At 44.5% G+C, this 72089-nt stretch overlaps 2 protein-coding genes across 4 annotated transcripts in view; both read right to left on the reverse strand.

Annotated features, from left to right (window-relative positions):
- Window positions 1–1408: 1408 nt before the first annotated feature.
- On the reverse strand, window positions 1409–45107 carry stk11 (serine/threonine kinase 11). Of its 2 annotated transcripts, XM_080469972.1 has the most exons (11): window positions 44926–45107; window positions 34614–35404; window positions 28140–28223; window positions 26702–26791; window positions 26377–26509; window positions 25455–25591; window positions 25247–25374; window positions 12890–12947; window positions 12575–12768; window positions 5256–5482; window positions 1409–1865 (listed from the first exon to the last, which is right to left on the reverse strand). In XM_080469972.1, exons 2-10 carry the CDS (start codon window positions 34895–34897, stop codon window positions 5280–5282), a joined length of 1311 nt encoding a protein of 436 aa, XP_080326098.1. In that variant the 5' UTR covers window positions 34898–35404; window positions 44926–45107; the 3' UTR covers window positions 1409–1865; window positions 5256–5279. The 2 variants fall into 2 exon arrangements, with proteins under 2 accessions (XP_080326098.1, XP_080326099.1); XM_080469973.1 differs by lacking the exons at window positions 1409–1865; window positions 5256–5482 and adding an exon at window positions 11650–12287.
- Window positions 45108–51020: 5913 nt separating this feature from the next.
- The window catches only part of sugp1 (SURP and G patch domain containing 1), a 30337-nt gene continuing 9268 nt past the window's right edge, over window positions 51021–72089 (reverse strand). Inside the window, exons 4-14 of one of the 2 annotated variants that reach the window (XM_080470607.1) lie at window positions 61378–61626; window positions 61103–61226; window positions 60666–60766; window positions 59310–59433; window positions 58907–59220; window positions 58677–58783; window positions 58226–58403; window positions 58030–58136; window positions 57267–57412; window positions 51933–52062; window positions 51021–51404 (exon numbers count right to left, since the gene is read on the reverse strand). In XM_080470607.1, coding sequence (XP_080326733.1) covers window positions 51378–51404; window positions 51933–52062; window positions 57267–57412; window positions 58030–58136; window positions 58226–58403; window positions 58677–58783; window positions 58907–59220; window positions 59310–59433; window positions 60666–60766; window positions 61103–61226; window positions 61378–61626 — 1607 coding nt within the window. In that variant the 3' untranslated portion in view covers window positions 51021–51377. The remainder of the gene's footprint in view (window positions 51405–51932; window positions 52063–57266; window positions 57413–58029; window positions 58137–58225; window positions 58404–58676; window positions 58784–58906; window positions 59221–59309; window positions 59434–60665; window positions 60767–61102; window positions 61227–61377; window positions 61627–72089) is intronic. The other variant, XM_080470608.1, reaches the window with a different exon arrangement.

Consider the following 72089-nt stretch of genomic DNA (forward strand, 5'->3'; position numbering starts at 1 on the left):
TCCACTCAGACTCCATGTCCTAAACCTCCTCTGGAACACGAGAGAAATTCTCAGAGGTGGGAACTGAAATAATTTTGGACCGAGTCTTCTGCTAACCTTTCCCAGGATACCCCAAATATGCATTTGGACCTGCCGGGTCTGGCCCACGGTCTTCCCTGCCACCTGATCCGACTCACCATCAGATGATCAGTTAAAGCTCTGCACCTCTCTTCACCTGAGGGTCCAGAACATATGGTCTCAGGTGGGTGAAACGACAACAAGGTCAGTCATCGACAGGAGACCCAAGGAGCTCTGGTACCAAGTACACTTATGACCATCCTTCTGTTGGAACATGGTGTCTGTTATGGACCATCCATGTCGAGGACAGAAGTCCAATAACAAATCTCCACTCGGGTTCAGATCGGACAAGCGGTTTCTCCCAATCACCCCTCACCAGGTTACCCAGTCGTTGCCAACGTGAGCGTTGAAGTCGCCCAGTAAGACTTTGGCACGTAGGTGGTGCCCTCGACCACTCGCTCCAAGACGGCCGAACACTCTGATTGTGCTTCTGCATCAAACAGGAGTTCAGAGTTTTGCTCCCTGCAACCTTAAGCCGCAGGGACGCAAACCTCTTGTCCACCGGGACAAACTCCAACGGTGTGGCTGCCAGTCGGTGGGTTGAGGGTCTCCCCTCACCCGCCAATGCGACGTGGCTTCCCGCTCTCTTGCACTGCAAAAGCAATCCCCCGCTCCCCCATGTTGGACTTTGCGGGTGGTGGGCCCACATAGCCTCCACGTCTGTTGTTCCTGGACACATGGGCAACCCGGTCACCAGGTGCTCACTGGCGAACACCACCTCCCATGCCTGGCTCCAGAGGAGTGTCCCTGGCGTTCACTCCAGACCTGGTCGCCTTGGGGGACCCTCCCAGAAGCATGTGCTCCAGACGGTAAAGCTCTTAAGGTCACTAGACCACACAAGTCCTTCTGCCATGACAAGGCCACAATCCAGGCCAAGGCCACACGTATATGTGATTATCTGATGATCAGCTTCCTCCAGGTCCCGTCTTGGTACATATATACCTTCCAACCCAACTGAATCGTTCACTTCTGCACTTGTGGACTCAAAGAAATCCCAGGAAACACGGGATAATGGAAGACACTCGTTAATTAAATGTTAATTAAGACAGATCAGGACAAAGACTGTAGGCGTCAACGCTACCAGAGCTGCTGAGGAACATGTGAACCAGGCCGGTCTGCAGGCTGGACCAGACCCTCTGCTGGGCCATGGGCACTGGAAAAATCTGTGTGTGTGTGTGTGTGTGTGTGTGTGTGTGTGTGTGTGTGTGTGTGGTCGGGGGACTGTTGCTGCACACCTCACTACAAAACGGTGACACAGATGAAGATGAAAACAAGGATCATCCAACAAACAGCCGGTTTGGGAGATTTTTTATATAAATAATTAAAAAATATTCATTGGAAAAAGAAAAAAAAAAAAAAACCTAAGAGGAAGTTGAAAGAAAAAGAAAAGCTCTTCAGTTGTTCCGTCCTCCCCTCTGTACAGCATGCAGGTGGGGGGTGGGGGTGAGGGTGGGGATGGGGGTCACAATCCTCAGCAGATTCAATCATTCTTTACTCTGGTTGTTCCATGTTCTTTAATTGTGTTCACAAGGTGTCTGGACAACCTCCATCAGGGTGCAGGAAAAACAAGAGGTGGTCAAAGAAACAAGGTGGTGTTAGGGGGAGGGGCTGCAAGGGCTGGGTCAAAGATCAGCCTCTCAGCGGGTGGGGGTGGGGGTGGGGGGCATGAGAGCAGAGAGAACGGTTCATGCTATGGTCTGAGGAGGACTGGGGGGGCTTCAGCTCTGGAGGACTCCGAGGACCAGGACCTGAGAGAGACAGACACAGGTTCAGTACAGACACACAGCTTCAGTAATGATACACAGGTTCAGTACAGACACACAGGTTCAGTAATGATACACAGGTTCAGTACAGACACAGCTTCAGTACAGACACACAGCTTCAGTACAGACACACAGGTTCAGTAATGATACACAGGTTCAGTACAGACACACAGGTTCAGTACAGACACACAGGTTCAGTAATGATACACAGGTTCAGTACAGACACACAGCTTCAGTACAGACACACAGCTTCAGTACAGACACACAGCTTCAGTACAGACACACAGCTTCAGTACAGACACACAGGTTCAGTACAGGCACACAGCTTCAGTACAGACACACAGGTTCAGTACAGACACACAGGTTCAGTAATGATACACAGGTTCAGTACAGACACACAGCTTCAGTACAGTTTCAGTACAGACACAGGTTCCATCAGCAGCTGGTGAGAGCATAGTCTCTTCTGGAGGACTTTCTAAACTGCTTCATTATGACTCTTACAAAAACATGTGAGTTCACCTTCTTGTGCCACTTCTCCTTCCTCTACTTCCTTCCTCCCTCCTCCTCCTTCCTCTACTTCCTCCCTCCTCCTCCTACTTCCTCTACTTCTTCCTCCCTCCTCCTTCCTCCCTCCTCCTCCCTCTACTTCCTCCCTCCTCCTACTTCCTTCCTCCCTCTACTTCCTTCCTCCCACTACTTCCTCCCTCATACTTCCTTCCTCCCTCTACTTCCTCCCTCATACTTCCTTCCTCCCACTACTTCCTCCCTCCTACTTCCTTCCTCCCTCTACTTCCTCCCTCATACTTCCTTCCTCCCTCCTACTTCCTCCCACTACTTCCTCCCTCCTACTTCCTTCCTCCCTCCTCCTCCCTTCTACTTCCTCCCGCTACTTCCTTCCTCCCTCTACTTCCTCCCTCCTACTTCCTTCCTCCCTCTACTTCCTCCCTCATACTTCCTTCCTCCCTCTACTTCCTCCCTCATACTTCCTTCCTCCCTCCTACTTCCTCCCACTACTTCCTCCCTCATACTTCCTTCCTCCCTCCTACTTCCTCCCACTACTTCCTCCCTCCTACTTCCTTCCTCCCTCCTCCTCCCTTCTACTTCCTCCCGCTACTTCCTTCCTCCCTCTACTTCCTCCCTCCCTCTACTTCCTTATTCCCTCCTACTTCCTCCCGCTACTTCCTCCCTCCTTCTACAGTAGTCTAAAGGAGAGAAAGAAGGATCCTCCATCCTCTCCTCCCTTCACTTCTCCCGATCACGTTCTGTGTTGGTTTTAAAATACTAGTATTAACTTTTAAAGCACTACATGACCAAACCCGTCTTATATCTCCACCCTCCTCCACCCACCTGCCCCAAATAGAACGCTGAGGTCTGGCCAACAAATGCTGCTTACGGTTCCACCCACCGAGCTCAGAACCTGTGGTGGCTGTGGATTTAAAGCTCTGGAACCAAAGGACTCCTGTGGTTCCTTTCTGAAGCAGTGAAAACACTTTTATTCAGGCAGGCCTTTGACCTGCAGCTGCTCTATGTTACTTTTCTCTATAACTATCTGTGTTTTTTCTTGCTTCTATACCTTTAATGATCTTATCTGTTTCACTTATTATTTTTTCTGTTTTTTGCTGTTCAGCACATTGTGACTCACGTCTGGGAAAGGTGCTATATAAATAAAGTTCTATTCTAAAAACTGCAATAATCAGTGCAACAGTCTGTCTGTTTTATAATCTGACACTTGTAAAATACAATTTGTACACCTGTAATTAGGAATGTGTGAATGTGTAAGTGTTGTGTTTGTGGGGAGAAAAAGTACGCAACTGGGAGTATGTGACATCAGATGTACTCATACATACAAGTCACTGTACACAACCACAACTTCCACTGCTACAGCGGCTCAAAGCTCTTGACCAATAATCCCTTGGTAGTGAACGCTACAAACCTGCAGTGCCAGAGACTACCTGTCCATTTCCTCCTGCAGTGGAAATCAAAAAGTAAACTTTGAAAGCTCCGTTAAAAAGTTACCTGATTAAATAATGTTTTAAAGTTGATTGAATTTTGTTAGAGATGGACTAAATGGAGTACTGGTTCAGAAATGGAGTAGTTACAAGATAAACCCCCCAGGGTACGTCCGAAAAGTCCCTCCTACCTCCTTATCTGTGGACTCTATCTCAACCCCTGGATGACATCACAGGGTTAAGGAAAGGTGTTAAGAGACTTCCTAAAGGAGTTAGTAAAGGTGTTAGGAGGCTTCCTAAAGGAGTTAGTGAAGGTGATCACGGTGGTGAGGCAGTCAGACTTTCACTTAGTGACGTCATAATAATGCGACGGCGGCTCTAGTTAGTGACGTCTGCCATGGTGGGGAAAGAACTACAAGTTTCTGAAAATGGACTACAAAAGGTTCCTCTGGGTTCTAGATGATTTCAAGTTGTTCTAGGCAGATTATTGCTTTGGTAACTTACAAGATCTGCTCCTTTTTCAGTCATCCTGCGTTTCCCTGAACGCTCCGATCAGCGGGTTCCTTTAAATGTTGTCGCCCGCAAGGAATTGTGGGGGAACATGAGCTGGTCTCCTTTGGTAAAGGAACCATCAGTGGTTCCTAGGCTAAAGGAGGTTCTAAAGGAAGCATCAGTGGTTCCTAGGCTAAAGGAGGTTCTACAGGAAGCAGCAGTGGTTCCTAGGCTAAAGGAGGTTCTACAGGAAGCAGCAGTGGTTCCTAGGCTAAAGGAGGTTCTACAGGAAGCATCAGCGGTTCCTAGGCTAAAGGAGGTTCTACAGGAAGCAGCAGCGGTTCCTAGGCTAAAGGAGGTTCTACAGGGAGCAACAGCGGTTTCTAGGCTAAAGGAGGTTCTAAAGGAAGCATCAGCGGTTCCTAGGCTAAAGGAGGTTCTAAAGGAAGCATCAGCGGTTCCTAGGCTGAAGGAGGTTCTAAAGGAAGCATCAGTGGTTCCTAGGCTAAAGGAGGTTCTAAAGGAAGCATCAGCGGTTCCTAGGCTGAAGGAGATTCTAAAGGAAGCATCAGTGGTTCCTAGGCTAAAGGAGGTTCTAAAGGAACTAATGAGCCTCCTTTCCTTTGCTTATTGAGGATTCAGACAGTCCTTATCATGGCCGCCACACAAAACACTCCCCGGGTGAAGGAGAAGTGGACAGAGAAGGAGACAGGAGGGACATTTGGACGTACCCTGATATTGCTTCAAAACAGATCATCACTTAATTGTTTAAAACTTAGCAAAGTAAGAAGATATAATCTAATATGGAATAAATATATGTTGTACTGTATGAAGATATGGTGAGTTGATGGGATGACCTGACCAAGAATAAATTATGAGACTTTCACATGTGTGCCCCCCCCCCCCCCCCCATGGTTATTGGCTGGTGACTCACCAGAGGGAGAGGGGGCGCGGGGCGTCATTGCTGCTTGCAGGCGGAGAGTTTGCGGATCTTGCTGGCTGTGGACACTCCTTTGCGGGAGGGGTTGGACGAGGAGGACGACCGGCGTTCGGCTTTAGCCTTGCTGTTCAGAGAGCCCCCGTCTGTCCCGTTCACACAGAGCGGCTTGGCTACAGCGTGACTGTGGTCTGCGTTTCCCTGATCTTCTTCAACCACTTGACCTGAAGCAGCACAAGAGAACACCACATGAACAATCCCATCGGGGAGCCCAGGTTAACTGGGGGGGCCACATGTCTACATCAAATAGTTACACCACTGAATAAAGAAATACAGTCTGTAGTATTTGGCTGCTGGTTTCAGGGGGAGTGGTCCCAATGTGCACCACTGACATGGTTAGTTCCTATGATCGAAGAGACAGAGAGAGCCTACAACCAAGCAGGTCACACTAATTCTACACTTCCTGCTCAAGTTACTGAGCTTTTCTGTTTTACAGCTCCACGTCCTTCCTGTTCCTTTCCTCTCCGGAAACCCTGTGATGACGCTCCATGGAGGACAAACATCTAGTGCTAAACCAGGAGATTCCTCAGATTAGAAGTATTCCCACCGCTGGCCTCGCACGTCACAAATATTGCATTGAGCGTAATCTGCATGGTATTTTGAAAAGTCTGGAGGGGTTCCCCTCCGCCATGCTGCTCCGTGGTCTGAAGCTGCTCCTCATGTCATTACACTCCTGTGCTGCAATGCTGGGTTCAAGTCTGGCTCTGAAAATCCACAACTCTTCCACTTCTCACAGTCACAAGAATGCCTTCAGGTACAAAAACATGGTACAGAATTGAGTTGATACTTATAAAAGTACCGGATCTGGTATTGAGCCCCAATTCCACCAGCAGACATTTTAGAATTAAATCAGTGCTTGGACTGTCCCGAGCTCCTCTGATGTGAGACAGGATGTAAAACATCTGATGAAAACATTGTGAAATCTTTAGTCATCGCTGTGAGCACTGGGGATCCAGTGACGGCTGGATGATCGGAGCATCTCAGGGTGACTTGAATTTCTGTCTAGATCAGGGGTCCTCAATATGCGGCCCGCCGGCGCCTCCCGTCTGGCCGGAGCCTCCCGTCTGGCCGGAGTCTGAGCACATCTGACCTAATCACGTCAATGCTGCTCTGCTCAGACGTCCACGGATTTCAGTTCCACCACCCTCCAAACCTCCGTCACCCAGCAGTGAGTCAGCATTAAACTAAGAACCAAGCTGAGCTGCAGCAGGAAGAGCTTCAGCTGAACTCTGACTGGACTGAACAGGTTGGTTTGATATTGCAAACCCAGACTAGATCTGCAGCAGACCAGAGCGGTCAGCAGAGTGGATCAGCACTTCAACTCTCTGCATGCGGCAGCTTTAATACCAACGAGCCTCCAAAGGCCCACAGCCTCAAAACAGAGAACATGAGGTGATACAAGCCCTCTGGGTCTACGCTCTGTCAGCATTGGTACATGAGAGCAGCAGCATCGCTGCTCTCATGTACCAATGCTGAGGAACCTTCTGCTAATGCTGAGGTCATTAAAAAAATCATTAATCTGGTGGATGAAGTTTGAAGTCAGGAGGAGAAAAGACAGGAAACGGTAGAGGAGTTGTTAAAGGAGCGTTCACACAAAACCACCACAAGTTTGGCAGGAACCTCAGTTCCTGACCAGGATCAGCAGTTTGAGCTGAATTCTAGGATTCAGGGTGGAGGCGTCACTCCGTCACCGACAGTCCCACCTTTTATCCTGGGCTACAAGTAAGAGCAGGAAACATAGAGGATCACCACCAGTCGTTACGCACCGTCAGCATTATTGTTCCACCGTGTTACGAGTTAATGAGTAAAGCTGCTCTGGCCGTTGCTCATCGTCACTTTCATTAATCTGTCAGGAATGTGCTGAATCAGGAGAATTTGTTCTATTCAGTTGTGGGTTCTGCTGTGAGAGATGTGGGCAGCCACCCAGGGCTCAATCTGTGGAGGAGGACCAGAGGACATGAGAACCACCGTCTCAGGTGTGTCTGGTGGAGGCAGGTGTTCACCCAGGGCGTAGAACAAGTCAGGTCAGCTACTGAGTTTAAAAACATCTGACTCCACCCCCCAGCAGCTACTGAACAGTGGACACACTCCAGAGCGCTCAGCATTCAGAGAACCTCCATGGAGTTGATCAGAGAGGAGGATGCTGCAGGGAGCGAATGCTGACACTCTGTAGAACACATCAACACACATCACTACTAATCCACACGCTTAGTTACTAACTTCACCAGTACAGCTGGTTCTTCATCTTCCTGAAGATTCATTGGAGCCAAAAAGAAGTTCCAGGAACATGAGGAACGTCAGGCCCATTCCAGAACCATCTTCAGATGCATTAGGTCACATTAAGAACTCAGGAACTCCTGGTGCTGATGTGGAAACACCTTAAAGCAAGTTTCACTGTCTGATAGTACTGCCACTAGAAGGGTGGAGGATTCAGTTAAACTGTAAATCTCTTCTGTTATGATAGGGTGGGGGGGGGGTTCTTGCTGTAGTTTTTTTTTTTTAAATTGCATTTATTTTTTCTCTTGATGTTTTTGTTATTTGTACTGCCATTTGCATGTATGGGTAGGGGAGAGGAGTAAAAGAAAAAAGAAAAAAGAAATTTGAGAGCATATCTGTATAAATACTTCTGAAAACCGCTAAATCAATAAATATAAGTTTTAAAAAAAAATCTGTATTTCTTTCTCCGTCTCTCTCCGTCACTAAATAACTAGATCGCTGCTTTTACTCGTACTTTTATCAAGAGTACTTTTTATGTGACTCTCAACACAAGTTTTGATAATCCCAGGCTTCAATTATTACTACAACCACCTTGAGTACTACTACTATAGTAATAATGATGACAATAACAATGATAATAGTGATAATGATAATAACAATGATAATAGTAATAATGGTGATAATAACAATGATAATAGTAATAATGGTGATAACAATGATAATAGTGATAATGATAATAACAATGATAATAGTAATAATGGTGATAATAACAATGATAATAGTGATAATGATAATAACAATGATAATAGTAATAATGGAAACATCAGCTGAAACAGCTGACAGAGCAAAAACCCTGTTCAGACCCTTATTCATCATGATGCTCTGATTCTGGTCCTCGGGGGGGGTAATAGAGGACCACTGGTGTAGATGAACGTGAATCAATACTGAATAATCAGATTGTGACTGAACTGCTGCAGAGTAAAAACATGAAGATAAAATCAAAAGAGCTTCTCAAAAACAACTTCATAAGCAGAAACCCTTGAAAAGCTCATTTGTCAAAATGTCAGGAGAATGTGAGAGAAACGGGAAACCATCAGCTGGAGAAGAGGTGTGTGTGTGTGTGTGTGTGTGTGTGTGTGTGTGTAAACAGTGAAAACCCATTCATTTCAGCGGCACTATCTTTAGAGGCTTCTATGTGGGGCAACACTTCCAGACCTCCTCCACTGACTGCTGCATTTATCCAGAGCCACTGTTGCCTAGCAACAGATGAAAGATGTGAATTCTGGAGGGATATGATGAAAGAAGAGTCAGGAATAAATAAAATAAAGCATCTCTTCATTTCTACTCATTCAAATTCTGTCAGCAGAGTTAAAGATACATAAAGTAAAATCTTTACTGTAAGTGAAGTGATAACTGAGCACAGCTTGGATTTATGTCCCCTCACTGAAACTTGGTTAAAGGGGAACGCAGCCCCCACCACTCATATCAATGATCACATTCCTGGAGAAACTGGAGGACGAGGACGAGGAGCATCTATTTACAGCTCTGGTCTTCTTCTCAGTCCACAACTCAAACTAACCAGGACCTCATGTCTCCTTCTGGAAAACACAGCAGCAGTTCTACTAGTTGTCCTGTCCCACCTCCCAGGTTCAGACTGAATCCTCAGACTGTCTCTCCACTTCAGTCCTGAGCTCAGACCAAGTCATTATAGTGGAGACTTTAAACCTTCATCTAGACCAGGGCTCTCAAACTCAATGAACCCGGGGGCCGCTGGAGGCAGGGGCTGCTGGAGGCTGTGGCTGGGGGGGGGCTGGGGAGGCAGGGGCTGGGGCTGCTGGAGGCTGGGGCTGGTGAGGCAGGGGCAGGGGCTGGGGCTGCTGGAGGCTGGGGGCATCAGGGGGTCCACAAAACAAGTTGTACAAAAAAATCCTCAAATGTCATTATTAACGGTTTGAATGATTTCTTCTGAACATGAAGTGTTCTGAACATGACTGGAACTTTGAATGAAGATCATGAACGGTTCTCCTGAACATGAATGGAACCTTGAATGAACATCATGAACGGTTCTCCTGAACATGAATGAAGATCATGAACGGTTCTCCTGAACATGAATGGAACCTTGAATGAAGATCATGAACGGTTCTCCTGAACATGACTGGAACTTTGAATGAAGATCATGAACGGTTCTCCTGAACATGAATGAAGATCATGAACGGTTCTCCTGAACATGAATGGAACCTTGAATGAAGATCATGAATGGAACCTTGAATGAACATCATGAACGGTTCTCCTGAACATGAATGAAGATCATGAACGGTTCTCCTGAACATGAATGGAACCTTGAATGAAGATCATGAACGGTTCTCCTGAACATGAATGGAACCTTGAATGAAGATCATGAACGGTTCTCCTGAACATGAATGGAACCTTGAATGAAGATCATGAACGGTTCTCCTGAACATGAATGGAACCTTGAATGAAGATCATGAATGGTTCTCCTGAACATGAATGGAACCTTGAATGAAGATCATGAACGGTTCTCCTGAACATGAATGAACATCATGAACGGTTCTCCTGAACATAAATGGAACCTTGAATGTACATCATGAATGGTTCTTCTGAACATGGTTCCTCTTGCCTGCACTTCTTATCACATATTTGAGCCACATTTGGCTCGAGAGAAGAAGCAATTGAGACTCTTAAATGTCTAGAACAGGTCAGCAACCTGCAGTTTTTAGGTCCCTCGAGCTGTGGAACCGTCAACTCTCAAATAACAAAAATTAAGTGGAAGTCACCCTTTATGATACTGAATGGTGGAATGTGGCACCATCTCAAGATCGCAGCAAATCTTATCACTTCCTGTAGGTCTTTGAAAAGACAAGAAAAGAATGATACTCATGTTATAATGCTAACTTTTACTTTGACACCACACACCCTCCTCACTCCTGGTTACCCACCCACACACACCCTCCTCACTCCTGGTTACCCACCCACACACACCCTCCTCACTCCTGGTTACCCACACACACACACCCTCCTCACTCCTGGTTACCCACCCACACACACCCTCCTCACTCCTGGTTACCCACACACACACACCCTCCTCACTCCTGGTTACCCACACACACACACCCTCCTCACTCCTGGTTACCCACACACACACACCCTCCTCACTCCTGGTTACCCACACACACACACCCTCCTCACTCCTGGTTACCCACACACACACACACACACCTTCCTCGCTCCTGGTTAACCACACACACACACACACCCTCCTCACTCCTGGTTAACCACACACACACACACACCTTCCTCGCTCCTGGTTACCCACCCACACACACCCTCCTCACTCCTGGTTGGACTGATGGAGGTTTGGACTGATGGAGGTTTACCGACGGAGGTTTAGACTGATGGAGGTTTGGACAGATGGAGGTTTGGACTGATGGAGGTTTGGACTGATGGAGGTTTGGACAGATGGAGGTTTGGACAGATGGAGGTTTGGACAGATGGAGGTTTAAACTGATGGAGGTTTGGACAGATGGAGGTTTGGACTGATGGAGGTTTAGACTGCTGGAGGTTTGCTGATGGAAGTTTAGACTGATGGAGGGTTGGTGATGGAGGTTTAGACTGATGGAGGTTTGGACTGATGGAGGTTTGGACTGATGGAGGTTTGGACAGATGGAGGTTTGGACAGATGGAGGTTTAGACTGATGGGGGTTTGGACTGATGGGGGTTTGGACTGATGGAGGTTTACTGATGGAAGTTTAGACTGATGGAGGGTTGGTGATGGAGGTTTAGACTGATGGAGGTTTGGATTGATGGAGGTTTGGACTGATGGAGGTTTGGACTGATGGAGGTTTGGACTGATGGAGGTTTGGACAGATGGAGGTTTAGACTGATGGAGGTTTGGACTGATGGAGGTTTACTGATGGAAGTTTAGACTGATGGAGGGTTGGTGATGGAGGTTTAGACTGATGGTTTAAACTGATGGAGGTTTAGACTGATGGAGGTTTAGACTGATGGAGGTTTAGACTGATGGAGGTTTAGACTGATAGAAGTTTAGTACCATTTCTGAGGAGTAAACATGATGAAACTAATAAAGCAGTGTAATGGAGAGTGATTCAAAACATAAAATAAGCTTTATTATATACATGTAACCATTTGCATGGTTGAACAGTCTTCATCTATCAGTTTCATAGATTTCCAACTGAGGTCAGGAAGTAGCATGAGATGTGAGAAGAACTTTTCAGAACCATCCAGCAGATATTTCTTAGTTTTTTCAATGACACAAGCTGCTTGCATCACCATCCATCATACATTCCCAGCATCTGGGCGGAATCATAATGTCACTGAATAAAGGACCAATAAGCACAACACACGTGTTTAAATGATAGATTATTTGATTAACTCCAACATAATGGACTGGATTCATAAAACTTTCTACCCAAAAAATGGTGAAACCATGAAGAAAATTTTAACAAAAATAAACTCAGATTAGACAACTATATATTTCCATTTTTGCTATTTCTATTCATATACAATCCTCAAACAACAACCAATCCCTGTCTCTGAAATTTTAAGTTAAAATAAACTTTTGAAATATTGACATATTAATTTAAGAAATAACTGCTGCGACTCTTTCCAGTCTCAGAATGCTCCATTCTGTCAGATCCACTGGCTTCAGACTCTTTATGATTGGGTGGAGCGGCAGATTGAAGCAGCAGCAGCAGCAGCAGCCTGCTGCACCACCTGAAACACAGACACCATAATAACTTCTCAACCCAACCTCAGATAACAAGCCCACGTTTGAACCCTCCTGGATGTTGGTAGGAAGAACATGTTGCTCACACGTGAGTGGTGGTACACAAAGTGAAATGTGAACAAGGTGGGCACAACACCACACTAATCTGACTGATACTTGGCGTTTCGATGGGGAGCAGCTTTAGGACTGTGACATACTGCTGCTTCTTGAAACAGGCAGAGGATAACTGGTGCTTTAATCAACATGTGACAGGAAGGTTTGAGGACGGTCTCACCTGGCACAGTGAAGTCCTGAGTGTAGATAATCTCGTCTTCTCCATCATAGAGCTCGTCCTCGTCCTCCTCCGTGTAGCCGTGCAGATCCTCCAGGTAGGGGACCACCGTCATACTCCGCCAGGGGTCCCTGCTCTCTGCGCTGGCAGGGATGGGCACGGGGGGCTCAGATGGAGGATGTTTCTTCCGAACCCAGCTGGTGTTCAGAGGCAGGGTGAGAGCATGGACAGTCCTTTTAAAATACACTCATGATGTTCTAGTCACACTGAACGGCTTCGATGGGGCACATGATTAATATTATGTACGGAATCACTCACTTATGTTGCCTTATGTTCTGTATGGAAAACCTCTTCAAAGGGTCGTACTCGAGCATTCCTGGAAAACACACAACATAAAGTATCAGTCAGTCATGTTAATGATAAAGTGGAGGGCTCCTTCATCCATCACTGTGTGTCAGAGCCTCTCTGAGTGAGGAAACCAACATGACATAAGAGAGTGGGAGAGGCAACATGTCGGTGTGATGAGGCAGAAGTGATGCAGCCTCTCCCGGTAGTATGCAGTGCTGAGAGTACACTGCCTCTGCTGAAGGACACCTTTTGTAGCGCTGAGCTTATTTTAGACCATGTAATTATGGACCGTCTATCTCTCAGGTGCTGCGTCATCACACACCGACGTCACACACTCACAAAACAGGCAGGAGAGGGCCAGTGTGACTCACAACAGCAAGAAAAAAGGGTTTCCTGAATCACTGCTGCACACTGGATGGACTCCAGAGACATCGTTCTAATCACTTCCATTGAGTAGTGAATCAGTTCAAATGTGGAGGTAAAAGCTCTGGCGTTAGAAGAACGACGTGTAAAGGTTTATTTCCATAAATGGACAGGACTGAAATTCTGAAAACTGAAGCATTATACAAAAACATTCCTGTAGGACTTGACTGGCGGCTCACTCCCACCTCACAGATTAGTATTGTTCTTCTCTGTTTTAAAGGAGGGCAGGAGCTCTGCAGCAAACTCCGGCCAGACCACCAGCTGTTTAGTATTCTGCTGCTGCCTCCACATCAATGGAAACTACGTCAGCAGCTGGAGGGATTTCTACAGTTTGGAGGGAGCCTTTCACGCTAGGGGGTGTCAGTGACATTCAGTGATCCAGCGCCATCTGCTGGACGCATGCAGGAAGCACCACAGAGATCAAAGAGCTGGTGCACTTCTGAGGTGACTGGAGCTTCTGCGCTTCACCTTCACACCTGGTCATGTTTCCATGACGACACCTGGAGCACCATGTTTACATGGTATGACCAGTTCCTCCACTAGTTGTTTGAGCAACTTTTCAAACCACGGGAAGGGTTCCTTTTCTTTATTTTCCAATGTGGACCCTGCAGAACAGAGGTGGTGAAGCTCCTTTCTACAGGCTTCTACTGAAAATAACTCATACTGATGAAGCCATCGGAAAATATATCAACTAGTCATTGGCTCGGGGTTGTTGATTTCCTTGAGCATGTTGATCACATGACCATATGTGATACATACTACAGCAGCCTCGACTCCTCTGATGTTTTACTGTAGCTCAAACCTGTGTAGAGTGTGATGCTCCAGGTGTGTAGAGTGTGATGTTGCAGGTGTGTACAGTGTGATGCTCCAGGTGTGTACAGTGTGACGCTCCAGGTGTGTACAGTGTGACGCTCCAGGTGTGCAGAGTGTGATGCTCCAGGTGTGTACAGTGTGATGCTCCAGGTGTGTACAGTGTGATGCTCCAGGTGTGTACAGTGTGACGCTGCAGGTGTGTAGAGTGTGATGCTGCAGGTGTGTAGAGTGTGATGCTGCTGGTGTGTAGAGTGTGATGCTCCAGGTGTGTAGAGTGTGATGCTCCAGGTGTGTAGAGTGTGATGTTGTAGGTGTGTACAGTGTGATGCTGCAGGTGTGTACAGTGTGACGCTCCAGGTGTGCAGAGTGTGACGCTCCAGGTGTGCAGAGTGTGACGCTCCAGGTGTGCAGAGTGTGATGCTGCAGGTGTGTACAGTGTGATGCTGCAGGTGTGTACAGTGTGACGCTCCAGGTGTGTACAGTGTGACGCTGCAGGTGTGTAGAGTGTGACGCTGCAGGTGTGTAGAGTGTGATGCTGCAGGTGTGTAGAGTGTGATGCTGCTGGTGTGTAGAGTGTGATGCTCCAGGTGTGTACAGTGTGACGCTGCAGGTGTGTAGAGTGTGATGCTGCAGGTGTGTAGAGTGTGATGCTGCTGGTGTGTAGAGTGTGATGCTGCTGGTGTGTAGAGTGTGATGCTGCTGGTGTGTACAGTGTGACGCTGCAGGTGTGTAGAGTGTGACGCTGCAGGTGTGTAGAGTGTGATGCTGCAGGTGTGTAGAGTGTGACGCTGCAGGTGTGTACAGTGTGATGCTGCAGGTGTGTAGAGTGTGATGCTGCAGGTGTGTAGAGTGTGACGCTGCAGGTGTGTACAGTGTGATGCTGCAGGTGTGTAGAGTGTGATGCTGCAGGTGTGTACAGTGTGATGCTGCAGGTGTGTACAGTGTGACGCTGCAGGTGTGTAGAGTGTGATGCTCCTGGTGCACCCCCTGCTGCATTGCTTTCACACTACACTTGGTGGGGCTGATGTGGTCTGCTGCACCGTATTCGGCCCAAAAATGCATCCTGTCTATTTCCACTTTCAATTTTCTTCATTCAGCGTGGCGTTTTCTGTATAATGCTGCAAAAACATTATGAAATAAAGAAATAACTCATAAATGTGCCCTAAATCCTCTATTGTAGAAATTCAGATCCACTGTCATAATATACAGCTCTGGAAAAAATTAAGAGACCACTGCAAAATGATCAGTTTCTCTGATTTTACTTCTTCTAGGTATGTGTTTGAGTAAAATGAACATTTTTGTTTCATTCTATAAACTACTGACAACATTTCTCCCAAATTCCAAATAAGAATATTGTCATTTAGAGCATTTATTAGCAGAAAATGAGAAATGGTCAAAATAACAAAAAAGATGCAATGTTTTCACACCTCAAATAATGAGAAGAAAACAAGATCATATCCATTTTAAAACCAAACAATACTAAAGTTTTCACCCAGGAAGAGTTCAGAACTCCATATTTGGTGGAATAAGCATGATTCTTAATCCCAGCTGTCATGGTTCTTGTCATGCTCTCCACCAGTCTGTCATGGTTCTTGGGAGACTTTATTCCACTGCTGGCTCAGAACTCCAGTAGCTCAGCTTGTCTGATGGTTTGTGACCCTCCATCTTCCTCTTGATCACATTCCAGAGGTTTTCAATGGGGTTCAGGTCTGGAGGTTGGGCTGGCCATGACAGGGTCTAGATCTTGATTGACCGAGCTGTTTGGCGTGGAGCATTGTCCTGCTGGAAGAACCGATCCTCAGAGTTGGGGAACATCGTCAGAGCAGAAGGAAGCAGGTTTTCTTCCAGGATAACTTTGTACGTGTCTTGATTCATGCGTCCTTCACAAAGACAAATCTGCCCAATTCCAGCCTGGCTGAAGCCCCCCAGACCATCACTGATCCTCCACCAAATTCCAGCTTTGCCCAACACCTGGTCGTCTAATGGTTAGACAGAGACCTGGAGAGGCAGACAAGCAGGGGTGGACTGGGGCAAAAAAATCAGCCCTGGCCTTCTCCCAGCAGGACAACGCTCCATGCCACACAGCTAATAAAGGCTCTAAATGTTGTCAGTAGTTTATAGAACGAAAGGTTCATTTTACTCGAACACATAAAATCAGAGAAACGGATCATTTTGCAGTGGTCTCTTACTTTCTTCCAGAGCTGTATATCAGGTCAACAAGCAGCAGCTCTTTTCCACGGCCAGCCTGACCTTTATCGCTGCACTGCAGCCATTTAAGGGAAACAGCCACTGAAATAAAAACCGATTCAGCGGCAGAAGAAATGTTGTTAAATGAATTCATTACGTTGCACCCCGAAGCTTGACACAGAACTCAAACATGCGTAACAGAGCTATTTAATTAGGGTCCAACACTCTATTGGAATGCAAGGGATTATTATCATTATTTACTTTCTTCTATTGCGCAAACTGCTACTTTTTTGACGGCCTAAAGGAGCTCAAACCTTCGTGAAACATTGACACACGTCAGAAGTAGTGAGCCATTTTATATTTCATGCACAGTGCATGTGTCCATAGCACCCCCTACATTGTTTTCACGTTTGTAACATCTAAAACAAGCAACCTGTTGAAGTTTCACCTCTGCCCTGGACATGTGGTAGACGTATACAGCACGTCGAGCTGACACCCAGACTCTAACCCAGTGATTTTCAACCTTTTTTGAGCCGCGGCACATTTTTTACATTTACAAAATCCTGGGGCACACCACCAACCAAAATGACACTAACACAGTACATATAATACATATAGTTCATAATATAGTTTCTAAATGTATTTATACTCAGTGTGAAAGCTGGGCCTGTTTTGATGAACACAAAATGGATATCCCGGCAGGAATGGTAGAAAGACACACACGAAGCTCTTCCTCAACAGCTCTCAGTCTCTCTCTGTTTTTAGTTTTTATCGCAGTCAAGCTTGAGAAGCTCAGCTCACATAGATATGTGGTTGAAAACGGCAGTAATGTCAAAATAGCTTTGTTGGCCAGAATGGGGAACTCCTTGGCAACAGATAACCAAAAACTGTCCAAAGGAAGATCAGCAAAGTTTAGCTTTAAACCACCATCTTGTTTCAGTTCAATGAGTTCCTCTTGCTCCTTTAAAGTCAGGTCCTGTCCAGCAACGGATGCTGAGCTGTATGGGTCCCTAACCCAGTCAAGGCATTCTGTGAAGGCTGAAGAGAAATAAAATGACAACTTCTCCTCAAGAGTTTTCAAATGTGTGCCAATCACCTGGCACATTGCAGCAGTGTTGCCATCATGCAGTTTCTCGGTGAGTGGGAACATCTCAAGGTTGCCACGCTGCACATGTTGTTGCCAGAGCTGCACCTTTAAACGGAATCCATTCATTTTATCAGTGCTTGTCAGCAGGTTTTCATTTCGGCCTTGCATCCGTGTGTTCAGTTCATTCAGATGATGAAATATATCAGCCAGGTATGCCAGCTTTGCATACCACTCATTACTTGCAAGCAGCTTTGAGTAATCAGACCTCTCATTTGTCAGAAATACTTTAAGTTCCTCTCGCAGCTCGTGCACACGGGCCAGCACTTTGCCGCGTGACAGCCACCGGACCTCCGTGTGGAGCAATAAGACTTTATGTTCCGCTCCCATTTCCTCACACAAAGACGCAAATAAGCAACATTTCAAAGGGTCGCGTCTTCACAAAGTTCACTATGCGCACAACATCATCCAACACAGGAGCTAGATCTGCTGGTAAGGTCTTTGCAACGAGGGCCTCACGGTGCAAAAAACAGTGCGTAACCATAACATCTGGGTTTCTTTCTTTGACCCTACTTACGAAGCCTTTGATGCGCCTGACCATGGCTGCGGCTCCATCATTGCAGACACCTGTGCAGTTTTCCCACGTAAGCCCGCTTTTGTCAAGATATTCCGACGTGACCCGAAATATTTCCTCTCCTGTTGGTTTTTCTGGCAGTACCTTGCAAAATAGGAAGTTTTCTCTAATGGCTTCTCCATCCACAAAACGCACATTGGCCAAGAGCTGACAATGTCCACTAATATCCGTCGACTCATCAAGTTGCAAAGCAAATTTCTTACTGATGCGCATCTTTTCCAAAACAACAGTTTGGATGTCTGCAGACATGTCATCAATACGTCTGGCAATTGTGTTATCTGAGAGAGGCACTTTAGCTCTCTCTTTGGCCGAGCATCTCCTTTACAATGGCTTTACAAGCTGGCAGTATTAATGTTTCTGCCACAGTGGGGGACTTTTTGGATTTAGCTACGAGTTCAGCAACAAGGTAGCTAGCTTTGAGGGCTCTCTCGTTTACCTTTGTGGTTTTTCTCAGAAAAGTTGCCTGTTTCTCGTTGTTTGTACGTAAGCGTACAAACTAGTGCATCGGCTTGTTTTGAACGGAAGGGTGTTTCGTTTGGAGATGGCGTTTGAGCTTGCTTGGCACCATGGCGCTATTGGATAGCTTCTCACCACACACCAAGCACAGCGGAGTCGGTGCTGTCGCATCCCGGGTTAAAGTAAATCCAAAGTAAAGATAGCTTTCACTGTATTGCCTCGAGCTCACCGTCTTGTCTTTTTTCTTTTGTCGACCACTCATACTAGGGCCTTCATCTGGGTCACAATTTTGTCCAGGACCCTGTTCATTTGCATTTTCCCTTCTCAAAAACTTCTCCATCACTGTCACTTTCTCGCCTCGTCTTGCTGTGATCCCAAACTGTCAATGTCACGTGTCGCGCAGCGCTAACTCTCTTGTCTTTCCAGGCATTTATCGCCCTCTGCTGCCACCCACTGAAATAGAAGAGTATTACATTATCTGCCACACTTTATTACAGCACAGACACCCGACAATGGTTAATTAGGTGATATTAGATCATTTCCCACGACACACCTGACGATCTCTCACGGCACACTAGTGTGCCACAGGAACCAACAGGAAGGCCGCCATTTTACATGATGTGTGAAACGTTTGAAACACAGTCCTCCTCGGGGGGAAGTCTTAGAGACTTGAAACTTGGTCAGTACATACAGCAGGCCTTCCAGAGGAAAACTCATCAAAATGAAAGTATAATCTCAAAGGGCGTGGCCATGGCGCTGCAACGATGGTTCGCCATGAAACAGGAAGTGATGTGTAACTCGACATGCTGCAATTTGCCTGAAACGTCAGGTGCGTCATCACAGTGCTGCCCTGAACACATCCATATGCTAAAGTATGTTCATAGTCATAGCACCACCTATTGGTAAGAGGAAGCTTAAGAAATTATATTTTCACATACAATGACCCCACACTTTGCGATATCAACCTTGAAGTTGCAGCTTTTCTGACTTCTGGTTGGCTCCAGAGCTGGATGGCAGGCTGAGCACCGAGCTCCCACCAGACGGTGTTTTTAAACCCCCTGAGACAAAACTACTCAACTTGCATATGTAAGGACTATGAAGGGGGCAAGTAAAGGAAGAAACAAAGGGACGTTGGATAAACTGGCAAAGGACTTAAACTGAGCACAAACCTCAGAAGACATGCCGGTGGAGGAACGCCACCATGGCGATGGTGCAGCAGCACACACCTGGAGGAACGCCACCATGTCGATGGTGCAGCAGCACACACAGGGAGGAACGCCACCATGACGATGGTGCAGCAGCACACACAGGGAGGAACGCCACCATGTCGATGGTGCAGCAGCACACACAGGGAGGAACGCCACCATGACGATGGTGCAGCAGCACACACCGGGAGGAACGCCACCATGGCGATGGTGCAGCAGCACACACAGGGAGGAACGCCACCATGGCGATGGTGCAGCAGCACACACCTGGAGGAACGCCACCATGTCGATGGTGCAGCAGCACACACAGGGAGGAACGCCACCATGACGATGGTGCAGCAGCACACACAGGGAGGAACGCCACCATGTCGATGGTGCAGCAGCACACACAGGGAGGAACGCCACCATGACGATGGTGCAGCAGCACACACAGGGAGGAACGCCACCATGACGATGGTGCAGCAGCACACACCGGGAGGAACGCCACCATGACGATGGTGCAGCAGCACACACCGGGAGGAACGCCACCATGACGATGGTGCAGCAGCACACACAGGGAGGAACGCCACCATGACGATGGTGCAGCAGAACACACTGGGTTTGAAACTTTAAGCAAGCAGATCCGCGACTTTCAGTCCGAGTTAAAACGAGACCTCAAATTATTTCAAGAAGAAATCAAGCGAGACATGAGAGAAGAGTTTCTGGACTTCAAACGAGAAGTTAATTAACAACTTGAAACTAATATGCTCACCATGCAGGAGCAGAGTGAGACAATTAGTGAAGTGGCCAGGCGGATCAATGACAGGGAAACGTGGAGTGTGGCAGCTGATAACGCTCTTCAACAAAACGATACAGGACCAAAAGAAACTGGAAGATAAATTGATCGACTTGGAATCGAGAACCAGAAAAAACAAGCTGCGGATACACGGTGGCCCAGAGAGCGTGGAGGGTGGAGCAGTGAAGGAGTTTATTGCAAAGTTGCTCCAGACTGAACTCAAACTGGTTGAAGATGTTGATTTGCAGATACAGCGTGCCCACAGAACTCTGGCACTTAACCAGGCTCTAACCCCCCCTCCCAAGATCCATCATAATAAAATTCCAGCAGTGTAGCACTAAGGAGATGATCATCCAATAAGCATGGCGACAGAAAATCGTAATCTTTATTTTGATCATGATTACACGGCCTTCAGCAGCGTAAAGCATATAGCCTGAAAGACGACGGTACCTGCTTCAAGAACCACACAATAAGATGCACATCCACTGGGATAGCGGTGTGGAGGTGTAGAGCAGCGCCTGGGAGGCTGCACAGCAGCTCAGACGGCACGGGTACAGCGTGGAAGTGCCGGAGGAAGCAGGCAGCAGTGGACAGCTGCTGGAGCAGCTGCAGCGCCTCCCTATCACTCCATATTGCACTCGTACGCCGACACTCAAGAGTAACAGGAGTTCAGCGCTGGCTCGGATCCTGTATTTCAGACACACACACTTGTAGCAACCTGAGAGGGGGCCCTTTCTATGAGGAAGCCCCCCCCCCCATACAAATCTGGGGAATGTTCTTCAGACTTTGGGCGTGCCATTATTTGCGTTTTGTTTTTTTCTGCTTGTTGTAAGCCGTTCCTTGGGGGAAGGACTTAATCAGCTGAGGCTTCCTCCTTTCCCTTTTCGAACCAGTCAAAGAGTATTATATCAAAATGGGCTTTTTTATTTTTGAATAATTATTTTCCTTTTCTTTCTTTTCCATTTGTTTCAACTCATTTTAAATTGTTCATTCGTTCAAAATAAATAAATAAATCAAATCAAATCAAGCTTGTTCCTATGTTCCAGTTGTTCTCATTTAAAGTCCCTAAGTTCAGCCTGTTGAAATGTAATAGTATGGGATATTTTAAGTTTAGTCCTGTTCAGTCAAATCAGGTAAAGCTAGAGTCATTTAATGTGAATGGATTGGGAAAGATACGATTAAAAGATTAAAAGAACAAAAGCAATGGCCAAGTTAAAAAGATAAATAAATGATAAATAGACTAACTTCTATAGCACCCTTTCGCTGACAACAGCCCCAAAGCGCTTTACACAGCTCATCACATTCACACATTCACACTCCATTGGAGGCTGTAGCCGTGCAAGGCACCGTCACTCCAATGGGGGCAGTTTGGGGTTTTATTACTTTTTTAAGAGACACATCAAACTCAAATACAAGACGAGAAATCAAAACAATATGGCTTTAAAAAACCCTATTATAACTCATAAGTACAAAGTCACAGAAGAGGGATTGCAATTCTGGTAACTAATGGAGCCGAGTTTGAACCTTACAAGGAAATAAAGGAAAAAGAGGGAATATACCTTATCTTAAAGGGGAAGTTGGAGGAAGATATAGAAACTTTAATTCATTTTTATGCACCTCCTGGCAGTAAGACATTATTTTTGAATCATGTTTTGATGTTATAGCTCTAGAAGCAGAGGGGATCTGGATATGTGGTGGAGATTCTAATGTACCAATACCTTGATACAACTAATCAGATGAAAACTAAGAATAATATATCAAAATTTATCACCACAGTTTGTGGAGAAATTGGATTTACTGATGTCTGGAGATATGTTCACCCCCGAGACAGGAAGTATACTCACTACTCGTTTCCACATAAAACATACTCTAGGTTAGATTGTTTTTGAATGCCAAAAAGTGATTGTTATAGGGTGAAAGAATGTAGAATACGGGTTTCTGATATATCTGATGACAGTGCAGTTTACCTTACAGTTCACTTAGATAAAAGGAGGAAGAATACAGCTCGGAGACTAATTGTAGGAATGATAAACAACAAAAAAACTGTGGAATTGATTAAACTGGAAATAAAAGAATATTTGGAATTCAACAATAATGGTACAGTAGATCCTTCTATACTGTGGGACTCACTGAAGGCAGTATTACATGGCAAACTGATTGCTTTTGCAGCCTCAAACAAAAAAAGAAAGCCATAGAATATAACAATCTTTTATTGAAATGATCTCATCAAAGAAGAAGGTAAACTTCCGCCATCATGGCAATCATTACAGCGATTCCAAAGGAGCGGAAAGATCAGGAATATACATATAACTATAAACCAATTCCAATTCTTAACGTAGATTATAAACTTTACACTGCAATTATCGCAAAAAGACTTGGAAATCTCCCGGAAATAACTGATGAAGATCAAACAAGATTTGTGAAAACTCGGCAAACACAAGACAATATTGGAAGGACATTACATGTAAGAGACCAAATAGAACAAAACGGTACCGCTGCAATACTCCTCAGCTTAGATGTCGACAAGTCCTTCGATAGAGTGAATTGGCAATTCCTATACCAAACATTAGATAAATTTGGCTTCAATGAACAATCGGTACCCAGTATTAAAACACTCTACCAGAAACCAACAGCGACCATAAAAATCAAGGGATCTCCATCTCCAGCAATCGCATTGGAAGGAGGGACTAGACAGGGCTGTTGCCTTAGTCCTGCATTATTTGCTTTCTATAATGAACCACTGGCCCAGGCAATCTGCCAACATGGCCACATTCAGGGAATCACACTTAGAAATAAGGGTCATTTAATTAGTATATTTGCTTATGACATTTTACTGAACTTAACCGAGCCTGAAACCTCCCTGCTGGAAGACTTCAATTATTACGCTGGTTACAAGGTGAATATTGCAATTACACAACTTTTGTCATTTAACTATAAGTCGACAGAGGCAATGAAATGTAGGTATAATCTACAATGGGATATGGAATCAATAAAATATTTAGGCATAAATCTCGTAAAAAATCTAAATTATGAGAGGCAAACTATAATCCAATTGTTCAAAATATTAAAATCGATATTGAAAGATGGGCTACCTACCCACTGGACTTTGACAGCAGGATTGGTGTAATTATTATGAACATTGTCCCTAGCCCGCTGTACCTATTCCAAGCTTTGCCAGTAGAGGTCCCCCAAAGTCCTTTTGGATTGTGGGATAAAGTTTTTCAAGATTTATCTGGAATGGAAGGAGGCCCAGAGTAAGATACTCAACACTACAACTGGCCAAATGTAAAGGAGGATTGGCACGCCCAAATTTGAAATAATATTTGAAATACTTGTATCTCTGGTGTAACAACAAATACTTTGCAAGATGGAAGGAAATAGAGATAGATGTGGACGGCTCCCCGATACAGTCGGCTATTGGAGAAAAAGAAATTCCTTCATTAATCAAAGACAAGATAGACTGGATAACTGATGGAACACTATGGATGGGGTTTAAATTTGTCAAGCAATATAAATTAATAAGAGACAACAGTGTACTTCGATGGATAGCCTTTGATATTCAGTTTAAACCAAGAGATAATGACTTCACATTCAGGAAATGGGCAGCTGAAGGTATGAGGGCGGTGTGTCCCGTCAGAGAATAATGAACTGCAGTCATTTCAAACGCTAAAGGAAAAGTTTTCCCTCCATAGTAGGGATTTGTTTAGGTACATTCAGTTTAGAGACTACTACAATAATGAATTGAAGATGGAGGACCCAAAAGAAATAAACCCTGTGAATGAAATTAGAACCCATGCATACAGGTCAAACAGTGAATGTCTTAAGGTCACTTCTATCCTCCATGAAAACATGAGAGAATGTGGAGGTATTTCATCACTACATCTGAAACTCAGATGGGAAAACAAACTGAATGTAAACATCTCAACAGTATCAAATGTGTGAATCTCAACATACTTCTACAAGTTCTCAGCAGCTCAGGATCTTTATTTGAACTAATTTAATAGAGATTTCGTTCCACCTAAGATCAGCAGTGAGGCCTCTTCAGAGCCTCAGCCCTGCTGGAGACAATGTGGCTGTAAAGACACACCTTTTCTGGACTGGTGTAAAACTGAAATCATTCTGGAAAGATATACAGTCTGTCTTGGTTGCTGTACTTGGTTCTGACATTCCATTCTCATGCAATGTTTTGTACTTTGGCCATGTTTTTCCAGCTACATTGAAGGAAGACTAATATCTGGTTCGGACTCTTCTTACAGCATCAAGAAAAACAATAACTAAGAAGTGGTTTAAAGCCCACCCTCCTACGCGGAAACATTGGTTCGGGCAGATTGAAGAAATAAAGTCAATGGAAAGATTGACTTTTATGTTGGAATTAAGGGAAGATTCATTTATAAAAAGATGGCAGAAATGGTGACTTTATGGAAAGGCACTGTCAGGACATTGGCCATGCTGAAATGAAGAAAAATACTGTGACTGATACTTTATTTTCTATCACTATTAACTCCTTCCTACAGGCTTGGTTTCTCTGTTACATTTGGCTGTTTATTGTTCTTTTATTTATTTGTTTATTTATTGTTTGGTCAATCTATACCTGAAATTCTGCTTATAAAAAAAAGTATAATAAAAAAAGAAATTGCAGCTTTAAAACTATATTGAACTATGAGTCCAGCCACTGCTGGCCCGATCCTAAACTAACACCTCAACGGCAACTACGTCATGGTCCCGACCCGTCGTGGTGTCCAGCACTCACCTCGCAGCAGGTCCGACAGCAGGGGGCCACACTCCTCAGGGATAGTGTAGTCTCCTTTTCCAATGTTTTCAAATAGCTTATAGATGTTGTCTCCCTCAAACGGATACAGACTGGTTGTAATGTTGTATCTGAGACAAGAGGACAGAGTCAGGAGCAACCAGCGGCTTTACAACGCTATGAAAGGGAACATGCACAAAGGGCCACTCACAGTGTTACTCCAGCAGACCAAATGTCCACTTTAAAGCCTGAAAAGGTATCCAGTCCATTGGCGATCTCTGGAGGCTGAAAGGCTGGCGAGCCCTGGCTGGTACAACACGTGTCATTCTCTGCAAAGGGGTGAAGGGCCTGAAAGACGGAGGCAGCAGACTTTATCCTGGGGTCAATTCTCTGGGGTCCGTTAATGCCTCTTCAGACGTGAACAAAGGAGTTCACAATCCTTAATTATTGAAGTTACTCAGATTTTGGCAGATGTTTCATGGTTGCTGCTCACTCTGCTGCCAATCCCACAAATGCAATTGACTTGAAATGTCCCAATATCATTTTTTAACGTCCTCAGAGATAATGAAGCATCAGATCCTCGTAAACATGCACAAAGTTGAATAAAACACTGGAGAGCAGAAAACTGATTGTTGATTTTCTTTCAGACATTCTTCATTTGGGAAAGCACAGGAAAATCAAGGTTTAATCCTTTCTTTGAATGATCTTTATGAGCTGCTGCAGGTTTATCCCCTCTACAGACTAAATCAATACAACTCAAATTCAAGTGAACTTCAGTGGAGGCATTAAGAGCAGAGACTCAGAGGGTCAGGGAGTTGCCACAGTCATTCAACTCAGTGTCATCAAAACACACATTTTTAAAATCTAAATTTACAGTAAGCAAAGTAAAGATGAGCTAGAATAAAAATGAAGACAGAGTGCAAAACCAGATGTTTAACAGGTTTTCTATGAAAACTCAAGATATTTCAAATGAATGTCATCTCTCTGGATCTCAACAGCCGATGACATTCATGGTTCATTTTGAAAAACAAAACAAAAAAAAACATGAGGAAGTGTAACATCATGGAGTTGGAGGATTGGAGTGTTTAAGGTCCTGTAAGGTTAAAGAACCACACAGTCCGGTCCGGACTCACCTCTGCTACTCCCAGGTCGGAGATTTTAAGTGCGCCATCCGTGGTCAGCAGCAGATTCCCTGGTTTAATGTCTTTGTGAACTATTCCCTGGCTGTGCAAATATTCAAGGCCATCTAAGAGTTGGCAAAAGTACCTGCAAAAAGAGATGAGAGAGCAGAGCAGATAGGCTTATAGACACAGTGGACACTATTTATCAGTACCATCACACAGTCTGTGGTCAGTTATTTGAACAGCAGGGGCCCTGCAGGCTCCCATCTAAACTTAGGCCTGGAGCTTAGGCTAAATATAGCAGAGAGAGCAGAGCCCGAGCAAAACCAAGACTCACCCGTGAGCTTGAAATACTGGAAACCTTTTCTCTGGGACGCTGTCCAGCATTTCTTGCATCCCACAAACGCAATACTCCATCACCATATACGTAAGTTGGGAGTCAAGTGAAAACTTGCCAAGTCAAACAAACTTTTGCTTCAATAATGTAAAGCAATTAGGAAGCTGTCAAGCTGTGAGGCTTAAAAGTGAAAATAGGATTCAGACACGACTCATGTTAATTAGCCTATGAAGGATAATTCAGAAAGATAATAATAAAATATAACTATTGAATATTGGAGAAAGGGTAGAATTTGAGCAGTTTTACTGCTTTCTACCACTTTTCAGGCATGTTGCTCAGATATATGAGGTATGTATTTATGAATATGAATATTTATAAGTGTGTGGGTATACTTAAATATACATCATCTTTTGTCTGACTATTTTCATAAGCTATTTATTTATATTCTCATCAAAAGGGATATATATATATATATATATATATATATATATATATATATATATATGTTAGTGCTGTCAAAAACCCCCGCATTAATGTAATTAATTGAGTTGAAATGTTTAACTCGTTACATTTCTTTTTACATAATTAACACAGTTTATTGTTTTTTTAACTCCCTTACCAGAGCAGCATCATGAGCGTCTCTGGGTGCAGCACTGTGACCACAGAGCAGCATAGTACTCAGTGGAATAATATTAAGGTAGAAATTTTCACTTTAAAGTTTCCTGACGGCTGATTGAAAAAGTAAAAGTCATTAGTTTTACTTTGAAAAGCCGAATTTAACGACCACAGAAGTAATTCTGCAGCCAAACAGCAGGTTGCCATGTTGGCTGACCAGGAGCCTCCAAACTGCTAAAGCTGGAGGAAATACTGCTAAAATATTAATTTATCCTCTTTCCCTGGCTCTCCTCTATACTGTGTGTGTGTGTGTGTGTGTGTGTGTGTGTGTGTGTGTGTGTGTATGTATTACTGCCACTTAGTTCATGTAATAAGTTTACCACTTTGTTTCTAGAAGTATTAAATCCCCAAAGTGGTGGAGCTGCACTCTAAGAAAACCCAGACTGATGTTAGATGTTTATTAATTAATTCATGTTTGTATTATTTTGCTGATCATTGAGAGAAACAGTTTCACCAAAAGCTAAAAGGAGGTTATAAAAAATAGTCTTTGAATTTAAAGATAGTCTCTGTGTGCTGAGTCGACATTAATTCTGTGGTTTTCCCTGAATAAATATCCATTACAAGCTTCAGTCTTCAGAAGAAAAACTATGCGATTAATCACAATTACAGAAAATTGTACAATTAATTTGTTTAATTAATTTAATCGATTGAGAGCACTAATATATACAACTCAAATTCAACTTAGGTTTAACCCTATACAAACTATATGGATATGACTTTATGTATGTGATTGCACACATGTTTGAAATGAATTAAAGGATATATTTTTTGCTTCTCTTCATTGTAGAGCACATCAACCAACTGAATCACATTCTTGTGTTGGAGTCTTCTTAGCAGCTGAATCTCTCTGTAAACAAAGAGAAGAAAGAGCATGAGAAATCACACACACACACACACACACACACACACACACACACACACACACACACACACACACACACACACACACACACACACACACACACACACACACACACACACACACACACACACACACACACACACACACACACACACACACACACACACACACACACACACACACACACACACACACACACACACACACACACACACACACACACACACACACACACACACACACACACACACACACACACACACACACACACACACACACACACACACACACACACACACACACACACACACACACACACACACACATACACACACACACACACACACACACAATTTAATAGAATCACCTATTCTCTGCTGGTATCTCAGACTTCATTTATGTACTTTAATCACTTTACATTTTTCCAGCAATTCAAAGAGAAAAAGAGGAAACAAATGCTAGAACACGCTTCAGAAAGTTGCAGAAGGTTTTGTCTGGGACTGACGAAAGTTTCATGGAAAGCATGGCACCGTGGGACTTGGTCAGCTCAGCCCCAGTAAACGAGTACTAGTTCATTCCTGGTCATTAAGTAGACAAATAACCCGGCAGCTCGCTTGGAGATGTTTAAATCACCAGCAATCCAACACAGAAATCCAATTTCACCCACAAACAGCCTCTTTCACCAAGTTCAGTGTAAACATTAATGACAGTCTCATGATCCTGAACACTTTCTCACGTCTTTCCAAGATTTCACTGATCTGAACCGATAGTTGATGCAGTATAAAGGAAGCAGTAATAAACCCTTTCAATGCAATACTGTAAAGTCCATTGAGACACACGGTTAAAACTCCAGAGATCAGACAGCGTCCAGTCATTTTCTTCCCCAATGGAGTGTTATTCAGCTACAAACCATCCGTGTCTGATATCCCAACACACCAACGACAACGCATCAACTGACATGGACATTGAAAAGTGAGCCTGCCCTCAGAACAGGAGAAATTATGTCTCAATGAGACTTAATGTAGGAATAAAGGTATAAAAAAAAAACAATAACAAGAAGGGTCTGGGTTTAAAGTTCCTCTACTAGAACAAGCCTTAACCTGTCCTTCCATAAAGGAGACATTCTGTCCAGAGAACAAACCAGACCAGACCATGTCATTCCAACCTGCAGGTTCCTAAATCCTTCACACCAAAGTCCAGAAGTTTACAGAAAAACCATCAAACTGTTGATGTTTCCTGACTGACGCCATCTTGGGAAACCTGGCGTGGTGGCAGCTCCTGCCAGAATATCAACATTTGACCGATTGAGGGAGAAAAAGCTCCAGACTTTGTCAAAGAAAGAGTCTTGAATCCTGGAGAAAGTCTGAATGTAGTGGAACTGATGGTTTTTCCAGAGAGATGTGGAGAGATCCAGTGGTCAAACGGGATCTTGCTTCAAGAATCTTGCAGCGTTTCCGTGACGCTAAAACAAACCTGGATATCTTTCGTGAAATATAAATGCTGAAAATACGTGTTTGTTTGAGTGTAAAGACAAATTTCCCTCAGAAAGGTTTTGACAATGTCTAAGAGATGGACACCAACGACCTAAACTGGATCCAACATTTTTCCTGAGTGGATCGTGGGAGAAGAACTTTAAATCCAGGTTGGAACCTTTCTGGGTGGAGTTTGAGTGTATTTGTCGTGTGAAGCTCAGCTGAGATCAGATCCACATCAGCTCAGATGGATGCAGCACAAATCTGACTGAAATATCTGGTACGTACTTACAAATAAACCTGTCAGACTGACGGTTCAGCACAATCATTTCATTTAGTCTCCACTGCAGTAACAACTCATTCACTCATCATCAAGTTTAGCCTCCACCCATTCTTTTTCATCCTGACTTCTGCTCAGGAGCTACAAAGAAATAGACATCACAACAGCTACGATAAGTCCATAATAACCTAGAATGTAGAATAATATTATCCTGTATGTCACCTGTGCCTTCAGCATTAACACAGCAGGAAACCACTCATAATTTCATCTCCATGGTAATATGGCAGCGATTGGTTGGTTCCTTTCACCAGTATTTTCACTTGTGGAAATACTGGTGATTTAACGTGTCGCTGGATGACAGGTCCGAGTTGCAAGGAGGGAAGCCTGAAATAAATAACCCCCCCCCCCCTCTCTCATCACTGCAGTTTACGAGCTCTTTGGGTGCTTCGCCTTAATCCAGTCTTCCTCCTGACTCATGGATATTCTGGGCCTCGGCTGCTCCAACTCTCAGACGTTACTGCTGCTTCACTGCACTGCTGCCTCAGACATGGACCAGGGCTATTATTAGAACAAGAAATAAAGCCTGTCTGTGCTCTTCAGCCAGCTCTCATCCAACGAACGGCATTAGCATCGCCGCTCATCTCATTTCCAGTGAGTGCTGCCGTGCATCCAGTCTGAGTTCAAGTGTGCGGAGCTGAAAGGATTTCAGCGACTGAGCAGCAACTCACAACTCACTGCACACTGTGCCGCACGCACACACATGCAATTCCAGGCACGGCATTCTGGGAGTTGCTGTGTGAATGTGAGCAACGCCGCTCAATCAATGCCAGCACAAGCATGCCCATCGCCATGGCAACGCAGTGTAAGCAGAAAGGAATGTTCAGACAGTGAAAGCAGTGAGCAGGCACAGAGAGGATGTCCACCACCGGCCGCAGGAAACATGTATACATTATAGTGTTGTCAGGATACCCTGACACCCCCCTAACACCCACACACACACACACGATCGTGTAAAGAGAAAAGTATGTCACGCGCAGCCTCCATCAACGAAGGCTCTCCTAGAGGGATGCCCGGTCATTCACCGCTCCCACGTCTACAAAATCCATAGTGAATGAAAGTCAGAAAGAAGAGCAGCCGGCCGACGCTCCCCCCACAGAGAGACTGACTCTCCTCTGTGCAGATTACAACACAGTGACACTACGCAGCGACGTTAAAGAAAAATAAAATATAGATACCGGTACCGGCCGGGCCCAGTATAGTATCGTTTTAAAGGTCTCAGCAGGGCAATACCAATACAGTACTGGTATACCGAACAACCCTAATACATTAGTACATTTCATACTTTACTGTAGAGAGGAGTTTATTACAGCCTCATATAAAATCAACAATAATAATAATATTAAAGCAAACAGAGCTCTGCTATCAGAATAGTATCAGCAGATATACAAATTAAAGTATCAGGATCAGATCAGAAGTGAAACAACGTGGCTCGGTGCTTCCCTACTGCAGTATAGATGAGCAAGTTCCTGAAGCTGTCCCTCCATCAGAATCCTGAAATAAGAACTTTTCAATGTTCATGAATTGTGCTTCAATATTTGTTTTCTAAATACTTTAGTGACAAACTGGATCCACATTTTGTCAGTTTGTGTTCTACAGTACTGCACTCTGTCATGCATCAGTTTGTGTCTTTTTATTGGTGTACTCTAGTCACTGAATACTGTCAGTTAATGTATGATACTACAATTTATTTTCTGTCTAAAACTATTTACTCATTAATCCTCTAGTATGCACAAGAATTTAATTCTTCCCTTTAAATCATTAATGCAGTACTTGTATATAATAAAGAGTGTTTTCAACTATTCTAAGGTAATTGAAATGACTGTGTTAATGTGTAAATAAATGAAATATGTAAATGAACTCTGATAGGCTAAATGTTTCAGTACTATGTCAGAACCTGCATGGATACTCTCATGGAAAGAAGTTAAACTGTAAAAATAATTTGTAATATCCTATTATGTTTGTCTAATCATTTTTAATTGGAGTCAGATATACCTCAAGTTTATTCAAACAACAATTCCAGAAACATTTTACAATGGATTTATTGGTGGAATTCAGACTTTACCCAAGCTTATAGAGTTCCATTAAACTTTGGACAAGTACAAAGATGTCAAAATCCTTAATGTCAAGGCCTGGAAACATTGAATAATGAATATATTGAGGTGAACAGGCATTCCAGGCAGGGGGTGACCACATTCTGAGTTTAGTTTTTCTAGTTTGTTGCCGTGTACCATAAAAGAAGAAAACTCTAAGATGATGTACCGCCAAACACAAAATGGAGCATTTAAAAAAAAGCTATCATTTCTATGATCAGGATTTTAATGTAACATGAAACTGTATTTGTTTAACAAAATATATTTCACTGGGTGCGGGACTAGTGCAAAGTCTGCAGGACTAGTGCAACCCATGGCTCACTAATCTGCTCGACTAGTGATCTAGAAGATCTATCCCTGTGTACTAGGTTTGAGTTAGTGCTGCTCGTTCAGCCATTGCAGACGGGATGTGACAGCAGTCCAACGTGTGTTCAAACACTCATCAGCTGCAGCTGCACCGACCACAAGTCCTCTGAATCTGATTAAAAGCATGTCGAGACTTCTTCCTGAAAAACTTGAAACCACCATCAGACGGCAGGAGGAGCAGCTGGTGAAACTTGTTAATGTCCTTATCAGTCAATGGGATTGTCACGTAACACTTAATTCGCTCAGAATTAATGTTTTATCAGTTTCACATTTCTATCTTATTACTGCCGCCACAGGTTCCTTGAGCTGAACCTCACCTCAGTGTTTGGGTCCAGTTTAAGAGGACCTCAGATTACCCTCAGATTAACAGCTTTGGAGAGACACATATTTTGGAGGAGTTACTTTAGTTCAGTAACTCACAAGGAATAAATGAATCCGATATAGCCTAGCTGTCAAGTCGCACCATTTACAAGCATGCGATTTATATTCAGACAAACATTCAAAAACAGCAACGTCACTAAAATGTGGTTTGTACTGAAGCCCCAGAGGGCTTTCTTTATAATTTGATGGAAAAATCAATGTGTCTGATATACCAGTACAACTTCTGTGTTTTTCTCTTTTCTTGAGGCATTCTTTGGCAGTAGTGATACATTAGTTGTGACTTAGTCGAGAAAATATGATTAATATAGAAAGAGGTCAAACAAATGTAGGATTACATAAGTGAATAAATGTAATGCCAAAACATATTTTGGGATACATTTATTATGATTAATATGCAAACATGTTACACATGTAATTAGGTCTTGCTGTGTGCATTTTCACTTAATTAGTAGTGTGAACTAAATATTGTGAATATAAACTAATAAAATGCACAAAAGTCTATTTGGTCATGGACTGGTTCTGAGGAATGAGGCTTCTCAGTACGGTGGACAAGTTAATGTGCAGTTTAAGAAGAGACCGTCATCATGCGCGCAGTGGAGATTTTGCAGGTTAAAGTTCCTCTCTAGCAGAACAATCTTTAAACTGTCCTTCCCATAAATGTGTGATTCTGCCCAGAGAATAAAGCAACACACCAAAACAACTCATGTCAACCTGCAGTTTCCCAACTCCATCACACAAAGTCCAGATGTTTACAGACAAACCAGAATCTGGATCCATCAAAGTGTTGACCTTTCCTGACTGACGGCGTATTGGGAAACCTGCCCCAAGGGATTCTGGGATATCAAAGACGGCATGGCGGCAGCTCCAGCCAGAATATCAACATTTGACCGATCCAGGGAGAAAAACCTCCAGACTATGTCAAACAAAGAGTCTTGAAGTCTCAAGACAAGTCTGAATGTAGTGAAACCGATGGCTGATCATTTGCGTGGCACTAGGATGTCAACAAACCAGGGATGATTTGCCAAATTTAAATCGTGGAATAAAAGTGTTTGACTGTGATGAGGAATTTCCTTCAGAAAGGTTTTGACGACGTATTAGAGATGTATATCAACAACTAAAATTGCATCTGGGTTTTTCCTGTGTGGATTCTGGGAGAGGAAATTTAAAATGAAAGTGAGGAGATGTATATGGTTCAGCCAAAAACATAACACTATCAGAGTAGAGCAGACATGATTGGTCCATTTCATGGTGGCACAGCCATTATAAAAGAAGATCTATCAGATTTTCATCATGCTGACTCAGATCGTAAAAGGTCCAGCCAATGCCCGTCTGAAGCTCTGCAGGGCTTCTCACTGTAGATCTGCACTGACCACAATGCAGATCGACATTCCAGATGTGACTCACAAAGAAGGAAGGTGGTGTATTAATAGGCCAACAAGACTAACAGGCTTCCCTGACTGCCATGTCTCTGTCTGTCTGAGCACAATGGGTCTTCTTAAAGCCTCGGAGTGTAAAGTTCACCAGGAATGATTCACCATAAACCCAACTCTTCTGGACATTGTAAATGGAGCATATGAGTGGATTAAACTTTTAAATGCTGGGAGAATGCACCCACAGAACAGCAGAGGGTCTTAGCAAGGTGCCTCACCCTGATAGGTTGTTGGGATCCTGTTGGAGATATGCATGAGAATGGAGAGTGCAGGGATAGAAATACAAAAACACTCACTTCTTCACATTGGCTTCTCCGTTGGGAATCCTCCGAAGCTTCTTCTTCTTCAGTATCTTGACAGCCCTGCGACAAAGTGTTTCCGAGTCCAGCATTTCTTTCACTTTTCCATAAGACCCCTCTCCTAGGAGATCCCCCATCAGGTACTTCCCGATGAGCTTCGCCCTCTTCCTCCGTGGCTGATAGATTACCTCAGTAGAGTCAATGCGGTGAATAAAAGTATCCATCTCCATCAGTTCATTCTCATTTAAATAGTCCAGATGATGCAGCTCTCCGGTACTCATGACTGATGGCTCCACGCCCACAACTTCAGCCTCCTGTGCAAAAAACCTCCACAAATAGCAAAGGTTGTTCCTGTGAAGTAATCCAGCGGCAATGTTTGGGCTGGGAGCAGACTACTTTATTTCTACGGGCTGAATACTGAACATGGGAGAGCTGGGGCGGAGGTGCTGGTCAATCTTAATCTATAAACAAGAGGGCTCTTTTAACTGAAGGTGAAGAGTTCGTGCTTTTAACTGGGCCAAATGTTGTCCTCAGCGCTACGTCACCTCGATATCAAATAAATAGCGGACAGAGTCAGATGGAGGCAGACTCAATTAAAGACCATGCAGCTCCGTGTTTCTGTCAACAGTTCCATGGTACCTTCCCTCAGGACACACGAGTGAGCAGCTGGACTGGATCCAAGTGGAGCTCTGCAGCAGAATCGATCCAATCTGCTTGAGGTCAAACGAGTCATCCGATGTGTCCAGCAGTCCTCAGGTGTCCTCCATGTCAACACTATTGCTCTGTACCTGGAAAACAAAGGAATTTAAGCTTTATTATCCATTAGCTCTCTATTAACTATCATCACCAGTCTAGCACCAGACAACCTCACACTTCACAGGCCTTTTACCAGTTAGAACTCAGAACAGAAGCAGCTGGAAACGAAGATTGACGGTAGAAAACTCTGAAAGCCAAAGCAGTCATGAGTAAAGGTCTAATATGGTCTCCTTAAATTATTAGGACCATAAAACGTGAAGTTTAACCGAATACAGAAAAAAACTGAAATGCAAAGCATTGCGGTGAGTAACATGTTGATCAGGGCTTGATTAAGGATTTTGAGCTCAACAACTTTTTACTTGCACAAAGTTTAATGGAAATGTTTAAGCTTGGATAATGTATGAATTCGACCAAATACATTGTAATATGTTTCTGTAATTGTTTTCTGAATAAACAAGTACATGTACTGCAGAAATCAGTGGTGGTGGTCCTCTTGGTGACCTGCTGTCAGTCTCTCATACTAATAAGGACAAAGACATAATATTCAGCAGCGCCACAGACATTCTGTACGGCAGGCGGTCAGTGTACAACAAAGGCACCTTGTGCAGCATGTGGATCCACTGGCTGCTCTATTATACTAGTGTGAGATTAAAAAAAAAAAAAAAAAACACAAGTACATGTTGGAAGCGATTGGATATTTATTTAAATATATACAGAAATTAAAGGGGGGGAGAGGAGAGAGAGAGAGAGAGAGAGAGAGAGAGAGAATGTCACTACACCATCCTGAATAAGTTCAGATATACTTTTATTGTCCCTGTGAGATATTTATTTAATCAGTCTGTACTGCAGTACATGTATTGGGTGTATTTTATGGTGTAACTGTGAAAAAAAGCTTCAGTGAATCCATTTGAAAACTGACCCAGATGAACCAGGGTCATGTAGAGCATGAATGTGGTGCAGTTTGCTGAAAACAATTACATTTTTTAGGGAATTTTAAAAAATCTGCCTTGACAGCAATATTTCAATTAGGTGTAATTTTAGTGCGATTGCGAAAAAGACTGCACTGAATCCACTTCAAAAGTGACCCAGAGGAACCAGGGTCATGTAGGAATGGACAGGACAGGAATGTGGTGCAGTTTGCTGAAAATGTAGGACATGTTCTGCCTGTACAGTAATATAATGATTTAAGTGTGTAATTGTGAAAAATGTTGATGTCGATGATCACGTCAATATGGGCCACAGACAGTACAGTGTACACTATTTTGTAAAAATGAACATAAGCTGCACTCACCAAATTTAAAAAGAAAAGATATATTTGTACATATACAGTATACACATTAATCCCTGGGGAAACTCTTGAGCAAGGCAGCAGCAACACAATGTTTCCAGCTCTAACGCAGCTCCAACCATTGGGACTATTTTCAGGGAGTTTAGCGTGGAGTAGGACGCAGCTTCACGGAGGTGTGAATCGCCTGCTGACAGCCTGGAGGAGCTGCTGGTCATTGTTTTGATGTCAGTGCTGGAGTTTGAAAACGCTGACGTCTGGCTGCAGGGCGCCGCCTCGCTGTGCTACGGCTTTGCTAACATCCAGGTTGCCGCGTTGCTTTGCAAACACCCATGTTGCTGCTGCTTGGCAAACATTGCACATTGCTGTTTCTTTGCAAACATTGCATGTTGCTGTGTTGCTTTGTGGTGTTTTGAGAGTATAATCCATCCAAACAGCAACATGTTGCCATGAAAAGTTGGATAGCACAGTGCTACTTCCCTAGACTGCTCGCTGGCTGCAAACTGTGGAATGGATTTCCTGACTCATTCCTCCTGGTCTCATTGAGACCCGCCTCCCTTCAGGAAATCCAGTCCAGTGTTGGGATCTCAAGACCACAGAAAGTTGGTTCATTTCTAATGAAAAACAATCTTCATTTGTCCCTGAGCATCTCACCGCAGGGGGGTCCTGTTGCCACTGCAGTCCCATGCATGCAAATCCACCCCCCCTTTTTGCTCAATGGAGACTGACTGCCCCCCAATGCACTCAGCCAGTCACTAATTGGTGGAGGCTCCCAGGATTCCACTTCTTGAAATGCCCCCACCTTACCAAAAGCCTTTTGGAGAGGTTCTCTAGAGAGCGTTGCTCCTCCTTTTCAACGGAGGAGGAAGGTTGCTGGAAGCAGGTAACCCCAGACGTCTGCAACCAAAGACCTCAACTCCTCACCTCCTCTTCTGACCGACCACCAGGGTCAGACCTTCCCTTGGATCCAGAGACCAGAGACCAGCACCCAGCGTCTGATCTCCCATCAACCAGGGAAGACCAACCGGTTCCTCCAGGACAAGACCAGGAAACGACACCTCACAGAACCTCTTTGTGCTTTTTCCTCAACAAGCAATAAAACCATCACAGACCTGAGCGACCAGATCCTCTGGTCTGGACAAGGGAACAACCATGAGGCTGCAAAGGAAGACTCTCCTGAACCATCAACTTGGTCTTCTTCTCCTCCTGAATCATCAACTTGGTCTTCTTCTCCTCCTGAACCATCAACTTGGTCTTCTTGTTCTCCTGAACCATCAACTTGGTCTTCTTGTTCTCCTGAACCATCAACTTGGTCTTCTTGTTCTCCTGAACCATCAACTTGGTCTTCTCTTCCTCCTCCTCCTCCTGCTACCAGCTCCAGAACCAGCAGCTTCTCTCAGCCTGGACAACAACCAAACTCCTTCTTCAGAGAGGTGAAGGAAGTGGTACCAACCACCTGGGTGAGAACGTGAGATCAGTTCATCCTGATGCTCTGTATAGATGTTTACCTTGATGAAGATGCTGGTTCTACTACAGTGACTGAATTCTATTGATCATGATATCAGGAGTAGTTATCAACCTGTAAACCAATGTTAGCTCTGACTGACAGACACAGACACAGACACAGACACACACACACACACACACACACTAAAGAAATATAATTTTTTGAATCATACTTGCTGTCTTATTAATGAGCACAAAGGTGAATGAAATCTCGACTCTTCTGTGTCAAGAACCCCAAAATCCTTCAAGCTTTACTGTTAATTGTGGTAATTGTAATTAATTTAACGATTAATTCAAATTCCAAGTTAACAGTTTAGATTATTTTATCAGACTGACAGAACTGGATTGGCTGTAATTTCCTGTTACACAGGTGGAGCTCCCGAGGTGTCTGATACAAATCAGATTCAATTTTCAATAATAATAATTAATAACTGTCTTTGATAATTAATAATCATAACTGACAGCCAAACTACCAAAACGCTACATACATGGTGCCCCCTGTGTGGACTGCACTACATACATGGTGCCCCCTGTGTGGACTGCACTACTACATACATGGTACCCCCTGTGTGGACTGCAATACATACATGGTACCTCGTGATTATTATGAGGCAAGAAATCCCTACCACAGTTTGCAGCCAGCGAGCAGAGCAGCAGCAAGGAAACACTGTGGAGTCATTTCAGTAACATGAAGCAGACCAGGATCCGTGAATTACTTTGGTTTCAGAATCCGATACTGGATTGGCCCCATCCCTAGTCCCGATACCAGAGCTCTGTTTGCTTTAATATTATTATGATTGTTGATTTAATGAGGAGGCAATAAACTCTCTCCAGGCAGGTATGACATGTACACATGTTTGTCTCAAAAGGTAAGATAAGGTAAGTATAAAGTCGAACCGGGTATTAGGGTGGGGTACAGAATTCTGTACTGTTATATGTCCCGAATCAATTCTGTTGGTACTACTGAGTACCAATTCACGGAAAAATCAAACAGTACTATGTTTTTGTACCTGAAGGCATTCTTGTGACTGTGAGAAGTGGAAGAGTTGTGGATTTTCAGAGCCAGACTTGAACCCAGCATTGCAGCACAGGAGTGTAATGACATGAGGAGCAGCTTCAGACCACGGAGCAGCATGGCGGAGGGGAACCCCTCCAGACGCTCCACTTTTCAAAATACCATGCAGATTACGCTCAATGCAATATTTGTGACGTGCGAGGCCAGCGGTGGGAATACTTCTAATCTGAGGAATCTCCTGGTTTAGCACTAGATGTTTGTCCTCCATGGAGCGTCATCACAGAGTTTCCAGAGAGGAAAGGAACAGGAAGGACGTGGAGCTGCTTTTAGTTTGAGCATTAAGAAAAAACACTGCATAGTTGTAGTTCAGGGTTTTCATGTTGAAGAAATTTGTGTAACTGCAACGTTACAATTCAAGCAGTTAGATGTTATTCTTACATATTCGTTAAGTGATAAAATCTACATTTTTCAATTTACCATATTTATTTCTCAATACGGTAAAGTGAAAAATTGAGATTTCATTATTAAACAAATTAACATGCATTACCACATAAACGTATTGAAAATTGGTACCGTTGAGTACCGGTACCATATCGGTTTAAATGTGAAAGGTTCTCATCCCTACGGGGAAATCAAAAAAAATGAAGAAAATCATGTTAACTGGAAAAATCCCATCCTGAAAACAAATATGCAAATGAAATGTCAATATTTATTAAATGCAAGACAGGTACACATAAAGGGCAAAGTTTTCTCACACTACCCCTCTCCAAAGAAAATACAAAGAGCTGCTTCATCTCGTCAGCAAAGATGAAGTAAACTGGCTCTTGTAGCAGCAACAAATCAAGGTTTTCAAAAGTCAAATATTTGAAATGAAAGAAAAGTGCAATAAGTGGAAATATTCACATTATCAATAAAACTATCCCATCAGGATAGATTAAGTACATTCTTGTGTCTGTGAAGTTTTTAGCATTTGAAAAATGAAGTTTTTTTCTTGCTACAAATAAATAACTCTTGGTGCTCTTAATGTGGTGCTTCTTCTAATGTTTCATAAAGTTGGTTGTATCGTAGGTTCAACCTCTCGGCACAATGGCTTCACAAACAATGCTGACTGGTCGTGTTTCTACTGTAAATCTTGTTCTCATGAAAAGTTGATTAGCCACAGTGCTGCTCTGCTCGCTGGACACAAACTGTGGAAAGGATTTCCTGAATGGAGACGTGTCTCATAACTCCATGTTTCAGTGAGATGCACCTCCGTTCAGGAAATACATTCCATAGTTTGTGTCCAGCGAGCAGAGCGAATGGAGCAGAGGACAGAGATCAGAGGGCAGAGGACAGAGGGCAGAGGACAGAGGGCAGAGATCAGAGGGCAGAGGACAGAGGACAGAGATCAGAGGAACGAGGACAGAGAAGAGCAGAGAAGAGCAGAGAGCAAAGAGAAAAGCAGAGAGAAGAGCAGAGAGCAGAGAGCAAAGAGAAAAGCAGAGAGAAAAGCAGAGAGAAGAGCAGAGAGAAGAGCAGAGAGCAGGAGCAGAGGGCAGGAGCAGAGGGGAGAGAGCAGAACAGAGAAGAGCAGAGAGCAGAGCAGAGCAGAGAGCATAGAAGAGCAGAGAGCAGCACAGAGAGCCATTCAGCAGACAACAATAAAGTGCCGATGGGGCTCATGGATCAGAAATCTGTGCAGGTTGGATGGGACATTTCCAATGTGAACTACGTGGATATGGAACACTGATACCGGAGGGGACAGGCCTCATCCCCAGTACAGACACAAGAACAGCCGGCTGTCAGTAGAGCTCAGCAGAAGACCTACTGACACTCAGGAATGAGGCTGATCTGCAGAAAGTCACTGAGTACGATGCTGCTGGACCTCCGACTCTGAACATCTACATAATGTGGGACCTTGAACTTCTGTCTGAAGCCCTAGCACAATATGAACATGCTTATATTACTTAAATATCCCCCCACACACCCATCCCCCCACCCATTGCGCCATCCCTCCCTCCATTCATCACTCCACCCATTGCTCCATCCATCCCTCCACCCATCCACCCATCCATCCCTCCCTCCACCCATTCCTTAATTCATCCCTCCGCCCATCCCTCCCTCCCAACGTGCAACGTTTGCAAAGCAACGCAGCAACATGGATGTTAGCAAAGCAACGTTTGCAAAGCAACACAGCAACGTGGATGTTTGCAAAGCAACACAGCAACGTGGATGTAAGCAAAGCAACGCAGCAACGTGGATGTAAGCAAAGCAACGCGGCAACGTGGATGTAAGCAAAGCAACACGGCAACGTGGATGTTTGCAAAGCAACACGGCAACATTTGCAAAGCAACGCAGCAATGTGGCTGTTTGCAAAGCAACACAGCAAAGTTTGCAAAGCAACGCAGCAACGTGAATGTTAGCAAAGCAACGTTTGCAAAGCAACACAGCAACGTGGATGTTTGCAAAGCAACGTTTGCAAAGCAACACAGCAACGTGGATGTTTGCAAAGCAACACAGCAACGTGGATGTAAGCAAAGCAACGCAGCAACGTGGATGTTAGCAAAGCAACGTTTGCAAAGCAACACAGCAACATGGATGTTTGCAAAGCAACACAGCAACATGGATGTAAGCAAAGCAATGCGGCAACATGGATGTAAGCAAAGCAATGCAGCAACGTGCAATGTTAGCAAGGCAACACAGCAACGTGCAATATTTACAAAGTAACAAGCAACGTTTGCAAAGCAACGTTTGCAAAGCAACGTTTGCAAAGCAACGTTTGCAAAGCAACGTTTGCAAAGCAACGTTTGCAAAGCAACGCAGCAAAGTGGATGTTGGCAAAGCAACACAGCAACGTGGATGTTTGCAAGGCAACACAGCAACGTGCAATATTTACAAAGCAACGAGCAACGTTTGCAAAGCAACGTAGCAACGTGAATGTTAGCAAAGCCGTAGCACAGCGAGGCGGCGCCCTGCAGCCAGACGTCAGCGTTTTCAAACTCCAGCACTGACATCAAAACAATGACCAGCAGCTCCTCCAGGCTGTCAGCAGGCGATTCACACCTCCGTGAAGCTGCGTCCTACTCCACGCTAAACTCCCTGAAAATAGTCCCAATGGTTGGAGCTGCGTTAGAGCTGGAAACATTGTGTTGCTGCTGCCTTGCTCAAGAATTTCCCCAGAAATTAATAAAGTCATTCTGAGGTTCTAAAGATAGAACTAGTTTATTATGAGATGATGACGTCACGCAGACCCCCACATTGTCCACATGGAACAAAAATACTTTGTACTGCTTCCTTTTCTGTCCTGATACTAACCTCAAGTTGTGTTTAGAGAGAATACATGTATACATTAGTACATTTCATACTTTACTGTAGAGAGGAGTTTATTACAGCCTCATGTAAAGTCAACAATAATGATAATAATAATATTAAAGCAAACAGAGCTCTGCTATCAGAATCGTATCAGCAGATATACAAATTCAGGTATCAGGATCAGATCAGAAGTGAAACAACGTGGATCAGTGCTTCCCTACACCAACTACGGAAAGCCAAAAGGAATGGTAGAACGGAACGTGAAAAATGCAAAAAAATAGATAAATAAATAAAAAATGTGTAGAAAAAAACCTCAAATATGCAAATTAAAAATCTTTTTTAGCAACAAATTTGATTAATCGAGGAAAAGGATTTTTTGCTCAGACCGAGTACAACGTGGTTTCTGTCTGCATGAAGACAGACGTCTTCTGGTAGATGTGCTCCGTTCAACCTGCACCAACACACCACAGGACCATACCTTCAGATGAACCAACATAATAACTTTGTACTTAGAATTTCAGCAATCCTTCATTTACATATGGTTGTCCTTCATTTAAAGAAAAGGTAAATGAGGTGGGACAGGCAGCCACATGGCCACCTAAAGCATCCCGTCTCACCTCTTCCTGATTCTACTTGGACCATACAAGCATAACCGGTCCGTGTCCCTTCCGGCCATTCCATTTTTGTTTTGATGTCAAAGAACGAAAAAAAACAGAAACCATCCGATTTTCCTTTTTAGATTTGATATCGGGAAACGAAACACGGGAGACGGCTTGTGTCCCCAGTTTCGTTTTTCGTTCTCCGACATCAAAACGAAAATGGAATGGCCGGAAGGTACAGGGCCCATAATAACTCTGGTTAAATATATTGTTGATTGATGTTTCCAGGTAAAGCTGGTTGAGGGACTCTCTGCACGTCACAGTGCAAAGCATTATGGGATTGATCAACCAAAGTTAATTGGGTCACGTCTTGTGCATATAAACCTGCACAGTATTCCAATAATTTCTTTTCAGTGTTCATGTAAACGGGCCAATCTGATCCTTTAATCAGAAAGAATTGATAATGTGATCAACAGAAGAGTTGATCATGTAAACACAGCTTATGAGGGAGAACTTGTTGGTATTGATCTGATCAGGATATTATAATGCTTGAGCTGAGCTTTAGAACATCTCACAGCTCAAGGTCTGTCTGCCGTCTTCGTCTCAATCATCCTAAAGATTTTAAATCAGGCAGTGAACTTCATTTTTAGATGTAAAACTGATGATTACCGGCCAACATGTGCAACTTTGTTTTCTTGCACTCGCGTCAAATAAGAAAAAGGGACAGTTCAGTGAAGATGTGAGCAATGACAACAACTACAAACTAAACTAAAGACATCCAGACACTTGGATCAGATCTCATGAGTGTTCACAGACTTTGGAAGAAATACAAGGATGCACCACAAGGTGTCGCAATCAGCCTCCCAGGAAAGCTGCCACTGTCTCTCTTCCCTGGTTTCTAGATGAGCTGGAGTCTGTACTACAACTCCAGATTTTCTATTATCCAGGTAACTTCAGGATCAGTCAAACTAGGTAACAGAGATATCCTGGTATGTTAATCCAGGTAACAAATAACCTGGTAAATTAATCCAGGTAACAGAAAGATATCCTGGTATGTTAATCTAGGTAACAGATAACCTGGTAAATTAATCCAGGTAACAGAAAGATATCCTGGTATGTTAATCCAGGAAACAGAGATATCCTGGGTATGTTTATCATGCGTGGTAGGGCCCTTGTTAATATTATTGACCTGCTGGACCCAACACTGCCACCTAATGTACAGTAGAGGCATGGCAGGACTGTAAAGACCGTATACACTCAACTTCTATTTCTGCCATGATTCTGATCTTTTCAACCTAAAGTGTGTTAATGATCATTTCATTAATGAAGCTGCTTTCCCAGGACGGGAGAGACGCTCCTGTAGTTAATTTAGCAGCTGAGCAAACATTTCCTGCTTCAGAGGGAAACCAGAACCGCTGCATGGACATAAAACTGCAGTTTGTTGAAGGCAAAGAGATAAAAACTGCAGTTCGTTAAGAGTATTTAACTTGAGGTTCTGCAGCAGCCTGTGCTCCAGACACCTCCGAGGAGAAATGTGCAGCTGTTCTGGGCCCATTGTGTGAATTTAAGACACATTTATCCTGAATGTTTCGCTGTTTTGTTGCGTTTAAAACAAACGTCGTCACGCTGTGGAGCTAACGGAGCTAACAGCTAACTTTAGCTTCACCTCCTCCGGGACCAGGTTCTCAAAGGGGGCCGAGGACTGGCCTCAGACCGGCCCGCACTCTGCTCACCCCCCGACCCGATCTACCGGTCCCGGAGCCGGAGCCGGCAGAACAGGGCCGGATGGATCCGGCTCAGGCAGGCTAAACTCAGGTTAGCCGGCCGGTTAGCTCCCGGCTAACTCGGTGTTCGTACCGGCTCTGCCGCGATGCTCACGAGCCCCGTCCCCGCTGCAGTCGTCTCCAGTCCCGGGAGTCCGTCCCGCAGGAAGCAGGTGGTTGTGGAGGGTCAGCCGGACTACCAGTGAGTTCTTTTGACTCTCCTGTTACTCCAGCATTAAGGTTGTCGCCATCTTGTTTACCTCCCCCCTGTGCTGGAAGCTCAGTGACGTCACTGCGTCAAATCACTGCACGAGGAGGAGGGCCCGAGACCAGGCCCGGGACTACCGGGACTACCGGGAGGCCTAGCGACCTCCAAGACCCTGGTGGGCCACTGAGACCTGGGGTTTGGGAGGGTTGGTTTATTGAAGCTATTCTGAAGGAGTCATCAGCTGGTATCCTCAGATAGGGCCTTTCCACCAAAAAGAACCAGGTTGTTCAGGGCCGGTGCCAGAGCCAGTTCTTAAATGAGCACCACCAAAGAACCGGTTCGTTTTCCACCGTTAGCGGAGCCAAGTGAGAGCCACGTCATTGTGTCACTCCAAAACGTGAAACGTCACTGATTTCAACAATTTAGCGCTGACAGCCTCGTCCAGGAACCAGGAGACGGACTGTAGCAGTGGTTTAGTCCGGGTCGCTCCATCTAGTCTGACCTGAACCTCTGATGCACCAAAGAGAAAGAAAACATTACGTCTCTTCTTGTCTCTATTGGTGTTTTTTCACGTCCGTCTTGTTTTAGTCCGGAGGTCCAGAGTGGACATAGAGGGGAAATAATAACACGTGTTTGAGTTTGGGTCTTATTTTTCAACATTTGGGCGTTACATTGTGAATTTCTGCTCCTTTCACTTTATTTCTGGACGTGTCTGAATCAAAAGCTTCAACATGGAGGAATGGAGGTGTAGAGTGATAGAACGCTGCTTTAAAAGCTGTTTCCATGGTAACCTCCGTAAACACACTGATTAAAGCTCTTTCACATGAAGCCGTTAAAAGGCTCATTTTATGCCTATAAACTCCAGCTTTCATTTACAGTGTTATGTAGTTTGTTTTTTAGTTGCTGAAGAACCAAAAGTATTTATTATAAAGAAGTTCTGTGGTTCTAAAATAATATTGGAGCGGAGCAGAGCGCCCCCTGCTGCCTCACACTGCCTTGCTCAGCGGCTGCAGCTCCTCAGCCGGCGGTCAGAACGTGAAACAAGACCTGGACGTGACGTAGTTATAATAATGTCACCATGAAAAGTGTGAAAATAAACCACAATGGAAAACTGCTTCTAAATTCTATCTGACGTAGCTGACTGACAGGTGGAGCTCTGCAGCATCTCGAGAGCCGCGGCTCCGCGAACGCAGATTAAATAATCCCGTTCCCTCGTATTATTAACTTCAGGGAACGACTTATTATAACATTCCCTTGCGTATTTTAAATTTTTTTCTCTAGAACCACTCTGGGGCTCCGTGTTCGCTGGAGTTTTCAGAAAGCCGGTACAGTCCGCTTCCGCCTTTTAGGTAGAGATAACTCCAGAGATACCTCCAGAGATAACTCCAGAGATACCTCCAGAGATACCTCCAGAGATAACTCCAGAGATACCTCCAGAGATAACTCCAGAGATACCTCCAGAGATACCTCCAGAGATACCTCCAGAGATAACTCCAGAGATACCTCCAGAGATAATTCCAGAGATACCTCCAGAGATAACTCCAGAGATACCTCCAGAGATACCTCCAGAGATAACTCCAGAGATACCTCCAGAGATAATTCCAGAGATACCTCCAGAGATACCTCCAGAGATAACTCCAGAGATACCTCCAGAGATAATTCCAGAGATACCTCCAGAGATAACTCCAGAGATAACTCCAGAGATACCTCCAGAGATACCTCCAGAGATAACTCCAGAGATAATTCCAGAGATACCTCCAGAGATAACTCCAGAGATACCTCCAGAGATAACTCCAGAGATAACTCCAGAGATAACTCCGCCCCCAGCTGATGATGCGTCGGGTCCCAGTCTGGCTCCTCTCTGGTCCAGCAACGAAGTGGGACCAGCGTAGCAGCAGTTTAGCCCCTGTTTGGCCGGGGCTTTGGCAGTGGAAAGACAAAGAACTGGAGCTAAGTCTGGCCCTGGACCAGAACTAGAACCTGGTTCTTTCCGGTGGAAAAGCTCCCAGTGTTCAGTCTCCCTTACATCTTTTTTAAATCAATTTACTGAGAGAATGAATCAAACACACAACTCCTTCTGACCCTGTTTCAAACCGCCACTTCCTGTGAGATGTTTGGCTGCAGGACCTGTCAATCATGGCAATATCCTTGGGATAGCATAACGGCTCTTTACTCACGCACAAACAAAATGATGGTGGAGCATCTATAAACATACAGAGCAATGATTTAAATGAACTCCAGGTGGTTTGTAATCACATGGGGGTCGAAGGTTATGCTAGGCCTGTTAGCTGCTAGCAGCTAAAGCTAACAGAGGTGGTTTTATCAGTCTCCTGGAATGAGACAACACAATGAAACCTCCCGCTTTGGGGTACGCCCCCTTGTGGGCGATTCTGGTTTGAACAAATAGCCCAAACAAAAAAAAACTCAGTCGCTTTCCAACTCCAGATGTTCAGTTTCAACGGAGGTTCAACATCAAGATACATGTTTTAATTCAATTCAACTTTATTTACTCAGCGCCGACAATTACAGTCATTTCAAGGCTTTTACAGAGAAAACAGATGATTTCACATTAGCAAGCATAAGCCACTGTGGAAAGGAAAAACCTGCAGAACCAGACTCGGAGGAGGAGGAACCTGCAGAACCAGACTCAGAGGAGGAGGAACCTCCACACACAAAACACTTCCGGGGTTAGGAAAGGTCAGTAGTTAAGGAGTTAGGAGGGACATTTTGGACATACCTCCAGACTCTAACCCAACAGGAAGTGGATCAAAACATATCCAAATGTAACTATAATAACAAAAGGTGTGGCCATGGTGCTCTAATGAATATCTGATGGTTCGCCATGAAACAGGAAGTGATGTATAACTCTGCTCCACATGTTGCAATGGACCTAAAACTTTACATGCTTCATCAAAGACCTCCCCTGATCAAATTCTTCTGCCAATATCCATACACAGACGCATGGGGACGCTGTTAGAAAACCATTAGAAAGTGAATTTTGCATAATATCACACCTTTAACTACTTGACTGTATTAACCTTAAATGTGGTGCTGTGAGTGAAAATATGTTGATGACTCACGGGGAAAATTGTGATTTTTCGTCAAAAGGCAAATCTGAAGTGTGACTTGTCGGGTCTGACAGACAGACACAGGTCCTGCAGTGTGCTGCAGCAGATAGACTGACCGGCTGCCTGCTGAGAAACTTCACACTGGGTCATTTGCATACCAACAGTGACAAGCTGGGCTGGGGTGGGGGGTGGGGGTCTTTCTCAAGTGCTGTGAATCAATGAATGTGGCATTTCTGACAGTTGGGGGGCAGACAAAATGTTTCTGTACATTTCTGAATTCATTCTGATGCTGCTGTTATCTGTTACATCATCAATAAACTGGAGTCTGTCGGGCTTCACAGATGAACTTGTCAGCTTCGGATCATCAGCAGTTCCTTTCTTTCTCCACGCTTGGTTCTTCCCATCACTTTGGTAGATACATCTCGAGCCCCGTTCCCACTGCCCAAAATGTGCTGGGACGGATCCGGATGGTTTGGGTTTTCTTGCGTTTCCACAGCAAGAATTGTTGATGGTACCAAAATAACCGCTCCACGGGTTGACGCTTTTTTGTCACCCTTCTGTTGGGTACTCAGCACAAGTAAACTGGTCCAATTTTGGGGAGCTGTCTGCTGATTGGTCAATGATTTAACACACCCGCAATATTTAAATACAGCTATGTTCAAAATAATAGCAGTGTTTTTAAAAAAGTGAATAAAGCTCAAAATCCTTATATTTTTTATTTTCTTTCATTAGAGTCGCTGCACATGGTATTGCACAACAAATCATGAAGAAAAAAGTATCAATATTTAATTACTTTACAGAATATGAAGGAAAAGGTGATATTTCTGTGTTCAAAAAAATAGCAATGTTGGCATTTCTCATTACAAACTCAAATATTCACTAAATAAACTGAAAAAATATTAACATTTAGCAATCCTGACAATTACTTAACTAATATTTTGTTGAATAACCCCTGTTTTTGATAACTGTTACACATCTGTGCTGCATGGAGTCAACCAACCTCTGACACCTCTGAACAGGTATGCCAGCCCAGGAAGATTGGACAACCTTCCACAATTCCTCTGCGTTTTTGGGTTTTGCCTCAGAAACAGCAAATTTTATGTCACACCACAAGTGCTCAATTTGATTAAGGTCCGGGGATTGGGCTGGCCACTCCATAACCTCAATTTTGTTGGTCTGGAACCAAGATTTGGCTCGCTTACTGGTATGTTTGGGGTCATTGTCCTGTTGAAACACCCATTTCAGGGGCATTTCCCATTCGGCATAAGGCAGCATGACCTCCTCAAGTATTGTGATGTATCCAAATTGATCCATGATCCCTGGTATGCGATATAAAGGCCTGACACCATGGTAAGAGAAACAGCCCCATATCATGATGCTTGCACCACCATGCTTCATGGTCTTCAGAGTGTGCTCTGGCTTGTATTCAGTGTTTGGGGGTCGTCTGACAAACTGTCTGCAGCCCTTGGATCCAAAAAGAACAATCTTACTTTCATCAGTCCACAAAATGTTTCTCCATTTCTCCAGAGGCCAGTCGACATGATGTTTGGCAAATGCAATCCTCTTCAGCACATGTCTTTTTTACAACAGTGGGACTTTGCGGGGGCTTTTTGCTGGTAGATTAGCCTCACATAAGCGTCTTCTAATTGTCACAGCACTCACAGGTACCTTCAGACCGTCTCTGATCTCCCTGGAGCAGACCCTTGGCTTAGTCTTTGCCATTCTGACTATCCTTCGGTCCATTAGAATGGTATTCTTCCATTTGTCTTTCCATTTTAAAGCATTGGAGATCATTTTAGCTGAGCAGCCGATAATTTCCTGCACTTTTTTATACGTTTTCCCCTCTCCAATCAACTTTTTAATCAAAGCACGCTTTTCTTCTGAACAATGTTTGGCACGCCCCATCTTTCATCAGTTTTCACAGAGAATTGCATGCACATGTGCTGGCTTCATCCTTAAATAAGGGCAACCTGATTGACACCTGTTTCTTTCACATAATGAATGATCTCACTGATTGAACTCCACACTGCTATTTTTTTGAACACGCCCCTTTTACTTAATTAGTCAATTACACAGACCCAGGGGTATTCATATCATCAAAGTTGGGTCTGTTGGTTCCTCTGACTTTACTACACCTGCTGGTAAATTATTTTCCATTTATTATTATGTTTTATACCAAAAAGAGTGATTTATCTGGTTAGTCGTGTTGGACTGCTATTATTCTGAACATAGCTGTATGTCGGCAGTTTGAATCCTCTGTTAACATATTCAGCTTTGCACTGTGTTTTCTTTTGTGGCCGCAACTGTCAAGTTGTTCCTGTAAGCTGATGTGACGCAGGGACAGGATCTGGGGTCCAGGAGCAGGTGCTACCGCCATAACCAAACCAAGACTGGAGCTTGGAGGCGGCCGTGGACGTCTGTCGGCCAGCTGGAAGCCACACCACCGAGTCCGCTCGTCCGGCGGCTCAAGGCTCGACGTGACAATCAGACTCAGACTGCGTCTGCATCAGTGTGCTGGAGCGCCGGAGCACCAGAGCTGCTCCGAGTCCCGCCGTCCGTCCTCATATGCATCCACCCTCTCAGCTCCAACACGGAAATTACGACTGACTGGCCGGTGACTGACTGATGACTGACCCGTGACTGACTGACGACCGGTGACTGACTGATGACTGACCGACGACCGGTGACTGACCAGTGATTCACTGATTGACTGGCAAATGACTGACTGACTGGTGACTGACTGACTGACTGACTGACTGACTGACTGACCGGTGACTGACTGACTGACTGACTGGTGACTGACTGACTGACCGGTGACTGACTGTTGTCTGACTGCTGACGAACTCGTGTTCGATCAAACCTTCACCAACCAAAGCTCCAGTGTTTCTCGCGTTTCCATGACGACAGTGTTTTTGGACCAGAGGTTTTTTATTGTGAACATTCCATCAAACAAAGTGAGCTAAATTTCTCGATGCAAAAATGCTCCAGAGTAGTATCTAGATATATTAAACAGTGTTAGAGGGAATGCAAAGGTTTAAGGGGGACATAGTGACGGACTGAGGTCAGTCTCAGTATTTTACAGTATTCACACTAATCGTAACAAACAAGGAGTAAAATATCAAAGGAAGAAGTTTTGTGACTGATGAAAACTCTGGTGAACTCACTTCAAAGTTCTTCACCTTCACACATTCACTCCTGACAAAACATTTGAAAGCTGCAGACTGGAGCTCTGAAGGAGAAAGGAGAAGAGAGGAAGAGGAGCTTCTGACGTCAGTAATACGGTCTCCGGGGATTATTCTGCAAAAGACACAAAACACGTCATTGAAGCGAGGAATCAACGTCCATGTTGCCATGGAGACGACTCGCAACTGATCCCAGTCTGGGTCTGCGTCAAGTCCACTTACTTTAGTAAATCTAAGACCAGATAAAACCTTGTAAAATAAATGATAAGATCCACTGTGATGATCTCAGAAACATTCCTTTGTTTCGTGTCTGAACGTTTGTCTCTGGGGGGACATCCCATTATTTTAAAAACTTGAGTCAAAAAGTTGAAGGTTAGACCTTCTAGAACATTTACTTCATCTTCATCACATGTGGAGAACTTTTTATTTCTGCCATACAGAATAGTGATGGGAGAAACATGATGAAGACAGTTTAAGGTATCTTGAATGTTTCCAGCTGTTCAGAGTTCATTGGTGAGTTTTAATTATATAAAAACAGCACCCACTAGTGGCTCCAAAACTACACTGCTTTCCGTGTGCGTGCAGTTGGCTTCCGGAGCCGGTGGTTGTGGTGTGAACATAGCCTGAATGAAGTAGAAGTTACCAGTGGGTTGGGCCTGAAGCGGTACGCCAGCATCATCCTCTTTCTGAAGGCATCATATTCATCGTCACTCTTGGCGAGCTCGGCGGGTCGGTCGATTCCTAAACCTGCTCCGTTCACAGGCTGAACGCCTCTGGAGGGAAAGAGACACAGTCAATAACAGCTCCTCCCTGGATACTGGGCGACATGACGGAGGGGGAACTGTCTGCAAAACAAATCTTTTTCAATTCAACACAGTGGTTGGGCGAGTATGAAGATTTGAGCAGTGCTAATGTAACGCTTGTGTTCAATGGAAGGATAAGAGGTTGCTTTGTGACACGACGACGAGGGATTCAAGCTCTGATGCTCGAGAGGAGAGGACGCTGGTCTGACCAGTCCCATGTCTGGCCAAAATCAATGGATCTTGACCGTCCACAGTCTGCAGTCATGGGCAGTGTGTAGCTTCTGGCCAAAGGAATGAAGCTGCTGCAGAACCTAGTTATTCAGAACTTCAGGCTGCGGTTCCTCCTGTTAAGAGGCCAGCAGAGAGAACGGTCCATGGTTCCTCCTGTTAAGAGGCCAGCAAAGAGAGCAGTCCATGGTTCCTCCTGTTAGAGGCCAGCAGAGAGAGCAGTCCATGGTTCCTCCTGCCAGAGGCCAGCAGAGAGAACAGTCCATGGTTCCTCCTGTTAGAGGCCAGCAGAGAGAGCAGTCCATGGTTCCTCCTGCCAGAGGCCAGCAGAGAGAACAGTCCATGGTTCCTCCTGTTAGAGGCCAGCAGAGAGAACAGTCCATGGTTCCTCCTGCCAGAGGCCAGCAGAGAGAACAGTCCATGGTTCCTCCTGCTGGAGGCCAGCAGAGAGAACAGTCCATGGTTCCTCCTGCCAGAGGCCAGCAGAGAGAACAGTCCATGGTTCCTCCTGTTAGAGGCCAGCAGAGAGAGCAGTCCATGGTTCCTCCTGCCAGAGGCCAGCAGAGAGAACAGTCCATGGTTCCTCCTGTTAGAGGCCAGCAGAGAGAACAGTCCATGGTTCCTCCTGCCAGAGGCCAGCAGAGAGAACAGTCCATGGTTCCTCCTGTTAGAGGCCAGCAGAGAGAACAGTCCATGGTTCCTCCTGTTAAGAGGCCAGCAGAGAGAACAGTCCATGGTTCCTCCTGTTAAGAGGCCAGCAGAGAGAACAGTCCATGGTTCCTCCTGTTAGAGGCCAGCAGAGAGAACAGTCCATGGTTCCTCCTGCCAGAGGCCAGCAGAGAGAACAGTCCATGGTTCCTCCTGCCAGAGGCCAGCAGAGAGAACAGTCCATGGTTCCTCCTGTTAGAGGCCAGCAGAGAGAACAGTCCATGGTTCCTCCTGCCGGAGGCCAGCAGAGAGAACAGTCCATGGTTCCTCCTGTTAAGAGGCCAGCAGAGAGAACAGTCCATGGTTCCTCCTGCCAGAGGCCAGCAGAGAGAGCAGTCCATGGTTCCTCCTGTTAGAGGCCAGCAGAGAGAACAGTCCATGGTTCCTCCTGTTGGAGGCCAGCAGAGAGAGCAGTCCATGGTTCCTCCTGTTAGAGGCCAGCAGAGAGAACAGTCCATGGTTCCTCCTGTTGGAGGCCAGCAGAGAGAACAGTCCATGGTTCCTCCTGTTAGAGGCCAGCAGAGAGAACAGTCCATGGTTCCTCCTGCTGGAGGCCAGCAGAGAGAACAGTCCATGGTTCCTCCTGTTAGAGGCCAGCAGAGAGAACAGTCCATGGTTCCTCCTGCCGGAGGCCAGCAGAGAGAACAGTCCATGGTTCCTCCTGTTAGAGGCCAGCAGAGAGAACAGTCCATGGTTCCTCCTGCCGGAGGCCAGCAGAGAGAACAGTCCATGGTTCCTCCTGTTAGAGGCCAGCAGAGAGAACAGTCCATGGTTCCTCCTGCCGGAGGCCAGCAGAGAGAACAGTCCATGGTTCCTCCTGTTAGAGGCCAGCAGAGAGAACAGTCCATGGTTCCTCCTGTTAGAGGCCAGCAGAGAGAACAGTCTATTGTTCCTCCTGTTAGAGGCCAGCAGAGAGAACAGTCCATGATGAGGGTGCGTTCAGTCTTTGATGATGTTTTTAGCTGGCGACAGACAGCGTTTGGCCTCCAGGTATTTGATAGATGGAAGAGAAGTCGTGATGATCTTCTCTGCTGTCCTCTCCACTCTGGAGGTCCTCCACCAGTTCCACTACAGAGGTCAGAGGTCAGAGGTCAGGACTCTCTCTGGGGGCTTTTCCAAAGAACCAGGTTCTAGTTCTGGTCCAGGGCCAGATTTAGCACCAGTTCTTTGTCTTTCACCAAAACCCTGGCCTATCAGGGGCTAAACTGGTGCTAAGCTGGAGTTAATAAAGCGAGGGAAGGAGATAAGTCGTTCCCTCAAGTTAATAATACGATGGAAGGAGATAATAAGTCATTCCTTCAAGTTAATAAAGCGAGGGAAGGAGACAAGTTGTTCCCTGAAGTTAATAAAGCGAGGGAGGCGGGTATAAGATGTTCCCTGAAGTTAATAAAGTGAGGGAAGTAGATAATAGGTCATTCCCTCAAGTTAATAAAGTGAGGGAGGCAGGTATAAGATGTTCCCTGAAGTTAATAAAGTGAGGGAAGTAGATAATAGGTCATTCCCTCAAGTTAATAAAGTGAGGGAGGCAGGTATAAGATGTTCCCTGAAGTTAATAAAGTGAGGGAAGGAGATCATTTCAAGGCGATAGTGGAGCCGTGGTTCTAATTGAACTGTTGAGCTGCAGAGCTCCTGCTGTCACACTACGTCAGCTGGTGGATCTAGAATCTAGAAGCAGTTTTTTTTCAGGCTTTTCATGGTGACATCATTGAAACTAACTTCACCTCCAGATCTTGTATGGCGTTATGACCGCAGGCTGAGGTCTGCATGAGGCAGCAGGAGGCGCTCCGCTATGAGACGCTCCACAGAACTTCTTTCTAATGAAGCCAGACTTTTGGTTCCTCAGGAACTACTAAACAAACTACGAACTACTATAAATGAAAACTTGGAGTTTTTAGAGCTAAAATTAGTCTTTTAATGGCTTCATGTGAAAGAGAACTTTAATCAGAATGTTTACCTAGGTTGCCATGGAAACAGCTGTAGAGCAATGTTCTATCATTCTACACCTCCATTCCTCCATGTTGAAGCTTTTGATTCAGACTCGTCCAGAAATAAAGTGAAAGGAGCAGAAAGTCATTATGGAATGTTGGAATGGTGAAAAATAAGACCCAGGATCATTCAGGTTATTATTATTATCATTATTGTTATTTTTTCTTCTTCTTTTTTCTCTATGTCCACTCCGGGGCTCCAGACTAAAACAAGACGGACGTGAAAAACCAGCAGTAGAGATACGAGGAGACTCAATGTTTTCATCCGAAGTTCAGGTCAGACTAGATGGAGCGACCCGGACCAAACCACTGGTACAGTCCATCTCCTGGTTCTTCTATGAACGCTGTCAGCATGAAATTGGTGAAATCAGTGACGTATCACGTTTTGGACCAGGAGAGGTTGCTGGTTATGTTTTCCCCCGGGAACTTGGTGCTTTACACCACCTCCACTGCTGTGTTGTTAATAATCAGTGGAGAGTGGCAGGGTGGGCTCCTCCTCAAGTCAACAATCAGTTCTTTTGTTTTGTCCACATTCAGAAGAAGATTGTTCCTCCTGCACCAGGTAGCCAGATGCAGCACCTCCTCTCTGTAGGCCCGGTCCTCATTGTTCTGGATCAGGCCCACCATTGAAGTCGTTGGTGGGGGACCTGGCAACGCAGTTGTGAGTCATTAAGGTGAAGTGTAGTGGACTCAGGACGCAGCCAGTCTGCAGTGCTTCCATAGCACCATCACACTTCACTCTCACCTGCTTCACTGAGGGCTCCTCTCTCAACAGCAGAGACTTATATGATGAAAAAAGCATGGCTGAGGTGATCTGAGGAACCCAGGTGAGGGCGGGGTGCAGCTCTGAATGCATTCTTCATGTCGCTATAGGGCAGGTCTAATGTGTCCACATATTGATGGAAGTTCTCATATTGGCCTGATCAAAGTCTCCAGCAACTATAAATACTCCCTCTGGATGAGAGAGCTTTGCAAGTCACTGATAGCGCGGTAGAGAATGTTCAGAGCCTCTTTGGTGTTAGCACTGGGAGGAATAGTAGCTGTGATGCCAAATGGGGTGAAGTCCAGAGACAGGTAGAACGGTCTGCATTTTACAGTCCTAAACTCTATATCAGGAGAGCAATGACTGAACAACGGTGGCATTTTAAGTCCAGTTGGTGCTAAGGAAGATACACAAACCTCCACCGCGGGTTTTCCACGTCAGTTCACAGCTTCTGTATAGGCAGAATGTTGTTAATAGCAGCATGAGGAATGGAGGAATTTCGCCATGTCTCCGTCAGAATCAGTCTCTCACCTCCCGTTTTGTGGCTAAATCCAGCTGTAGATAATCCAGTGTATTCTCCAGGGAGCGGACATTCGCCAGCAGCCTTGAAGGAAGGGGAGATCTCCACAGCATAGCCTCTAGCCCAGCTGCTCATCCTCCCCGGCAGCCGCGTTTCTGCAGTCTGTCTGCCGCTGCCGTCTGCTCCAGCAGCAGCAGCAGCGAGTGCTGGCAGGCAGAGCCGCTGCTTCGTAGGCTGCTGGGTTGTCTCGGCGTTCAGTCCGAGGCTGCGTGAATCATCAGTCACTACCGTGCCTTGCTTGCTGGCTGTGTTAGTTCCAGTCGTGACTTGTGATCATATACCATCATACAACTAAAACGTTGCAAGTTTGAGTGAGAAAATACAGGTACATCAGTATTAAAGTTGGCCTTGTTGTGTTAAAGAGCCGGTGCAGCCACAGCCGACGAGGGCGTGACTGTGAACTTCAGCATCGGGTGAAGCCAGCATCGTGCTAGAGCTGTGCAAAGTGTTTTGGACATCACCAGAACAGCCGTTCACTGCCGAATTCTAAAACTTCTCCAATAAATACAACATTTCACACATCATCTGGAACACATGAAGTTTCTTAACATGCCCCATGACACAGAAGACGACCAATCACAGCCCTCGTGATCTCATGACTAATCCAGGCTGCTCAGAGGCTCTGTGGAGGGGTTCCAGGCTACTCTGTGGGGGGGGGGTTCCAGGCTACACCGTGGAGGGGTTCCAGGCTACTCTGTGGGGGGGGTTCCAGGCCACTCTGTGGAGGGGTTCCAGGCTACTCTGTGGGGGGGGTTCCAGGCCACTCTGTGGAGGGGTTCCAGGCTACTCTGTGGAGGGGTTCCAGGCTACTCAGAGGCACTGCATGTCCTTTGCATATGAAGTATAAATATTCTGGTATTAAAAGAAGTGTTTTCAACGCTGCCTGGAGAGAATAAGAGGAGATGCTCACTTGTTTACTGGAGCTTTGATTCCCTGACCCTCGCTGCCGAGGCCTTCGCCTTCCTTCCAGCCCATCTTCATGAGCATTCGAAAGCCCAGATTCTCCACCGTCAGCTTGAACTCTTTGTACTCGGTGTAGTCAGGGTCTCGACCCTCCTGGAAGGTTCAGGAGAGACAGAAAATGTTCTCAATGTCATTTGTCTTTGTTAGAAGGCACTTGTTTTATATTCAGTGTCATCTGTTGTTGTACCATTTAGTTTTTTTTAAATTAATTTCATTACATTTCATTGTTACTCACATCTTTTGACACGTTCTCTTTTTTCATTCGTATTTTGGATTTTCACTTCACTTGTCTTATTTTAGCACCTTGTTCATCACTTCAGATAAAACTAACCTGCATGAAGGGTGCTATTCAAACAAAGCTGAACTGAAATAAACATGCTGACAATCAAAGTCAGTGAAGCTTATTTCTGAATACTGTCATCTTAATTTAACCCCACGCGCCTGAAACAAGGAAAGACTTTTCTCCTTTTTCTACAATAGCAACTGAAATGACATTTTGTGTAAAATAGACAGTAACAACTCAAATGACTGAACTTTAAAATGATTTTCTACCAATAAAGGAGAAATTACTTGATGTAAAAAGTAAAAAAAAAGAAGATTTCTTAAAGTTTTCTTGATATGTCTGAAAATGTGCCCTTTCTTTTGTTAGTTTCTTCACTATTAAACATTAAAGACAGGATGATCAAATCTGAATTTGGATGAAAACTGACCTTGAGAGCCTTGAAAGTCTCCATGAACTTCTCCAGCTCTTCAGGAGGCAGGAAGTCTCCAATGAAGTGTTTCCCTTTACCCATTTCTGTCAGAGACTCGGCCCACTCTGTGAAAAAAGTCCACATCTTGTTTCATGAAACAAACACCAGTGAAAGCGGCGGTCTGTGTGAACACTGATCAGATTTTCATTCTCACCTCGTGTTTTCTCCATTTCCATCTTCCTCAGCTGATGCTCCCAGGTGCCTGCGTCTGTATCCACTTCCTCGTCACTGTCGTACTCGTGCTGGTGGTCTCTGATGGCTTTCTCCCACATCTTCTGCATGTCTGCCATCGCACGCTTGTGCTTCATGATCAGCTCATACATCTCCTGCATCTGGGTGACAGAAACAAATGGCACATTCTCAGTGACCACAGTAATGCATGTGTGATAATGTTTAGGGGAACTGCAGTAATCATGATAAAGTTTTGCTCTTCCAAATAACTACTACTTCTCTTGCGTCTCGGCTTCCAGTCACTGTCACTGGGCTTGTTTTGGATCTTCACATCATGGTGCAAAGAAAACTTTTTGCATTTATGACAAATCAGATTGGGAGCGCAACATCATCACATGTAAAACTGAAAAACTGTTTGAGTTTTTATTTTTAACCTCTTGTTGCTCTTTAAGTTGTTTCTTCTGGTCCTCAGAGAGCTCAGTCACGCCAACCAACCCAAGAGGTTTCCCCTTCTTGTAACCGAGACCCCTCAGCTCCTGGGCTGAAACACACCACAACCTCTCAGTCAGCAAAGATACACACATCTACTCACATGCACCAATGATGTACTACTACAGTAGTTCCTGGGGGTTTGATGAGATACTCCAGTACTTGGGGGTTGTACCTGTGAGAGCCGGGATGTCGGGGTCTGGAGCAGGAGCCTCCGGAGGAACCATGATGGAAGGCACGGGGAGCTCCACCCGGTCGTCCTCAGAGCCCCACCTGCTCTTCCTCTTCCGTTTGACGGGTGGAGGTTGTGACTCTTGGATGTGGTTCAGTGACGGTGCTGATGGAGGAGTGGCTGCTGGCTGAGTGTGTGTCTGCGAGTGTGCTGCTGGAGGAGGAGGAGGCGAGGAGCTCTGGGAAGGAGGCGCACCGTACTCCTCAACTTTCTTTTTGTAGAAAAAGTAGCCTGGACTTTGGTGGTCATATAAAAAACTGGAAAGAATGATAACGTGTGCAGTGAACTACAGAGAAACTGCAAAGACAAGCAGAGAGTGAGGATGAAAGAGGACGGAGGCACCGACCTGAAGGCTGGATTGTCTCGGTTACGCTCTGCAGCGATGGCTTCCACCTCAGGGCCACCCTCCGCTACAAACCTGGCCAGCTTTTCAGCCACTTGCTGGGTTTCCGCTTCCACTGGGGGGGAGACTTTAAGCAGCCTATTAGTACCGGGACTCAATTCACACTCTACTACAGTACCGTACTGAAGTGGCCCTCACACACCACCAGTCTAGAGCCAGTAGGGGATAAGAAGAGGACAGGGGAGGAGGAGCAGGGAGGACAGGGCCTGTGAATGGGGGACTTTATGGATGTGAAGCTTTTATAGTCACAAATGAATCCCTCCACAACACAGAGTCAAAAATACAGTTAAATGGAGAATATGATGTACACTAAAACATTTCTTTTCAATTCCAAACATTCGAAATGAGTCCTGGTGTCTCCGTCTTGAGCAAACTAAGAGCTAAGCAGTTAATTAGTCTGCAGTCCATTCAGAAAACTCAGTAAACACAATAGAGTATGGACAGACGGCACACCGGGAGCTCCTGATTTATTCATTACCCACACAGTGTATGGACAAACCCAGAACAACCCTGAGGTCAGAAAACCTGCAGAGATCCCCCCCATTTAGCAAATGCAACTGAAAACTATTGATAAGAGTTTAACTGAGACCACAAAGGAACATCACTGCTATTAGGAGAAATTCTAATGTACACACTATTCTCAGGGCACGTTCACATTTGAATGTTTGATCCGGACCAGAGTTCACTTCAGAGACTTTCTTGGAGAGTCTGCTTGTTTTGGGGCGTCTGTGAACACTCCCCGAACTCTGAACCTGATCTAACAAGAGAACTCTGGTCCTATCGAAAACTTCTGCTATCGGTCAACCAATCAATGAGCCGTGTTTCTTCTTTAGTTCCTCTCTGGTCAGTGTTTGTTTCGGGCGACAACGCCCCCAAACCAGCAGCTGGTGTAACTGCGTGAAGTTTTCCAGGAGGTTTGAGCCGCCTTCAAAATGCAGCATGAACGCAAACCGAACCAAATGAAGGGGTGACTCCCCGCCCAAGTGAACCGAGTCCTAGACTTTCCGGATGTGAAAGAGCCAAACAATATTCAGAATCCGACCTGGACCATAGTGTTCAAAGTACTGATGGCTTTTTAAACATTGTGTTTAAAACTACACATTTCATTTCATGTGACATAGAAATTGACATCATACAGAAATAAAACCAGCAGGAATGAGCTGATTTAACAGACCTGCCGAAAACTGTCATTAAGGCTTTGTTTTTTAATCTATTGTGTCAAAACACTAAGAACTGAACACCAGTGACTCTAACAGACTGATCACAGCATGCAATGACGGAGAGAAAGTGTGATACTACCATGAACTGATGCATCCTCAAGCCTGTGCAAATCCTTTCTCAATTCTGCAACTCTTTTCTTGTAGTAGAGATGCTCCAAGCTGCCCCTGTCATATAAAAAACTGAAAGAAATGGGAAACAGTAGAAATGAGAAACTGCTTTAGTTTGCTCAAGGTTTAAGGACAAGTGGAATACATTTCAGAATAGCAACTAAATCCCAAAGTTTCAGCCTATACTGGTAGATAACTCTTTGATATGTATGTTCAGGAGGGGGAGCCCTCCTTTGCAATAATAACAGAAATCTTGATTAATCATTTGAACCACCAACCACATAGGCATTTGTTTGTTCTAACATGATCCTGGTCAATACTGGTTGCATCCACACCACAGTAGTGCCCCTTAGTGGTGTGGATGAACTATTACACAAACAAAAATGAGCTCTGGATGTACAAACTTACGAGAACACAGGATTGTCCTTGTAGTCTTCCCTGGCCTTGTTCTCCAGCTCAGCTCCACCCTCCGCCACAAAAGAGGCCATCTTGTCAATAATGAGCCTGGTGTCTGTATCCTCTGGGGGAGAGACTTTAAGCATGCTATGAGTATATTTACTCAAGAGGCACACATGACAAAATGCCATTCACAAGGCAGCTTTGCTCCGGGGTACGCAGAGGAAGCAGTGAACTGTCCCAGCCATGGAGCGTCCCAACACAGTGAAAAACAGGCCTGGAATTACCTTTCATATCTAAGAATTTGGAGTATTCGGTGTCTTCATCCTCATCTTCATCGTCCGGAGAGCAAAATACACTGGGCCTCTGGCTGAGAACAGGACTCTTCTTGGACTGCGAGTAGCTCTTAAACTGACTAAGCATGCTGCTGACTCCGAGGCCGGGCCGCTGGCCAACAAAGATGCTCTTCTTCTGCACCGAGTGTCCTCCGGGTGATGAAGACGATGCTGAGGAAGTCTTGTTATCACTGGGAGAACCTGGTAAAAGCATTAACAGGGGAGAGGGATAAATCTAGTGCTAGATTTCACACAAATCCCGTGATTGTCTTTGATATTGATGAATATTGGACACACATGGAGAATAAACAGCAAACAGTGAAGTTAATTTCTCTGAGGGAGGAACACAAGTCAGAGTCCTTGAGGTGTTATTTGACATCTTGTACCTCGCACACTGTGCAATTCGCCAGGGAGCTTTTTATTTGTCTTTTAGAGAAGCCAAGGTCGACTTTCTCTGCCAAACATGACAGTACAAGGGGGCGCTACTGAGCAGCGCATGGAGTAGACGTGTTTCCAGAGGCTCCTCCGTGCCAAACTTTAAAATCAATATTCTGACAGTCTATATTTAACTTTTGAAGGTCTCAGGAGTTCCCTGAAACTTTAAGCTTCACACTTGCACACTTTGGATGACAGGATGCCCAGGAAGCAAGAAAACACCGAGCCACGCCGACCAGCTTTAGCTAAAGCTAACGTCGGTAGCGTCTCTCCGAGCGAGGACGGAGATGAACCACCGCTGATGTGGGAGAAACTATCAGATAAGATCCTGAAACACATGAATGGAAGGTTCGACAAGCTGGAAAAAACTCTCCAGGCAGTACAAAGCTGTCAAGCTGAAATTTTGGAGAAGGTGGAATCTATTGAAGAGCAGCTGTCGGAGCAGGATACCCGCATAAGCTGTTTGGAAAAGGCATTTTCCGGCCTCAAAGATGAAAACGAAGCACTCAGGCTCAAAGTGGACGACCTCGAGGGCCAATCCCGCCGCAACAATATTAAGATAATCGGCATACCAGAACGGGAAGAAGGAGGTAAACCCACGGAGTTTGTCGAGGCACTCATTCCGAAGCTTCTCGGAGAAGAAAGCTTCCAATCCTCGGTGATAATTGACCGGGCGCACCGAATCCCGCGACCGCCACCCCCGGAGGGAGCTAAACCCCGCGCCATCATAGCCAGGGTCCACTTCTACCGGGAGAAGGAGATCATTCTGCGCCTCCGGAGGACGAAGGAGCTGGAGTATAAAGGCAACAAGGTTCTTATTTTCCCCGACTACACTCCGGAGATGATGCGACAACGGCGTGAATTCAACGAGGTCCTGGCCGGTCTCCGAGAGCTCAAGGCGGAACACAGCCTCCTTTTCCCGGCAAAGCTCCGTGTGAAACACAACGGCCGCTTCAGAGTGTTTACCACCCCTGGTGAGGCAATGACATTTCTGAACACTGACCTAAAAAATGCATCCTAAAAAGTGTAATATTACTCTACGTATATTGGTTTATCCATATGTTTATGTTAATGTGTTACCTTCAAATCTGATTTATTTGACATAAGAGACTGTCAGTCAATCTGTTTAATTTAATATGTAGAAAGTGGCAGCGGAGTTGAGCCTGCCTTTTTTTTTTTTCTTTTTTCCAACCACTGCTCCTCTGGGAGCTCGTCACTAGACGTGCGTTTAGCGGTCCCGTGCTTAGAGGGTTGTTACTGCTTCGTTTGGGGAAGCATGTATGTGGGCGGGTGGGTGGGGAGGATGTTTAATGTGTTGTTTACAGGTGCCTTTTTGCACCTCTGTCTATGGTTACTGTGTGTTGTGTTTAACCGTATTGTGTTTTGTTTTGGGTGGATGTTAGACTGTCTTTACCTCTGGGATTATGTCAATGTGTGATAACAGTGCACATAGCAGCATTAATGATAATTTAACTCTTATTTCATGGAACGTTAAAGGTTTGGGTCATGTAATTAAAAGGGGTCGTGTTTTTTCTCATCTTAAATCCTTGAAGCCAGATATAATTTTTCTTCAAGAAACTCATATCGGGCCAAATGACCAACGCAGATTGAGAGCAAACTGGATTTCTCAGGTCTTCCAAGCTCCCTTTAGTCGTAAAGCAAGGGGGGGTCGCTATTCTTCTACGCAAAAATATCCCATTTCACCTTGAATCTATGACGGCAGACCCATATGGTAGATACATTATGATTTCAGGTCATATAAATTCCCTTCCAATAATAATGCCTAACATATATGCGCCGAATATAGACAGTCCAGATTTTTTTGTGAAAGCCTTTAGTATGATACCAGCCTCCTGTCCCAATGTCATTATTGGAGGTGATTTTAATTGCTACTTAGACCCCGTCTTAGACAGGCTGTCAACAAAACCTCCTCCTGCCATAGCCTCAGTGCAAACACTTAATGATCTAATTAAAGTAAGGAATTTGACTGATGTCTGGCGGTTACAACATCCTACCCGTAAAGATTTCTCGTTTTACTCTCATGTCCACAAGTCGTATACTAGGATTGATTATTTTTTAATTTCTTCTGAATTACTTCCCAGTTTTTTAAATTCAACATATCACAATATTTTGATATCTGACCATAGCCCAGTATCACTTCAATTCAAGAATATCTTTTCTAAACAAAAGTTCAGCTGGCGCTTCAATCCTCTCCTCCTTCAGGACAATCTGTTTGTTAGGGATATGACTGCTCATATGGATGAATTTCTTGCCACCAATGACAATGGGGAGGTCTCTGACTCTACATTGTGGGAGGCCTATAAAGTAGTATTAAGGGGCCATATTATTTCATTTGAATCGTCTAAAAAGCGGGAACTTAACAGCCGACTTAAGGATATTGAGAGTATGATTTCTGCACTAGAAGAGACCTACAGAACATCTCTCTTGCAGTCAGATTATAATAAGATTTTAAAACTGAAATATGAGTATAATACTATCCTTAGTAAGCGCATAAGCAGCCTTGTCTTAAAGCTTAAACAGAAATCTTTTGAACTTGGGGATAAACCTGAAAAACTTTTAGCAAGTCAACTCAGAGGGGAACAGGCTAAGCAAGCCATCCATAAGATTAAAGCTAAAGACAAAATATTAATGCAACCAAAGGAGATAAACTCTTGTTTCAAAGATTTCTATAAGGAACTATATTCCAGCAAAGTGAAAGCCACTGAAGCAGATTTTTGTAACTTTTTTGATAACTTAAATATGTCTCAATTGGACACCACCTCGAGAGATGATATTGACACCCCTATGTCCGAGGCTGATCTCCTTGAGGCTATTCGGGCCTTTCCTCCTGGAAAACCGGCTGGCCCAGATGGGTTTGGCTGCGAATTCTATAAGGCATTCCATAAAAGATTAGTCCCACTCATGCTACGAATGGTAGCTGACTCAATTAAAAATAAACGGCTTCCTAGCTCTCTCTATGAGGCAAACATTTGTTTGCTTTTAAAAAAAGGAAAAGAAGAAACCGACCCTGCGAGCTACAGGCCTATTGCTCTTCTAAATTGTGATCAAAAAGTTATAACTAAAGTCCTCGCCACAAAATTAGGAAAACACATATCAAAAATTATACATCGCGATCAAACTGGTTTTATCCCCGGTAGATTCTCATTTAGTAACGTTCGTTTGCTTTTAAACACCATATACTCGCCCCACAAAAAGGATACACAAGCTGCTGTTATATCCCTGGATGCCCAAAAGGCATTTGATCAGATTGAATGGCCATATATGTTTGAGACACTAAAACGGTTTGGGTTTGGGGTGAACTTTATAGAGTGGGTTAAAATGATTTATTCTAATCCTGTCTCCTCAATCCTCACTAACATGGATAAGTCTCAACCTTTTGAATTGCAACGTGGTGTGAGGCAGGGAGATCCTCTCTCTCCCCTTCTTTTTAATATAGCTTTGGAACCTCTTGCAGTGGGAATCAGGAATCACCCAGGTATTCACGGTGTACAATTTGGTAATGTAGAAAGTCTTGTAAATTTGTATGCTGATGATTTATTGATCTCTCTATCCAACCCAATAAGTTCAGTTCCCAACCTTCTACATTACATTAATTCATTTGGAAAACTGTCAGGATATACAATTAACTGGGAGAAAAGTGAATTCATGCCCCTGAAAGATAATCTGAGCCCTGTGTTTTTAAGATCTCTCCCATTTAAAGTTGTTACAACATACATAACTTATCTAGGCCTGAAGATATCCAGAGACCCTAAACTTTTAATGAAATTAAACTTTTTGGACATGATAGAAAGACTCAAGCTCAATATAAGGACTTGGAAATTGCTTCCCCTCTCTATGATCGGCCGCATCAACGCGATCAAAATGGTTACGCTCCCGAGATTCCTGTATCTCTTCCAAAATCTTCCTGTTTTGTTACCATTGTCTTTCTTTAAAATGCTAGATTCAGTTGTTCTCTCGTTTTTGTGGGCCGGTAAACCTCCTCGCATCTCTAAATCTCACCTGCAGAAAGATACAAGCAGCGGTGGCTTTGGTCTTCCTGTTTTTAGGCACTATTACTGGGCTGCAAATGCGAGAATACTTACTTTCTGGCAGTGGGGCTTCCCTGATGGAGACTGTTCTGCCACCTTTCCACTTTGGTTAAAAATCGAAGCCATGTCTGTTTCAGGAACCTCTCTTCCGGCTCTCCTGTTCTCGAGGTCACAACCGTCACGCCAACTACTCGGTCATAATTTCATCCTCAGAAATTCCATAAAGATTTTGAACCAAATGAAGAAGTTTTTTGGTTTACCAAACATCACAGTGCAAACTCCTATCACATATAATCATTTGTTTAAGCCAGGGTTAATGGACAGTGTTTTTCTGAATTGGAGAGAGAAGGGACTCTGTTGTATTGGCGACCTTTATATTGACAATAAATTTGCTTCATTTCTTCAGCTTCAAACTAAATTTAATCTCCCCCAATCACATTTCTTCCGCTATCTTCAAGTCAGGCACTTTGTACAGGAATCAATCCCACAGTTCACAACTAAACCAAAGAGTCAGATTTTTCATGATTTAATGGTTTCACATCCAAACTCCAAACATCTTGTTTCTCGCTTTGTATCTGTTTTTATGACACCAGTAAGTACAGGTCATCTCAGGGAGGCCTGGGCTAGAGAGCTGGGGGCTCCAGTGTCAGATCAACTCTGGGAGGAGGGTTTGTCGAGTATAAAGAGCTGTTCTATCAACTCTAGATATAGGCTAATTCAATTCAAAGTTATACATAGACTGCATTACTCCAAAACTAAACTTAATAAGATCTTTGACTCAGTCTCCATCTTGTGTGACAGGTGTGGTACTGCAGAAGGTTCATTATCGCACCTGTTCTGGCATTGCCCAGTACTGATTCATTTTTGGAGGGATATATTTAATTGGTTTTCCATACAATACAAAACAAACATTCAGCCAGACTTCAGCTTAGCAATATTTGGCAGCTCCGACCTGACAAGGCCTTTTCCCTCCCACCAAAGGCAGGCTATTAACGCAGGAATGGTTGCAGCAAAGAAACTGATATTGCTCAACTGGAAGTCTACAACACCACCATGCTTCAAAAGGTGGCTCAATGAAATGCTTCTCATTGCTAAGATGGAGCAGATTCGTGCTAGCAAACAGAACTCTCCTGGTCATTTCATTGAAATGTGGAAGCCTTTTCTGGCTATGCTCGATGAGAGCTGACTGTATACACTGATGGTCTGTGCTGCTATATTGTGTGTATAATGTGTGTAAATTGTGACTATTTGGCATACTCATTGAGGATTATGACTGACTCCCACCCATGTGTGTTTTGTTTTGTGTTGTTTTATTGTTTGTTTTCTCCCCAGGACTGTTTTTAAGAGAAGGACAGATTTTTTGTTTTTTTTCTTTCATGCAGGGGATTATGTTCCTTTTTGCAGGCCATTGGCATCTTTGGACATCTACCTGTACACCCCTTGCCTCTCAATACTATGTGTAATACTGTTCCCTGGGTATTCTCGTCTTGTCAATCTGTGTGTGTTTTTGTTTTGTATTGTACAAAAAAGCTATAAATAAAATAATTTAAAAAAACATGACAGTACAATATTCAACATTTCCTTATATTTACTATTTTCTTGAATTCAGCTGTGGTGAATAAAGCGGATCAGCTCATTTTGTTTATTGCATTTCACAGCAGCTGCAGTCAACTGACCACCTTCTATCACACATCGCCATCAGCCACATAACACACTATAGATGTGGGAACCACCTGACCATGATGCTTTTAAAGCTTTTTGACCGGCAGTATGTCCTGATGTCTGACTCTGTAACTGGTGGCAGGGGGGTGGGGTTCATCTGGAAACGCTCCGTACAAGAGCAATAGCTGTTGTATTATTCTACTGTATTTTAATGTTTTTCTACAAGACATTTAGAAGCCTGTGTGTGTGTGTGTGTGTCACACATGAGAAGACACATTTTAAAGTCCATCCAGTAAGTGAAATTTGGAGTTCAATGTTTTGCTTGACGACACATGTGGACGGGTAGGGAATCAAACCTGCAGCCCTCTGATTGAGAAACCACTACTGTACCAACCGAGCCTGAATCAGTCAAGCTTGCAGTCCAATAATGTTTTGGTTTCTGTGGTTGAATCATGATGCTCGTCTTCAGTTATGGGTAAAAATCATCCCTAAAAGTGTCTTCTGGCTTTCACTGAAGTTTTTTCATGCTTTGTCTTTTCACAATTCTAGATCAGGTCAGTCATGGTCGGTCTCTGCTTCTCTCAATGCGCTATACTTAATTTCTTCTCTGATTTTTCAGCTCCATATGTCAAAAAAAATAATCTGCTTACATTTGTTCCGCTCCCCAGTACTACTGCCTGTATCTGCACCGTTCTGAGGGCCTCTGCTTCTCTAAAACCTCCACTCAAGGCTCCACTCAAGGCTCCACTCAAGGCTCCACAAACAGCGCGATTTTGGTGCCGTCTAACAACAAAGATTGGATCATGGGAGAATCGCTCATAAAATCCGTGGTTGCGGCTCACATCGGTCGGGCTTTGTGCTGGGTTGCAGTACGGTTCAGGTACACTATCGGATTGGGTCTGATATTTGGGGAGTCAGCGTCAGCTGCTGCTGCTGCTGTTGTCCTTTTCAGAAACGGTGTAAAATGCACACACTGGTGATGGTGGCGCCATATTTATGTTAGAGGTGGCACATCAACATGACGCAATGCGCACGACAACAGCAGGCAGCATTATCACGGCAAACAGACTGAAAATGGGCAAAATCAAGGCAACTGGGCTCTTTAGAATGGCGTCTCCTCATCGGCAAAAAATTTAATTTTTGGACTTTTCGGTATGACAATGTTTTTTCTAATAATTGGTACTGATAGTTCTCATGCATCCCTACTGAAGATGGGTGGTTCAGTGTCACACGATTGGCCATACTGCAGGCTCTAATTTTCTATGGAATGACAGGAGTGCCGAAATATAAAGTGAATCAATAATACCAAAAATATACAAAGGTAGTCATATCCTTTTTCTATCTTGTCTTTGGTTATTCCATTTTGTCAATGCTTCTCCTGTTTTTGACTTTTCCATTTGCTTTTTGTCATTGCATTTACTGGATGAGTCAAGCCGTCTGGAGAGCCGTTAACCAAAACATCCAGTGGTCGGACCTGTGGAACATTCCACAGGCATCGCATTCCTCCAACCTACGACACACTCGGTTGTCCTCGCAACCCTCACCAGTGGTTTGGGACTGAGGAATGCAGTTACCTCTGCAATGCTCACAACGTGGGCCTTCAGCACACCCTTTCAGGCTCTCAGGAGTGCTACAGGTGGCAACATGACCAGGTCCTGAGAAAGCTTGCTGATGTGCTGGAGAGGTGTCGACAGGACAATAAAATGTCCCCACTTGCAGAGAACCACCTAAATTTTGTCACAGAAGGTGGGGAACGAAGGTACTTTAGACCAAGAGAAAGACCAAGACCCTTTCCCCGAACCGAAGTGACACATGAGGGTTGACCGGTAACTTTAAATGCCCCCAGAGCTGACCACCACATCCCTTCGCAAAGATGGCATATCTCATCTAACTCACAATTCCACTGGAGGAAGGGATTGAGGCTGCCTTTGAGTGAAAGAAGGCCAAGTACGCCAAGCTTGCTGCTGAGCGTCGAGAGGCTTGCTGGAATACCACCATCTACCCAGTTGACGTGGGATGCCAAGGTTTTGTGGGGCAGGCAACCATACGCCTCTTGAGGGATGCAGTAGCGACTGGAGGGAAGCTGAGGAAAGCAGATAAAGGACTGGTCGAAGAGGCAGAAAAAAGGCAGCTTCTGACTATGGCTGAGGAGGAAGGACAGGGGCTGAGAAAAGAACAACCCCAACAACAGCACCAGGGGAAAACCTATCAGCCGCAGGGAGTGACAGGTAGACGTCCCGGACACTGCCCTGCCACCAGGAGATTACAGGATTAAAGGGGCAAAATATTAAGGAAAGGTGCTTTCTGGCTGATGGCCCTGCAGCATCTGACCCCTGGGGAACTAGAGGAGGTATGACAGGCAGAAATGCCCAGCAAGACATTAGTACTACGTGTACATTTACACGCAGCTCGCCACAATACATTGAAATGTCCAAGAGACGTCTGGCATATCAGATGCAATGGCTTTCCATGACGTTCAACAAAGACAAAAATCACTCTCCCACTCTGTTAGAAATGTCCAGAGTTCAGCTTCATACTTTCACAGCTTTGTCCTCTCTCCTGCCCACGCAGCACTCTAGTCTGCCAGTCAGTCAATTGATGGTCCAGTGGTGGTCCAACGGTAGTCCAGTGGTGGTCCAGAGGTAGTCCAGTGGCGGTCCAGAGGTAGTCCAGTGGTGGTCCAGAGGTAGCCTCGAGGTAGTCCAAGGTTAGGGTTCTCAACTTTGACGCAGGAGGCTGTGGTTCGACTTGGCACCTATCAAGTGACCCAAGGTCAAGGTCAAGTTCTCATCATACCGGAGCTGTACAACAAAGTATAAGATGATTTTAAAGGGTCATATTATGCAGAATTCCCTTTAAAATGATTTTCTGGGGCGGGGCTATGGCGGCAACAGTGTAAGACGTGTTTAACAAGGGCTTCTCAAAAATCGCCAATCCTTTTTTAATATTAGGCGATTGCTTAATATTTTGTATGGCCCCACTCCACCCGACCACCAAGAAGAGAAGGTGCTCAAATCTCTAGATGCTGAAAAAGCTTTTGACCAGGTGGAGTGGGACAACCTTTTTAAAACCTTAAAAATGTTCAAATTTGGTCCTAAATTTGTAGCATGAATAAGACTGCTTTATTGCCCCCCATTGGCAGCTGTCCGCACCAAGAATAACATATCCTCCTATTTTCAGCTGCAACGTGGCACAAGGCAGGGATGTCCTCTCTCGCCGCTGCTCTTTGTAGTTGAGATTGAACTGTTGGCCGTAGCGGTACGGCAAAGTCTGGACATTTAAAGAATAAAACGTTTGGGGTCAGAGCATGAGGTTTCTCTTTATGCTGATGACACACTTCTGTTCATTTCAAACCCTCTGTCCAGTATCCCTCCACTGTTGGATTTGCTTAGCAAATTTGGGAAGATATCTGGCTACAAGGTCAATGTTCAGAAAAGTGGTAAGATGCCGTCAACATCCCTGGAAGGGATCTTTTTGAAACGGTCTCCTTCAAGACTAATTCTACAAAGATGAAATATCTCTGCATTTGGGTAACTCATAATTACAGAGACTTATACAAGGCAAATTTTTTTTCCACTGCTTTCGAATCTCAAACAGGACATAGCTCGTTGGGACTCATTGCCTCTCTCTCTGGGGGGGGAGAAGGAATTCGGTTAAAATGACCATATTGCCTAAATTTCTCTATTTGTTCCAAAGTCTACCCATTTTTCTTTCAAACTCATTTTTCTCTAACACTAATGGCCAGATATCTTCTTTTATATGGAATAAAAAACATCCAAGAATGGGCAAAAAAGTACTACAACTGCCCTGCAATTTAGGTGGTATGTCGCTCCCTAATTTCATGTGTTTTTACTGGGCAGCAAATTGCAGAGCGGCACTGTACTGGCTAAACAGAGATGCTGCAGTGCCCAGCTGGGTCACTTCAGAGAGAGGCTCAATTACATCTGGCTCTCCAGCCGCATTGCTCTGCTCTGAACTGCCTTTCAAGCAGTCCATCTCATCATATTCTTCCAATCCAATTGTTGTTCACACAATTAAAATTTGGAATCAGTGTAGGAGCTCTTTCAAGCTGACCAAGTTACTATTTACAGCACCTATTTCAAAAAATCACATGTTGATCCCCTCAGTGACCGATGAGGTTTTTAATATCTGAGATGGGAACGGCTTACATTCTGTTTACTTTCTATGTATGTTTGGTTGTAGGTGTTTCAATTTTGATTAGTTTTTTTTTACTTTTTCCTGAGTGTTTCTGTTTTATATGTTTAACAATGTGTTAGAAAAACGTTGTTTTTTTTATGATCAGTCTTTTTATTGTTTTTTTTAACAGTAGTATGTGTCCCCACCGCCAATGTATGAGGACACAGAAGTGCAGAAAGTCTGTCTTCTCCCACCACTTTTTAGAGAATTTGTGTTCATGAAGGATAATCAGAGATTTTCCCTTCATGACATCATGCCAGTAAATAAATCCTCCCACAGGTAGATGAGCTCTGCCCTAAAAAAGAAAACACAGAGCGGACG

The sequence above is a fragment of the Lipophrys pholis genome, assembly GCF_963383615.2.
Source record: "Lipophrys pholis genome assembly, chromosome: 1".
Lineage (NCBI taxonomy): Eukaryota > Metazoa > Chordata > Actinopteri > Blenniiformes > Blenniidae > Lipophrys > Lipophrys pholis.

Excerpts from the sequence above, each read along its gene's own strand:
- stk11 (XM_080469972.1), bottom strand. The coding sequence starts at position 34,897 with ATGAGTACCGGAGAGCTGCATCATCTGGACTATTTAAATGAGAATGAA. Across the intron at positions 26,792-28,139 it reads AATGAAGAGAAGCAAAAAAT|GTATATGGTGATGGAGTATT; the intron begins ATATCCTTTAAT and ends CTCCCAACTTAC. Across the intron at positions 26,510-26,701 it reads CCAGTATTTCAAGCTCACGG|GTACTTTTGCCAACTCTTAG; the intron begins GTGAGTCTTGGT and ends CTCTTTTTGCAG.